General features: G+C 30.1%; 4 protein-coding genes across 4 annotated transcripts; all 4 read right to left on the reverse strand.

The window, feature by feature from the left end:
- Window positions 1-4559: 4559 nt before the first annotated feature.
- Window positions 4560-7016, reverse strand: LOC113862407. The gene is made up of 2 exons (XM_027495494.1): window positions 5452-7016; window positions 4560-4758 (listed from the first exon to the last, which is right to left on the reverse strand). Exons 1-2 carry the CDS (start codon window positions 7014-7016, stop codon window positions 4560-4562), a joined length of 1764 nt encoding a protein of 587 aa, XP_027351295.1.
- A 10453-nt stretch (window positions 7017-17469) lies between these two features.
- Window positions 17470-20053, reverse strand: LOC113862408. The gene is made up of 3 exons (XM_027495495.1): window positions 19208-20053; window positions 18202-18747; window positions 17470-17580 (listed from the first exon to the last, which is right to left on the reverse strand). The coding sequence occupies exons 1-3, from the start codon at window positions 20051-20053 to the stop codon at window positions 17470-17472; spliced, it is 1503 nt and encodes a 500-aa protein (XP_027351296.1).
- Window positions 20054-34444: 14391 nt separating this feature from the next.
- LOC113863777 (zinc finger protein 10-like) lies at window positions 34445-34984 on the reverse strand. Its single transcript, XM_027497475.1, has one exon. The coding sequence runs from the start codon at window positions 34982-34984 to the stop codon at window positions 34445-34447; it is 540 nt and encodes a 179-aa protein (XP_027353276.1).
- A 6790-nt stretch (window positions 34985-41774) lies between these two features.
- LOC113863829 (zinc finger protein 10-like) lies at window positions 41775-42683 on the reverse strand. The gene has a single exon (XM_027497559.1). The coding sequence runs from the start codon at window positions 42681-42683 to the stop codon at window positions 41775-41777; it is 909 nt and encodes a 302-aa protein (XP_027353360.1).
- Between the last annotated feature and the right edge of the window lie 27969 nt (window positions 42684-70652).

A 70652-nucleotide genomic window follows, 5' to 3' on the forward strand; every position in this document is an offset into this window, starting at 1 on the left:
ATATACCTAAAACGCACCTTAAGTCATGGTTGTGTAAGCTAAATGATATAAAAGTGCTTTTCTCATAGAAATGTGTGTTCTTATATCGTTATTGTTTCTACTCGTACATCTGTGGAATAACCTATATAAATTCAATTTAATATTTTTAAGTACAGTTTACTTTTATTTATTTTATTACAACCTTTGAAGGTTTAGGTAATATTAGAACTCACAATTTAAAAAGATATTTCCAAAGCTGATAGTAGAGAAAAAGTTTTTAGACATTGTTAAAATTTAAAAATTTTATGTATATTTTAAAAAGTGTAGTATTAAATCGTTGCTTGTTCATGTTTCCCTACAATGTTGAAATCATGCTTAAGACATACAGGATATTAGTATGTTAAATTAATAGGATTAGATCAAATTTTATTTATAAAAAATATTATCATTTATTCAATTGAAGTTTTTAGCTAATGAGGCAAAATTATTTTATGATTAGTGTAATTGCAGATGAAAAATTGTTGCTAAAATAAATAGGCAACAAATATTTCGGAAACAACTTGTCAACATCGTTAAAATGGTTGTCTAAACTTTGTAGAATGTTTTTTTTCTTCATTTTTAAGAATAATTTTTTATTGTTACTTAAACAGAAAAATGATGTAGTTAGAAAAATGATTCAGTTTTTATAACATGAAAATTTTCACTAAAATTATCAATTTTTTTTAAAAACACTTTCAATTTATTTTCATTTTTATTTATCTCATTTAAATATGTTTTGAACTTTTACGTTTTTATCTTTTTGGCTTTTTAATATTTTTAAACTTACTAATTTAAATTTTTACTAAATGAAAAACGAAAAGAAGAATTAAATATTGGTTGTGAAAATTGTTAAAAATAGAATTTATAAATAATCAATAATAAATATTATATTAATATATTTTTTTTTTACTTTTCCCTATTTAGGATTGATATAAAATAAAAATATTTAACATCCAAATTTAGAAGGTTAAAAATATGAACAATCAAGAAACACGAATAAAAAATAAATGAAATAATTAAATCAATATTTTAAAAAACTATAATAAAAAAATAGGATTATATAAACTACCTAGACATGTTTACCATTTGGTAACTTTCAAATCAATTTGTATGGCCAACAAGTGTGGGAAATTAGAAGTCATCTGGAGGCAGCTTCGTTTTGGACAAAACTCAAAATAATACAACTTGTCCCGATTACGATTATATTTTATAATTCAAGTTTGTTGTTTGTTTAGCCGGTTCTTGTATTTAGAAATATTGATGCTTTAGGCAAAATTATTAAAATAATATTTCAATTTAGTAATTTATTCAATTTTCATATATTTTTAGCTTATTTAAAAAACAAATTATACACCTACAAATTCAAAACTTTTAATTAATTTAACTAAATAGAAATTGTGGCTTGGTAAACACCCGTTCCATCATGGACAGAAAGCAACCCAACAAACAAGCAGTTCCATTATTTTGTTTATTATCGGGTAACTCTCATGTTGGTTCTTTAAAACATCTTAAGAGGAGCAGTCATAGTTTTTAATTTTTAATTTAAAAAAATTATTATATCATTTATAATGACATATATATTATTAATATATTAAATTTATATTAATATATCGATTTATATCTTTTATTTTAAAAATTATTAAATTTAAATATATTTATTTAAAATATAAATTTCATCGAGCCGTTCAAAAACCCCGTTCCCAAAGTCAATGTCAAAGTCTTTGATAGGGTGATGGAATGGGTTCAATATCAATATCCTAAGTGACCGTGATGGAGAGAGTCAGCCCTTCACTACGAATGGTGGAAATATGGAATGAACGAACCCCACAAGATAAATCAGAGCAAAATATATTGAAAACTTAGCATAATTTATATTGCACTTAGAATCATTGTATTTTCCCTTTTTCCCACTGATATTCTATGAGATAATCTTTTTAACAAGAAGTAGAGTGGGGTTAGATATTCAACGTGTATAATTTTCTTATCAAGAATTCATATAATTATTACTTTTTGAGGCTTTTGTCAATAATTTGATTGTATAATTATTGCGTTATATTATTTTATTTAGAAATTAGAATGATATGAATGAAGTTGCTGTTTTATCATGTGGAATTGCGCCTTGATTGTCAGGCGAATCTTGGACATATCTTAGTCGTAATCCTTGTATATTGACCATGTAATACAGATCTCATATTCCTCTATGTTTAAGAAATCACATACGAAAGATAGATAAATGATTTTATGATATTATTAAAAGATTAAAATGTGGTATTGAATATATGAATAAAACGTTATATTACATTTATTTTTGTTGCCCTTTTAATGATATATACATTTTCACATACATGTGCGTGAAGTGTCTTGATAATGTTTGAAACTAAAAATAAAGTTTAAAACTTGAGGAATTTAATAAGTTCAAATTATACATTTATCTATTTATTTTCAGCCACCAATTTTAGTTTCTTTTAAATAAAGAGCTAATCTTATAATAATATGCAGTTTTAGATGTTTTGTTTTGTTTAACTTATTTGGTAATAAAATCAAGTATTCCTACTGCTATTTTCTAATGAGAAAGCTCTAGGATATCAAGCAATTAGAAAGCACGAGAAAAAAATTTAAAAAAATAAAAGAAGTTAATCATGAATTATATCTGTCATGGAGGATTTTTTTGTGATTGGCCATTATCTCATTCAGAGCTTTGGTCTTGTGCAAAAGCCCTCCATAATTAGATGTATACTTATGTTTCACTCACATTCAAGCCAAAGCTTTAATTTGGCATGTCATTCCCTTCCAAAATATAATGGAAAAGCACCAAAATAGGCAAAGCAACAAAGAAATAAGATTGTTATTGATTGCATGCATAACATAATTTGTTTGTTCATTTTTCTTTATAAAAAAATCGACACATCTTGCTTTGTAAATAATAAATAAACTAGGTCTTATTGTTGGAAAAGAAAAATAGAAGTTATTTGCATCTTCTATCACAAAAAATATCTACATAAAGAAGAGAAAATAGAAGGAAAAGAGCTACATCAATTTTAATACGACCCGTTTTGCCAATTAAGCTCGATTCAATTTGATCTCAAATCAAATTTAAGTCTTTTAAACTCAATTTACTCAAACTCAATGGGTTAACCTTACAAAATTTAAGTATTTTACCCATCTTAACTCCCATTTTTTTTTTACTCTAAATTAAATTTTAACCTTTTTAGTTTGACTTACTAAAGTCTGTTATGTGTCACGGGCTAGCTTAAACGAGCCAGATGTCCATTTTAACACATCTACACACAATTATCCAAGCACCCAACACATTAAAAAGCTACATATCATTGTAGTGAATAAATGTAAAATAAGCGTTATTTATAATATTTTTTATTTTTAAATTTGTCCACAAATGAATAACTCGTTCTATCCCATCACTAACTAGCATAATTTGGCCCAAAATATACAACAAAACTTAGAAGTAAATATATAGAAACCAACTGTTGTTGACCTATGAAACAAAGTTGGTTGGTCCGAGACGATGGTTGATAAAAAAATATTGTAGGTTGAAAAAAGAAAAAAATAAACACCCACTCGTATGTGATATGACTACGTAATAGCCTATCCAGTGAAAAAAGAGAGCCAAATCAACTTTCAAATTGACGTTATAAAACGAGAGGTAGGCCTATATACACATAAGATCATGGTGTGGACAAATTAAGTCAATGCCTTGCTAGTATTACCTGTTTTCCTTTGAATCAAAATAAATTAGGAAATTGGTTCTCATGATACACACTAAAATTTCAATTTGTAGGTGCCTTTGTAACCATAATATAATGATTTCAGAAGATCTTACAGTTGTAATTGTAATTATATCTACCGCATTTGTCCAAAACTTTTAACATGCGTTTAAAAGTATATAATAACAAGTAATAAATAATATTTTATTAAGAATTATAATATTTAATATTATTAATACATTAAATTTTTTTATATTATAGAACTTTCAATAAAATATATTATAAAAAATTAAAATTTATTTTTAAACACGTTATTCATATCAATAAACAAATCAATAAATGCTTTACACTCTGTTGATCAGTAAGTTGTTGGATGTTCAACTGCTGCTGTGCATGTCCTTGTTGTATACATCCTCGCATCATTTAAATTCGTGGAGGTTTCGTACTTAAATTTTAACACTGCATTTTAGCCATGCTATTGCATTTGCAAACGGTGATACTATATCAGTTTCAATATTAATATACACTATTGGTAGTCTATGATTTATTTTACTATTAAAGCTTATGTTACAAATAATTAATCATATTAAAAGACCAACTTAAAATTTATATAACTAACAGTTCACTAATTTTAGGTTTGATTCAGCGATAAATATTGTGGATCACATCGATAACAAATTTTACTTACTAAAGTTTAACATTACTGTACAACGTCAATGATTTAACAATTTGTACATTTTATTGCCCTAAAACTTAATCGATACAGTTCTCTTTCCAAGTTCTTCAAGTTTGTAACCACTTTAATTCGTTCAGGTACACCTAGTGAAACAAGACACGGTCCCTTCTTGAACCTTGCTTTGGTCTTCCTCTCTCAAGAGCTTCCCCTTTCAACTTCTGCATGTTTCTTCCTCTCTCACAATCCTTCTCATCTTCTGCATGGAAATGAAGAAGTGGGGGCGTATGGAGCACCCGATTTCTTCTACAAGGACGCTCTCCGCCTTGGCTACGTGGCTCGTTGCTGCTTCAATATGCTTTACACACAGTAGCAGCACAAGCTATGAAGCTTATAAGCTGTTGCCTTTTCTGTTCTCGACTTGCATTCTTCACCCGGTGCTTGGCTTCAGGTCCCTAGGTTTAAAGTGAGACGACAAAATTATGAGTTATAAAATATGACACGCAAAAGGGAAATCAACATGAACAATTTTTCCAAAGTAGATAAACAGTAATTACTATTAAACAACACACATTAATAAATGTAACTCCAAACAAAATGCATTCTAATAACCCTTGGAGTAGGTATCGTGAAATTTTTGTTCTCAAAAGGCAAAAATGTCTGATTAAGAGTTGATCGCAAGAAGAATTAAAGGATTTCATTTGTCAATTATGACTCGGGTAAAAATTCATTGTCATATAGAATCAACAAAAGAACTCTCATAGTTTATGCTTTACAATTGCAACCTCTCCTCTGCAACATTGCCCTTTATATCAGCCCAAGACATCAAACGTACCCACTATTCCTCAATAGTGCATTGACTCATTGTCTCTAAAGACAAACTCAAAAGCTCTACATATAGACATATTTTATATCTTACATGTAACACCAAAGGTAAATGTACTCATTACATACACGTGTCGGAGGAAAGGACTAGATATTAAAATTACAAGGAAAAATAAAGAATGAAATAATGAAATTTCCTCACCACAACACTACCTTTGTTTTCGGTACCAAAATACGCAACTCAACCCAACCAACATCTCCACAATGGCCTCCTCCACTTTATCCAAGTTCGAGTAATGCAGCGTTTGCAACAAAAGTACGGTGGGCTTCGTGTCAAGCTTCTGCTTCTCCAAGTTCCTCTCCGCTTGCCACCTCACCATGTCATGCGCCACCGGCAACAACCGTTCCAACACCTCCGTCAACACGTCACGCCAACGCGCCGCAACCGCCACGTGCACCTCCTCTCCCTCCTCCAAACCCTCCCATTTCATCCACTCATTCCTCAACTTCGCCTTCAACTTCACCTTCAACCTCTCAGGCAACATCTCATACACCGCCACGCGCATATCGTCCCCAATCCCCGTTCCCACGTGCATACACCGTTCCGTTAACAAAATCAAATTCGCATACCTCAACGAAAGCCCCACACCGCCAACCGTCGAAGCCGGTGCCAGCCGCAAAACCCGGTTGTTACCCGTAAACCCCGATTCCTCTCCATGCAAACGGGTAACCGCGGTTCCGGTGCCCTTCAACACATGACACGCATTCCTCGTGCCCTTCTTCAACGACTCGTCGTTTTGATTAAACAAGCAAAGGTTCGTCATATACAACTCACGGTGCTCAATGCGGCAACAACAGTTCTCCAAATTCGGACGGAAAAGTCTCCTAACAACGACCTTGTTCTTATGATTATTCAAACCAGGGATAACGCCCGTAACGACGGATCCAAAAACGGTACGAACCCTAGCGTAAACGACGCAGATGATCTTCGCCATTAGCCCAACGACCTTATCAAAAGTCTGGTTCCAAAGCGAGACTTGTTTGTAGTACTGAACCTGTCTTCGGAAAAACATGATCTTATCGTCGAAACATTCAACTTTCACCATGAGCCCATGATTGGCTCTAATCGTTCTCCACCGTTGGATCTTCTTCTCGGAAGCTTCCATTTCCGAGAGCGATTCCATTGCCAAGTGGAGGTTCCTTGTGCCGGCTACAAGCTTCTCCATGTCGTCTATTTTCCTCTCGATGTGGCGGGCTCCGAAATCGAACTTGCGGAGATCGGCGACGCCGTGGCTGAGGTCGGCGAAGAGGGCATCAATGCGGGCGAGGTCCTTGTCAGAGCAGTTGCGGGCGAGGCGGGAGACAGCTGCGGCGGTGAGGTTGAGGTCATCGAGATGCTCTGCGCAGGCGAGGTTGAGGAGGAAGCATTCGTCTCGGGAATTGAGGTGGGAAACGGATTTGGATCTGATAACGTGGCGGCGGAGCTTGAGGATTTCGGCGTCGGAGAGGGAGTTGTAGAGGGAGACAAGGCGGCACATGGTTTTGGCGGCGTCGAAGGCGAGGATTCCTAGGGTTTGGGACGGTGGGAGTTCATCGTGAAAGAAGAAGCAGCAAAGGTTTGGCCCTTGATAACGCGCCATGATGGTAAAGGAACCACCACGACCACCGTGAGAAGCCTCTCTCTCGATGCGATGAATATTTTGGTTAAACAAAATTTGTAAATTGTTTTTCTTTTTCTTCCTTTTGTCTTTTCGAAAACTGACTCGTGCTTTTACCATTTTTCCCTTTTTGGTTGGGTGTTGAAGGGAGGGTTGGGACGTGTTGTGTTATGTGTGGAGTGGAGAATATTGCTATGGAATGTTGTAAATGATCTTCAAGAGGACGCATGCATGTGGAGACCGAAGGATTTTGGTGCGTTGCTCATGAGAGTTATGACACCAATATTGATGACTACTAAAGTTTATATTTGGTTTTTTTGTTTAGACAGCTTTAATTTCTTTTAAATTTGGGGGGCGTGTGTTGGCTCTTGAAAATATTGGTTTTAGAGTATTTGGATCGTTGCTGTGGGAATTTTGAAGAGGGGTTAGTGCGTGTTGTGGGATGTATGATAGGGTGGCGGTGAATATTGCAATGGACAGAAAATCATCGAATCCTCTAAGGAAATCCATGTATATTTTTTTAATCAATTTTTATATTTACCTATTCATTTTGTAATTTTTTTTTTATTTTTTTCATCCTTTTTGCTTTCCCTCATTCCAAACCTCTAAAACAGGAAACAAAAAGAATAGAGATAGAAAGAAAAATGAAAAATAAAGAGAAAAGAAGAAAAATAATTAGTGTAATGTAATTCGTAATGTAAAAGGTTTAATAATAAAATTTAATCATCCATATTTAAAAAATTTAAATTATTTTTTCTATTTAAAATTTCATCTTATAATAATAAAAAATTTAATAAAAGTGAACATATTATGGATTTGTATAAATTAATAAAAAAAGATATATAAAAAATATAATAATAATAATAATAAATAACATGTACATAAAATATAATAAAAATAGTTTTTATTCAACTATTTTGCAGATTTTTTGTGTAAATTTATTAAAATAATAATATATCAAATTTTTATTATATTTAAAGAATGAAATTTCATGATAAAAAATTTTAATTTGAATAACTAAAAAATTATGAAGATTAAATCTAATTAAAATTAAATAAACTATGATCACACGTATGCTAAATTTTGATGACCGAAAAAAATATATTATATAAAAAGAGAAAGAGAAAATACTTATACATATATCAAATTTTACGTAATTAAATATTAATAATTGTATTTTCTAAAATTTTATATATATCTTAAAAATATATTATTCATTAAAATAAAGTAATATAGTGAAATACTTATTAATTTTTTCTGTATAAATATTTTTAAAAGAAAATCAGAGTTACATAATTTTTAAAAAATATTTTTAAAAAATTTAAGAAAATGAAAAATCTTATTGAAAGGTTGTAAATAAATATTAAGTGTTAAAATTTTTTAGAAAGTTGATTGAGATAAACCCTTTAAGAATGTTAAAAGAAATTAGAGAATGTATGTTAATTTTTTTAAAAAAATAAGATAGAAAATTTTATCTCATAATTATATAACATATAGATTATAGAGTAATTTATACATTGTTATCACTACTTATAATTGAAAAAATTGAAAAAAAAAAACTTTTTTAGAGGATAGTAAAGAAGATTGAAAGTAAAAGTCTTTTTTTAAAATATTAAAAGACTTGTTTATATATATATATATATATAATGGTAAATTTTTTTTAATGATTATGCAATTTATAAATAATAAAATAATTTATATGTGTAGAGTAATAGTGTGGTTAAACTAGTATTATATTATTATAATTATACAACACACGAATGATGGAATAGTACGTAAACTATTGTGTGAATCAAAACAAGTTTAATTATAATAAAGCTCAAGTGAATTTTCAAGAAAATGTCTATTTAATTTTTAAAAAAATATATTTTTATGGGTTTAAAAATAAACATATGAAAACATTTACATATCTAACTTTGTAATATACAAAAGATAAAAAACAATTTATACGTTATCATCATAATTAATCGTTAGGTGTAGCTTCTCTAATTTATTCCATTTATTGTTTGGTATATTCGTAAAATAGAACGGTTAAAAATTATTTAAAAAATAACATAAAGTAAAATAAAATTAAAGAGTGGAATAAATTTAATGCACCAATTTGAAATTTATTAGTTAAGAAAAAAATCAATTCTATTTATGTGACGTTCAATATAAATTGGAGAATACCAAAATTAAAGTACTAAAATGATTATTTGAATCTAAATAGAGATATGTCCACAATGACCTAAACAACAGATAACCAATGCTCATCTATATTTTATTTTTATTTTGGTGAGTGTCACTAATGGACCACAAATTACCATGTTGGAGAACATATTTGAAGCTACCTTAAATAATTCAACCAAACTAACTTAATATATTTTGAAGCTAAATAACTGAAAATTAGTTTAGGTCTAACTTATTCCAACATTCAAATTTGACTCCTATGTTTCCTTTTCATTATATGTAAACTGATTCATTTCTAAACTGGCTCCGTTATACATAATCTCATGCTCTAGGCACAAAATTGATTAGTCCTATAATTATTATTCAATTTCATTGTTCATGCTCTTTTCTATGCATTAAGTCCAATACTTATTATCAATCTTGAACCTATTTTCAGTTATATTATGATAGACTGCAATATAACCAACTAATAATAATAATAATAATAATAATGATGACATAAAGACAATAATTATTGATGCCTGAGCATGCAACACATTGTTCTTACTTTGTAAAAGTAGTAAAGCTTATATAATGGCCAGGTGAAGAGAATTTTGGAGCAAGAACTATACATACTCAGCAAAATAGGTTCTTGCATGCGAATAACACAAAGAAGCTACGTTTCTTTCTTAGTAGTATGATATGAACACATCCAAGGATTAAGCTAAACATCCATATATGTATACTACAATGGATTTCAAAGGAAGAAAATTAACATGAACTAACACAAAAAGAAAAACTCCTTAATTCCTGGGTCTTGAGGATAAGGAAAATCTAACTCTTAAAGTCGAAGATAAAGGAAAATCACGAAAGAGAAAAAACCTTTTGCATATGAACATGAGATCTCCTAAAATCTTACGCGTCCCCACGTTTACAATCTCACAAATTAGGCCCCGATCTTCTCCCCACTCTAGTTATTTTGTTCTTTCTTCGGTTAGATGGAGAAAAATAAATAAATATAAGATGTTTTTATAGAGAAAAGTCCCCCCAAAAATTAAGGAATCTAAGATTTCAGTATATATATATATATATATATATATATATAAAATAAAAAAAGCTAAAAAAGTAAAAGAAAAAAGAGAGTAAAAAGTCCTTAAAATCAAATTCATGACTAAATTTGCTTAAGGCAATTTTTTAATTATTATTATTTATGTCTTGAATAGTTTTTATTTTTTAATCATTATTATTTATATTTTATTAAATATTACTTATACTTTTTAGCAAAATTAAATAAGAGAAAAATATTAATTTATTTTATCTTTTCTCTTAAATTAAATAATGTCAAAGTTTAATATGCTTTCTTTAATCTATTTTTAAACGATATTAAATTGATAGAATAGAAAAATATCTTTATTTTAAAGAAAATCATTTACAAAAAATTTAAGAAAATATAGCTTTTAAAAAATAGTGAATTTTATAAAAGAAAGTAAGACATTAAATTATTTCCTAAAATTACAAGGGTTTTATTTTTTTTTTCTTATTGTAACAAATACTATTTGATAAGAATATTTTTTAGATACTTTCTTTTAGTTTCATTGTATTCATTTTATAAGAAGTCAAATTCAGTAACTATATTAATTTAGTGGGCTTGATTCCCCACCGACACCTGGTCTTCCAAAAGGAAAGTTGTAAACTTTCTCAGCAAATAAGAAATCATTTTAAGTGATAATACAAACGTACACAAACCAAATATGTGACAAGTGTCTAGAAGCAACAAATTTTCTTAACAGTAAGATAAGTTTTTAAATACAATAGATATTATCTGTAATGTGATATTCTTACGCAAAAACTCTATGAGAACCTAAATTAATTGAAGGAAAAATAATCAAAGAAGAGTCATATTTTAAGGATAGTAGTAAAAATAATAACACCGAAGATTTTATTGACATTACCCTCGAATTAGCATCATTGGGCTTTATTTTGGTGCATTGAAGTAATGGGTTATACACGGTCCTATACGCTCAACGGTCCATCTAACTTTCCCCTATAAGCACTAGGATCTAGAGAGGTTGAAGGGAATTGAGAGGATAATAAGGTAAACTTTGGGAAATTTTCAACTAATATTGAATATAACAAAGGGTATAAGTCAAGCATTGTTAATATAGGAAAATGATAGTTTGAAATCTTAGAAAAGGGTGTTAAATAAATGATGAAAGAGAAGGGGATTGAAAGAAAGGAAAAAAAAAAAAAAAGGTAAATCTTGGGAAAATTTTAAACTAATATTGAATAAACCCATCATAGAAAAAAGTATATATGTCTTATCATTGTTAATATAGAAAAATGATAGTTTGCATCTCAAAATAGGGTATTAAATAAGTTGGGAAATAGAGATATACAACAACTGAGTTTTTAACATATTTTATAGAAAATGTTACATAAATACTTCTTGAGTGTATATATCTAGAGTGAAATATATAAGAAGAGAAGAAAGATGATATAAATGAAGATGAAGACATGAGACGTGGGCTTGAGGAAGATGAGGTGGATCTTATTGAGGAGATAACAGATCAATACCTTGAGGCCCAAAGCGAGAAGAGGCCAAAGAGGAATGCTGGACAACCCAAGTGGATGGGTCCATTCGTGGTGGACGTTCCAAAACGCAAGAGCAGAGGCAAAGATAGGAAAGATTAGTTAATTCTAAATTATTGGGACGTTGCAATTTACTAATTTTTATTTGTTTGTTATATTGTTTTTCTTTTTTCCTTGTAACCAACTATATGTGTGCTACTCACTTTTGGTGTGAGGTCACGAATAAATTGATTCTAAATCTTCTCTCTGATTCTCTGAATTTCTCTCTCCCTCTTTCTTGTTTCTTTTCTGGAGGTTACCTACCCTCGAAGCTAGGTGTATCAATTGGTGCTTTCGTTGAGAGGATGGCTGGTTCCTCTGCTGAATCTGCCACCCTCGACACCATTGTCGCTGCCATTAAATCCTTAAACACCTGTTTCGATACCTTAGAAAAACAAGTCACAAAAAATAAAAATCACAAACTTCTCCACATTAATAATTCTGAACACCCACTCCAACTACCCACCTCCATCAAGCTTGACGTGCCTAAGTTTGATGGAACTGATCCTCTTGGATGGATCTTCAAGGCCACCTAATTCTTTGACTACCATCAGACGACCGGAGCTGAACGGTTGCACATTTCTTCTTTCTACATGGAAGGAGAAGCACTTGCGTGGTATCAATGGTTGCATAGCAACGGTCAACTCACGAATTGGACAACATTTTTGCGGGAGCTGGAACTCCGATTTGCTCCGTTTGAGTTCGTGACCCTCAAGGGGCTCTATTCAAGTTGAACCAGACCAGCTCTGTTCGTGCATACCAGGCTCAATTTGAAACATTGGCAAATCGAGTAACTGGACTGACGACGCCGTTTTACCTCAATTGTTTTCTCTCTGGGCTCAAACCTGAAATCAGACGTGAGGTAATCCCTTTTCGCCCTAGTACTCTTTCTGAAGCCATCAGTTTAGCTAAATTGCAGGAAGAGAAAGTCACAGCAAAGAAACCTAAAATGGGTTATTCCACGGTCTGTTGCAAACAAGGCTCCCACAGACGGATTGCTTCCTACATCAATGGCTGCTAAACCGTTACTTCCACTATCGAGCACTGTCAATACCCAGACGCGTCAGCTCACCGTCGTCGATTTGCAAACTCGCCGGGAAAAGGGGCTTTGCTACTATTGTGACGACAAGTTCGTCCGCAACCACCATTGCAAGAAACAATTCAACTTACTGATTTCTGCTCCGGAAATTCCTTTAGAGGATGATGAAATTCACAGGTTATTTGAACGTGGTGAACCCGACCCGGTTGCCCCGAATGGACCCGCACCAGACCCACCGAATGCCCAAATCAATATTCATTCTCTTACGGGTCAAACCACACCCCAAACTTTCCGAATCCGGGGAATTATTGGGCCATCTCCGGTCACCATCCTTTTGGATAATGGGAGTACCCATAATTTTGTCCAAGATAGAGTAGCTAAGTTTTTGGACCTCCAACTTCAAACGGCCCACCCGTTTTCAGTATTAGTGGGAAATGGTGAGGAATTGGCTTGTGACTCTTTTTGTCCAGGGGTGGGCTTAAAAATTGGGCAACACCAATTTAATGTGGACTTGTACGCCCTACACCTGAGTAGTACAGACCTTGTCCTTGGCATTCAGTGGCTCAAAACACTTGGGCCTATCCTTACGGATTTTGACACCATGACCATGAAGTTTATGAAGGAGGGGCAAATAGTATAACTCAAGGGAGAGAAGAAGCCCGAACCAACAGAAGCTACAGCGGCCCAGTTCAAGCGTTTAGCATCTATGGGAGCAATTGCAGAGCTCTTTCACTTACAAGTCATTCCCTCACCTTCTGATCTTGGCGCTGTCACCACTCCTCTGGAACCCATAACCACCTTGCTTAATCAGTATCCCAAACTATTTGAAACAACCACGACCTTACCCCCATCTCAGGCCACAGACCACAAAATTACCTTACTCGAAGAAGCAAACCCTGTCAACGTAAGACCTTATCGTTACCCCCATTATGAGAAGCAAGAAATTGAGAAGATGATTCGAGAAATGATGGAGTCTGGCATCATTCAACGCAGCAGTAGTGCGTTCTCTTCGCTAGTATTATTGGTGCGAAAGAAGGACAGGAGTTGGCATTTTTGCGTTGATTATCGTGCCTTGAACGCGCTCACTTCTAAAGACCAATTCCCAATTCCTTCCATAGAAGAGTTGTTAGACGAGCTCCACGGCACTCAATGGTTCAGCAAATTGGATCTCAGAGCAGGATACCACCAAATCCGGATGGATGATGCTGATATTCACAAAACGGCCTTCCAGACACATGACAGGCACTACGAGTTCCTCGTCATGCCCTTTGGCTTGTGTAACCGCCAGCAACCTTTCAGGCCACCATGAATGTTCTCTTCCAGCCATATTTACGCAGGTTTGTCATTATTTTCTTCGACAACATCTTAATCTACAGTAAAACTTTTGAGGAACATCTCACTCATTTGGAATTGGTTTTTGAATGCTTCTTGTCCAACCAATTCTACTTGAAACAATCCAAGTGCACCTTCGCCCAAGGCGCAATTGAGTATCTTGGACATATTGTGTTTCGCGACGGAGTTGGGACTGATCCTGAAAAATTAAGGGCAATGGTGGAGTGGCCAGTTCCTACCAATCTAAAGCAGCTTCATGGATTCCTGGGTTTAACAGGTTTCTACCGCATGTTTATTTAAGGGTACGCCTCTATAGCTGCACCATTGACTGCTTTACTGAAGAAAGACTTTCAAATGGGGAGAAGGTCTTCAGCAGGCTTTCAAAATATTGAAGCAAGCCATGGTGACTGCCCCTGTCCTTAAGTTACCAAATTTTGAGGAAGAATTTGTTATTGAGACTGACGCATCCGGTGGTGGAATGGGCGCCGTATTGCAGCAGAATGACCATCCCATAAGCTTTTTTAGTAAAAAATTATGCCAGAAACTGTTAAATTCTTCTACTTATGTGCGAAAATTACACGCAATCACCGAAGCAGTGAAGAAGTGGAGGACTTATTTATTGGGGAGGAAATTCGTTATTTACACCGATTAGAAAAGTTTGAGGGAATTGATGACTCAGGTAATACAAACACCAGAGCAACAGTATTATTTCTCGAAGTTGTTAGGCTTCCACTATGAGATAATGTATAAGCATGGGTCCTCTAACAAGGTGGCTGATGCCTTGTCAAGAATGCCAGCAGAGGATAGGCAGTTCTACAGTATTACTGTTCTCCATTTGGACATTTTCTCTAAAATACAAAACTTGTACAATAAAGATCCTCAACTTCAACGATTGCTTGAAGGGGTCAAGACTAATCCGTCACAGTATGAAGACTACAAGGTCATTCAAGGGGTGCTATTCTATAAAGGGAAAATTTATTTACCATCTGATTGTGAATTCAAGTCCTTGTTGCTTGAAGAGTTTCACTTAACCCCTATGGCTGGCCATGCGGGGATCCTAAAGACGTTTGCTCAGTTATCTAAGAATTTTTACTGGAAAGGTATGAGAGCAGATGTTACTGCTTTTGTTAACAACTGTGCCACTTGTCAACGGGTCAAAAACCCGACACATGCTCCCTATGGACTCTTACAGCCCATACCAATTCCTTCTGGCGTATGGGAGGATGTCTCCACTGATTTCGTGATAGGACTCCCTTCATTCCAACAACATACAGTAATTATGGTAGTCGTTGATTGCTTGTCAAAGGCAGCTCATTTTGGCACTCTTCGAGGCTCTTTCACTGCTGTTCAAGTAGCCCAATTGTTCGCTACTATGGTTTGCAAGTTACACGACATGCCAAAAAGTATCTTGTCTGATCGAGACCCTGTTTTTGTCAGTCATTTTTGGCGTGAACTATTCGGTTGAGTGGCACGAAATTGAGAATGACAACATCATACCATCCTCAAGAGATGGGCAGACTGAGGTGGTTAATCAAATACTTCAACAGTATTTGAGAGCTTTTTGCCATAACCAACCGACTTAATAGGGCAAATACCTTCACTGGGTAGAATGACACTATAATTTTGCTTATCAAACTTCAGCTGTAATAAGTCCATATCAAATAGTGTACGGAAAACCACCACCCTCCCTTCCTCAGTATCTGATCGGTTCTAGTGCGTTGGAAGCTGTTCAAGAGGAACTTGAGAACCGAGAAGCTATATTGGAAAAGTTGAAGAAAAATTTGCTCAAAGCTCAATCCCAGATGAAAGTTAAACTCAAACCTTACCAAAAATGCCAATAAGAAACGCCTCCATCATCCTTTCAAAGTTGGTGACCTTGTGTTAGTTAAACTCAAACCTTACCGTCAAAGTTCAGTGGCGGGTAAACGTATTCAGAAGCTTGCAGCAAAGTTTTACGGGCCTTATTTGATCACCAAAGCTGTTGGTGAAGTTGCATTTGAACTAGAGCTTCCAGTAGAATAAAAAATCCATCTCGTTTTTCATGTGTCCAAACTTCGACCATTCCTTTGAAATGCTATTGCTGCCCCCCTTTCCTTAGCACTTACTACTGCGGCAAACCATCCTCAAATTCAACCAATGGCTGTCATTGCTTCCAAAATGGAAGGAGATGGTACAATGGCATGGACTTTACTCGGAGGACTCTAGTTGGGAGTCACTTACGGAATTGTTAGCTGAATTTTCAGAATTACACCTTGAGGGCAAGGTGTTTGTTCCACAGGAGGGAGCTGATATGAATGAAGATGAAGACATGAGACATGGGCTTGAGGAAGATGAGGTGGATCCCATTGAGGAGATAGCATATCAATACCTTGAGGCCCAAAGGAAGAAGAGGCCAAAGAGGAATGTTGGACAACCCAAGTGGATGGGTCCATTTGTGGTGGACGTTCCAAAATGCAAGAGTAGAGTTAAAGATAGGAAAAATTAGTTAATTCTAAATTGTTGGGACATTGCAATTTACCAATTCTTATCTGTTTATTATATTGTTTGTCTTTTTCTCTTGTAACTAACTATATATGTAGTACTCACTTTTAGTGTGAGGTCACGAATAAATTAATTTTAAATCTTCTCTTTGATTCTCTGAATTTCTCTCTCCCTCTTTCTCGTTTCTTTTATGGAGGTTACCTATCCTCGAAGCTAGGTGTATCAAAAGACAAAGTAATAAATATAACATAAGATGTGATTAAAGAAGACTTCCAAAATAGAGTGGTTATTTGGAGGGACAAGTCAGTAGCGTTAACCAAATCCATTCCATGGAGGAGGCATGGTTTGGTGAGCAGGCAAGTATAGTATATAATATATGATGTTAAGCGTATGTTGTTGAACCATTCCACCTTGGAATATAATATACGAAGCTTGGCTGCAGTCACGTATTTTGTTCCAAACCATATTGCATAGTATAAAGTAATTGGTTCACCTAAAAGAACCACTTTAAGTTTAAGTCCTTGTTATGGTCAAAATTTCATTCAAATCCCATATTTATTTTGTCAATATTATGTTTAGTATGTGGGGAGCCTCTCATCTCAAGAATTAAAGTCACCAATTCACAATATATCGTAATTTGTTCTGGAAATTAGATATTAAAAGTATATAAATGAGTTAAATATAAAATAAATTAACTCTGCAAAAATATTTGTGACTTGCATCATTATACATGTGCAAGGATGGAGTAGAATATTTGAAATGCGTGAGACGTGTCATCGTTTAGCCTGTTGATCACGGCATTTCGTATCTGAACGCAGTGTCGTATCGTTGCGTGGCTGCTTCATTCATACATCACTCCTCAATCATCGCTGGGGAGAAACTTGACTGTCTTTGACTTACAATTATACAACCCATTCTGGGGATTTCCTTCCCCGTTCTGACTTGTTACGGAGGTGTCACACTCTCAAACCGACGACACCCTCTGATCTTAACGTGCATCGTCCTGTTCACCCCATCTCGGCCGTTGATTATCTCGCAGCATTGTCTACATGGCGCCTGCAGATTCAGCCACATTGCAATCTCGTTAGCAGCCAATTTATTTTTGGAACATTATAAAATTAAAATATTTTCAAAACATATAATAATACACAAAAACCTGACTACAGTAACAAACAATTTCTCTAGAATTAAAATTAACTTTGTATAAAACTTGTACGCTAAAATAAATTGTAGGCCCGTTTGTTTTAATTTATTGACAAAATAAATTAAAATTAAAATTACAACAATTATGCATTTGAAAATTAACAAATATTTTTTCATAAATAAATTCTAGTATATCATAAGTAAAGTTTAAAACAACTATAACTCAATTCAGATAAATTTTATAATTTTTTTTATAAAAATTTATAAAAAATAAAATTATTACAGAAATTAGAAATAAACGTATATTTTTTGTTTTTAAAAAAAATTATTTAAATTTTTTTAAAAAAATGTTATTTTTATAATTATTTTTTTTTGTTTTTATAAAAAATTATTCAAACTTAACATAGTACACCTCTACAGGAAAAAGAAAAAAAAAATCATATCCGAAAATAATCTTGACAGTTGACCAAAGAAATAAACAAATCATGCATTACGGACAAGTGTGAAGTCAAGCGCGCCAGAAAAATCCCACACCTTTTTCCACAAGTCCGGCATAAAGCGGGATGCCGAAACGTCGACGTATTGAACGGCTAAAGCCCGGTCGTACTCAGCACGCCCACATTTTTTCTCCGAAACGTCGACGTATCTTTGGTAGGTAGATCGGGTCTGGTCCCCGCCCACACTTTGAACCCGATCCATAAAATACAGGAGGGGCTTCTGACATGGGTCGCTACTAACGGGTCGGGTATTGAAAGTAAACGGACCATCACTCCAACTCCGCCACGTGTCAAATGTCCTTAACGCCGTTTCCAGCTCCTTCGCCGTGGCTAGAAAAGGATACAACTGCACGGTGAAGCCCCACGACACCGAGACGGACCAATTCCGCCGCAAGTCGTAACAGAAACTCTGTTGTAGGGTCCGACCCGGATCCGTTTTATAGGCTGTGACCAACTTTCTCACGGACTCAATCCGTGTCATGTTTGCGAATATCGGGTCCACGTTGTCCAAATGATGCAACGACACCAACGGTGCTACGGGGTGTGCCGATAACAACCCATATGGGTTCCCACGTATATCAACCTGTCATTATAATAAATAAATTTGTTAAAAGAGAATAACATTATGGTCTTTTTAATTATAGACCAAAAAATATGACTTTTTTTTATGTATTTTTTCTACATAATTTCGCTTTAGTGCAGCTCTTGTTCAAATAAAATCAGCCAAAGTTGCAATTCTAATGAATCCTTTTAAAAATATTTACGGAGTTATAGTTTAGAAAAGATATTGTCACAATGGCTTGAATTCAGGAAGATGAATTATATTTTTGAAGAAGTAATTATTTTTTAACCATATTGATTAATCTGAAATAACTTTCTACTAATTAATGCTCAGTAGGTATTGAAGTAGTTATTTATAAAAAGACCTTTGATAATATGATATATTAGGGAAAATGAAGGAAATATTCTAAACAAAAAGAGTATAAAAACATTATAGAAAACTCAATTTATTTCTGATGTTATGTACCAAAGAAAGAATGTACCTGATGAAAACCCGGCTCTTTGGTGATCTGAACACCAATCTCACTGATACAACTCTGAATCCTCTGATCAGAGCCATAGAACTGAGCATAACGATCAATGCAACCGTCCAAAATCTTCACTAACTCAGCAGCCAAAGGGTAACTTATAGCGAACCCACCACCGCCATAGGCCATGGTGTAAAAGTGTATCACATCTTGCTCCACGCTCTCCGAGTTCCCACCAACGTAGTACATTTCATTATGATCATACTTCGACAAAACCGTAACCAGGTTGTCGGGGAAGAACACCGTGTCATCATCACCCATCACGAACCACCTCACATTCTCCATTCCTAGCTCGAAGCTCTCCTTTACTATCCGCGTCATGCGAATCGCAGACCGTGAGCCGTACGGGCACGTGTACGTAAACGACGACGTGTCACCGGAGACCATGTACGGCGGCGACATCTCCGGCCACGTCTCGTTTTCCGGCGGGCTTTTGTCCAGCCAAACGAAGCCTCTGGTCGCGCCATGGCGCCACCAGAGCTCACTGTAGTGGCGGCGCGAGTGCCATGTGGCGGTGGAGCCGCCTATCCCGAACAAGATGTGGGAGATGTTGGTGGGTTCTTCGGAGGGTCTATGTTGTTGGAGACTGTATTTGAAGGTTGTGTGAGTGTTGTGCAGAAAGGGTTGGTGGTAGGAGAGGGTGAGGTAGAAAAAGAGGGTGATGAGGATGAAGGTGGAAATAGCGAGCCCCGTTTTGAGGAATAGAGGGAGTAGTTCGGTGGGTTTGATGGTGAAGAAACGAAGGGTTTTCCATGCCTTGTTGAGAGGGTCACGAATCGACTCTTCTACAGTAGAAGACATTTGATATGATATGGAAGATTTGGAGTTATGGATATGGAAAGGTGTGTTTATTATATATATACAACCGTGTAAAAAATGAAAATGTTTGTATTAAAAGTAATGTTTAGTTTTTATAGTGAAGTGGAGTGAGTAGTTAGTGGCTTGAACGTTTTGCTTTATTTTAGGTGGCACAATGGGATATGGGTGCCTACTCCTCCAATAATGATCAAGTCAAACAGTGTGGGAATGCTATCGATCAGTATTTGGAAAGTCAAAGAAGAAATATTTGTACCTAATTATGCCACTTCTATATCATAATTTTTAAATAATAAATAAAGTTAATGGTATTATTAGAATTTATATTTAAATATATGTGAAATTTGGGCTCGTTAAATTTTAATTGTTTACATTTATTTATTTTTAGTTTTATAATTAATCATGTCAAATTTCTTACATCAAAATTTTATTTAATAATTAATTAAAAAGTTAATAGAGATTTTATATGTTATTGATATGTATAAATTAAAAATAATGTAAAATATTTGAATAAAAATAATAAATCACGAATATAAACTATAATATTTTTTAATAATAATAATAATTATTATTATATAGTATAAATATAAAAAGTTAATAGTATGTTGCATCTTTGTTATATCTATGTTAATTATTTGATGAGATTTTAAAATAATTAACAATTAGAAAATATGAAGACTAATAAATACTAATTACTATTGTAATTTGCAAGTGTTTCTCATATTTTATTGTATTTCTTCCTATGAAATGTGCATTTATAATTATATAATTTAGAAAATTATTAAATTATCAATTATTTAAAAAATTATAATAAGAGTTTTCCATTCAAATTTCAATTTAATATTTTTTTAAATATTATTTTTCTGCTAAATTTCTTTTTAGTCTCATATCTCATATTTTTGTACTTTGAAATAAATCATTTAAATTTTAAAAAAGTAACCTTTCCCTCTTGAATCTAAGTTACTTAATATATATCTTTGGATAAGTATATATATATATATATATATCCAATTAGGGTGGATGATTCTGAAGAATTAAAATTTGCTAAAGTAGATCTTCCTCAACTGGTGACTCCTTCTCTGGAGGAGGTCATTATCTTTCTAGATATTCTATTTATTCTGTAAATATTTATGAGTGAGATAATCAGGAAGAGAATTAGAAGTGTCTTTGATGCAATCTACCCTTATAAAAATAAATTAGATTGTATTTTATAACTAATACAAGTATTTCTCAACTTAATTTGTATTTTATAACTTCCATATTAAATCACGTTTCTTTACTTTACAGTGTGAATTTTAAGTTTTTATTATTATTTTAATTAATACTTAATTTTTTTAATCAATATTAAGTAGATATTTAAACTTAATGATTAAAATAATATTCAATTAATTATAGCAATATTTATATTTTTGAAATAAGAATTTAAATTTCATATTTTAATTTACAAATTTTATAATTAATTAATTTTAAAACAATTTAATTAAAATACATCAACGTGATAAATATTTTTTTACATAGTCATTTATAAATTGTGTATAAGGGAAAATCATTAATTTTATAATAATTAACTCAAAACTTATTTACCATATATTTTTATTCATTATCAGTATAAAAATTTATATTGACAATTCATAAAAATGAAAATCATTTTAGAATATCCTCAAAATTTACATCATAAAGATTTCGCATATCATGTTTGAAGTCGCAGTGGGCAAAAAACAATTAATTTAAAACTGAGTTGCTACAAAATTTACTTAAATTTAAAAATAGAAATAAAAAAAATAGTTGACAAAGTTAGAGAGTTCATTTATACATGAATAATGATAGGAATTTTTTCTTACAATATCCTAAGTATCTACCGAAGCACTTTACATTCGTTATTTGAGGATACTAAATAAATTCAAATATTTATTCTACCCCTTTTAAAAAAAATAAAAGAAAGAAGAAAATTAAAAGAACAACAAAAAATTATAAAAAACCAATGAGTTATATAAAATGTAAGAGAGAGGGATCTCTTGAACCATCTATGATAATTCACACCTCCAATCTATCGTCATGAGTTTTATAATTATATCAGGAATTTAGTTATCTTTCTTTTCTGAAGATAAACCTGTTTTCAATGGTACATTAGTTGACATATATAGCTTGACAATTAGGGAGCAAATTCTTTTATGTATTCTTTTTTAGAAACTTTAAGTTAAAAATATCATACTTTTATATTTTAATTAGATATTTTAAAAATATTTCAAAGAAATTAATATTTTTAGAAAAAAATTTTAATTAATTTTTTTTAAAAAAATATTTCTATAAAAGGGATGATAATTTAAAATTCTCATGAAAGTAAAAAAAAAAATTATAAAAGTATAATCATACCGCTCAATATTTTCAATTCTAAACTTAGTTAATTTATCTTATCTTAATATAATATAAAAATTATTTATAGTTATTATGATCGATTAAAATTTTATAACTCTCATTACTTATAGTCATCTCACACACGTATATGTAACATTTTATTTTTCACACACTTTCACATATTAAAATTATTTTTTATTTATATTTTAAATATTAAAATATGCATAAATTTAATTAATATTGTAAATAAAGTTATAAAATGTTTAAAAGGTGCATTGCTATTTCTAAAAATTAATATTAAATCTAAATATGATATCAAAATATTTCTAGAAATTATTGCAAATAACATTATCTAGAAATATAATTTAAAAAAAATGATTATCAAAAAATATATTTTTAAAAACTAAAAAATAATATACACAAAACACGTCCTTAAGTCAATTGCTTCACGAGAGTGATTTATGAAATGAAGAATGATATTCTTGAAGGAGAGTGCTTTATGAAATGACAAAGGGCATTAAGTAAAAAAAGTGAGAGATATGAAAAAAAAAGTAAAAACAGAAAAAGAAGCCTAAATTAATATATTGGTCTTTAATTTTTTAGTTTTGTTTCGATTAGTTTAATCTTCTATTTTTTTATTTTAAATTTTGAACTTACAAAAATATTTTATATGATTTTTTTTTTCATTGTCTCCTCATGAACTCTAACGAATTTGTCAGTTGATTCAGTCAATCAAACCAATTAATGAAGTGGTATACTTAAATTAATATTTTCAATGATTGATATATTAATAGTCTAAATAGTTTGTTTCAAATAATTGTTTAATGATATTCGACAAACAAGTGATTGATAATATTTTCTATAATTTCTTAATTATCATGCATGTTTGTTTTTGGCTTGAAAAAGGAGGGTGCCCAATGTTTAAATAATATTCTAATATAGTAACGACTTAAGTGATGGTTTGGTATTGAATGTAAATCACGTAATTTTGGTAAAAAAAAAAAAATATTATGTATTTTGTCGTTGCCCAAAAACAAAAGAGGTGATACAGTGATATCTATTAATTATAGTAGTATAATATATTGATATTTATCAATTATTCACATCTATCAAATTATTTATTAATATAATGTATCATATTAACATAAATCTGTAATATTTATATCGATTTAATTTCATTTAAGCAAATCTTAAATCAACAAAACCAAGTCCAACTTTAAATCGTTATGAAATAATATAACGTTTTTTTAATGGGTTATCTTATGTGATTGATTGAAGTTTTATACATGTACTTGGCAAGCAACCAAGTGTTTCAAAACACTACTTCCATGTGGATATATTTTCAAATTGATTTCTTAATTTCAATTTATATAAGTATAGTTGGAAAACAAACTAAAGATCCATTTGAGTCTGCCCACTATAGAAAGCAAATTTTAGCATATTGAGCTAAAAATTTATAAATCATTGGGACTCGTAAAAATGATGTCCAAAAGATTTATTTTTGTGCATTTTAGCAAATTTAATCGATATCGAGTTTAATTATATTAGATTAAAAAGTTCAAATTTAACTTTAATTCAAAATTTAAAATTCAGAATTTATATTATATTAGGTGAATTGAGGCTAATCCAGTCAAACACACTATTTTCTTGCCAATTCTATATATAAGTATTAATATTTTAGAATGACAAATTTGATGTCTCGTGGTGTAATCTTACCAAGTTAAGAAAAAATACTCCTTCTAAACTACAACTTGTATTGCTATTAAACCTTTTCAATTTCAAGTTGTCAAGCCTATAAATGTGGACAAAGGTGTATGTTATTTTATAAAATTTTATGTGGAAAGCTATTTATAGAACCACACTGATATTCTCTTGCTAACACAAGGCTGTAAAGGTCGCCGGATAAGATTAGCCTGCACTATATTATTCTCTTTATGATTGATGGCACTGTTGTCTCTCGTTAATGGGCCATTCAATGCAAGAGTTTTGTCTATATTCTTAACTGAAATGTACTATTTCCTTAGACCAAAAAGGAGTCAAATGTAGAACATGTTGCTGCCAACTATGCTTTATATAGATATGGCGTGAGAGCAAAAACTCAAAGTTGGTTGAGCCAATTTATCTGAATGGTTTGCTAAAGGTATTCTTACTTTTCACAATGATAAAATATGAATTTTTATATATAACAGAAAAGTTAAGAATTCTTGCAAGGACCAGATAGACAAGTTTATCAATAAATACTTATAGATGGTAAAAAATAAGGAAGTAATTCAAATAAATCAAATCCTTCTATTTTATAATTATTTTCTATTTTTTATTATAATTTTTAACTCTTCTCATTTAATTTCACAAAACTTATAGTACATAAGTTAATTTTTTAGCTATGAGAGAAAAGTTTTATTCATCTTTTCTCTTTATTTTTTTCTCCTATAAATAATTTAAAAGTTTATCTAAATTGGACAAAGATCTTTTACTTAGTTCTATTGTAATTGGACACGTGACAATCTTTGAAGATGACACACAACTTTTCAGAGATTTAAGAAAACTTTGGATGATACTTAATTTGAAATAACTAACAAATTCTCATATTATTCTTTGGAAATGCAAAATTATATTAATAAAAGAATTATAATTAAGTGAATGAAAAAAAATAGAAAGTAATATAGAAATGAATGACGAAGGGAAATGAACTGTTGCAAAAAATTATGACATGATTCCTCTTAACTCTCACTCAAACAACTAAGATTTATCTCAATTCAATTGTTTTTAAAAATTGATTAGATTCATAATAATAGTTGAAATTCAATTTCTTTTTGTTATAAATAAACCATTTCCCTATTTAGAAACTATAATTCTGTAAATATTACTTAAACTAAACATAAGGATTAAGAACTCCCATGAGATTTTGTTATTAAATATTTTTCTACCCTAGTTTATCATCAAATATATTGCTTTGCCATGATAAACTGGGAAAATAGTACTTTTCTGCATCATTATTATTCTTTACATGAGGAATTCAGTTGAGATTACCCTCCAATCATAGCTCTAATGATGGTCTTAATAAAGGGTATGTACATAACACTAATGGAGAAAACAAAGTACGATCAGCATTTGATTAGAAGTACTATTAATTACCACATTAGAAAACTATAATATTTAAATTGTACGGGATTCGAACATAAAGAGAACTCAGAACAGCACAAATAAAATTAGGCCAATTTCACTAGGGAGTACGAATTAATGAAACTACTTTGTATTATACTAAAGTTGTCTTCCAGAAAATGGATGAAAATTGCTATTTGGATCGGAGTTGCAGTAATCACATGACAAAGCATGCGATCATTTTCGAGGATATTGATAAATCTATTACAATAAAGTCCGATTGGGTAATAAATATGTGGTCAAGGCACTGCGAGAGAAAGGAAGGTACAAGGTTCAAGATAGCTGAAGTAAAAAAGGAGGAAAAGATTAATAGAAGTTATCCAATTACTTAAAAATATGCTAATAACAATTAATATTGCCATGGACGTGCATGTTGAGGTTCGTGGCTATTGCATCAAACCTTTGGTAGTTTCAACACTCATGTCTTGAAGCTTCTATATCAAAAGGGTCGGGTATGAATATGATGATAGACATGCATAAAAGAAAATACTGAAGCATGTACACTATATTTACCGGCAACCAACATAAGCTATCCTTTTCAACTGGCAAAGCAAGGAGAGCTTAAAATTTGTTGGGAACCCATCCACAATAACATCCATGGACCAATAAGAACGACAATACTCGTTAAAAGTAAGAATTTTATTCTTCTCATTGACGACTTCTCTAAAAAGCATACATTTACTATATTATATAAGTTTTTAAAATATAAAAGAAATTTAAGGCTCTTGTAAAAAGGAAAAGTGAGAAACATATAAAAATATTCTAAAGAGAACACAACAAAGAATACAGCTCTTTAGAGTTTGATAAATTTATGAAGATGAAGGGATCAAGCATTAGCTAATACTAAATACTCTCCACAGACCACAGTAAAAAAGTGTATTTGCTAAGGAAACATTGCACATCATGGAGGGAGGCAAACCAATGTTCTAGGAGAAACACTAGACAAACACCTTTGGGTTGAAGCAATATACACTGGGCTTTACACATTTAACATTATTCAACTAAGGGAGTACAAGATAAAATTTATATAATGTATTATGTATAAATATTATTTTGCTTTTTTTTCTTTTTGTTATTAATGTTGTTATTTTTTTTTATAATTATTATGTATACAAATTTTTGTTTTCTTTTTTAGTATTATCATTAATATTATTATTGTCAGTGCGGCGTTATCTTGTGCCATGTAAATGTTCTTTTTTTTTATTATTATTATTATAAGTCATGTATATACAGACGTTCATTTTATTGTTAAATTTTAATTAATAAATTAATATGTTCTTTTAATAACAACAACACACAATAAAGAAATATTGACAAATATGGATTTGTCTTCATAGTTTATTTTACATTTAAAGTGATTAATTTAGGTGAAACACTTTATTAATCTTAATTTTATATTAATTAAAAAAACTTAAATTATGATAATTTAATAATCTCAATGTTTATTTCAAACTTTTAAATAAAAAAAGAACTTAAATTAATTTTAAATAAAAAATTAACAAAAACATAAAGAGTAAGAAGTAAAAAATATCTTTGGTTCTTCCAATTATGTCTCATTTTATAGAAGTCAACCATAAACTAAATCTAAGTTAATAAGTTTAAAAATAAAATGGATCATAGAGTCTAATTAGACATAAATTTTAATTATAAATTACTAATAAACATTCGATTCTCCTATAAACACGAGGGTTTAACTTTAAATGTACGTGACTTTCAGCTCAAAACTTTAAATTTAATGAATAAGATAATAAATTGAAGCTTTTTGAGTTAATTTTTCAATAAAAAATTATTAAAAAACACTAAAATGTAAGAAATAATGAATATAGGTTAAAAATACTAAAATGTAATAAATGAGTATAATTACTAATTAAGGTCCAACTAGATCTAAACAAAATAATAGAAATAATGTCAAAAGACAGTGATAAAGATATTAAAGTGTTAATATAATATGTTTTATCGTGTCTCATTGCTGGTTAGAGTGTGAGAGAGAAAGAATTATGAGGTGTGAATGTAAGTTTGTTGTTTAGTATATGAGAGAAAGAATTAAGAAGAAAAACAAAATTCTCGTATGGCATTCGTGCCACTTTTTTGTGTGCGGTGGATGAGTGAGAATACATGCATATGTGTCATTTCCAATAGTTTGTGTATCAAATATAAGAAAGTGAGAGAAAAGATTCAAAAAGTTTAGAGAGTAAAAACTAAAGATAGGGTAATGCATTTCCAGTTTGAGAGTTTCTTTTTAATTTTGTCAGATATGAAGGCTTGGTTAACTAACAGGGATGCCTAAATACTTGCTAAATTGAGAGGAGCTTTTGAATCGTAAGGATAGGCTTATATTGTTCCTAACAATATGGTCACAATTTGTTGAGAAGTAGATAGAAGACTTATCTCTATTCATAGATAGATCAGAAGCCAAACATAACTTATTTAAAATAGTATTTAAAGTTTCTACATTTTGGTCATTAGCTTTAGCTACAAGAACAATGTCATTTGCAAAAAAAAGATGAGACAATTTAGGCCCTAAGTTATTAAAATGGAAAGGGGTCCAATTCCTCTTGATAACTTGATCTTGGATTAAATGAGATAATCTTTTCATACACATTGCAAATATATAAGGGGAAATTGGGTCCCTTTATCTTATGCCTCTACTAGGATTAAAACCTTTAGTCCTATTACTATTCCAATTAATTAACATGGAGAAGGAAGTAATATAACTATTAATAATATCAGAGAACTTTTGATTAAAGCTAATTAGTTGCAAAGTTTTAGAAATAAAACTCCATCTAACTTTATCATAGGCTTTTTCCAGATCCAATTTGATGATCATGTAGCCAAACCCGCCTTTAAGCTTATCTACAAAATGAATGAATTTTTGTAAAATGAGGACATTATTTATACCCTGCCTACCATGGATGAAGTTGGTTTGATTCTCAGAGATTATATAGGGTAGAGTTCCTCTTTATCCTATTAGCAAGGATTTTGGTAATTATCTTATAGCTTACATTACATAGAGATATAGGTCTAAATTACTTAATATGTTCAAGACTACCAATCTTAGGGATAAGGGTTATAATGGTGTCATTTATAGTAGCAACATTGCTGGGATTGTTAAAAACTTCTAAGACCAAATTGAAAATACAGGGGCTTAAATTGTCCCAATATTTTTTTAAAAAAATGGAGTGCAAGCCATCATGGCCAAGAGATTTATAGTTCCCAATACTAAAAAAGGTTGATCTCACTTCCTCTAGGGTAAGCTCAAAGTCAATAATAGTCCAATCAATGTTCCTAAAGGGAGGAAAACTAAGGTCAGAATTTAGAGGATGACCATTAGACTTAGGATCAGAACAAAGGTTTTTTAAATAATTAACGACAAGGTTTTGAAGCTTGATAGGGTTATATTTCCCATATATTATTATCATCCCTTAGGCTCTCAACACTTCAAGATTGTCTTCTACTGATGACTACTCTAAGGAAAAATATTATTTCTATCTCCCAAGTTAATCTAACTCGATTTATATTGATGAAATCAGTAATTTTCCTCTTAGTCTAGGATTTTTAATTTCATAAGCTTACTTATAAAAGGTTATCCTTATACCCAATCTTGCCATAAATGCCCCTAATTCTATTTAAAATTCTGTTTCCTTTTAAAAATATGACCGAATACAGTCAAATTCCAATCAAATATATTGTTTTGAAAATTAGAAACATTTTCAATGTAAGTTTTAGGTTTGACCCAAGATTTATTGACTTGGTTACTAAAATCCTCATGAGATAACCAGAAAGAAGTTTGAAGTTCTTTTGTTTGGCCCTATGATAGTCCTCATTCCTAATTTTGAGCCACAACTCCACATGGTTAGACTTCAGAATAGGAATATGAATCACTAAGTTGTTCTGGAAAGTCATTCTCCAAAGATCATTAACCACAACTCTATCTATCATTTCTCTAATGTCTCCCTTATGCTAGGTGAAGGCGTTTTCTTTAAACCCCAAATCCTACAAATCACAAGCATTAAAACAATATGCAAATTGGTTCATTAGGGAAAAATTAGCAAGTATGTCCCTAAATTTTTCCTTTTCAAATAAAATGAAATTAAAATCCTCAGCAACACACTAAAGATCATTAATAGTTAAACTGAACTCAACTAGTAATTTCCAGACTTTAGCTTTATAATTTTCTTGAGGGCTGGAAAAAATAGATGAGGGGATCCAAGCTCTTTGCCCATTACTAATTCTAAGATGGATTATGTATTTATTCTTATGTATAATAGAGACTTGAAATTTTTTGAAATTCTAACAACATCAGATTCCTCCAGAGAATCTTACAACATCAACTCTAACAATTTCATCAAAATTAAATCTTTTAATAACCATCATAGTGTTATTAGCCCTTGGTTCAAAAATAAAGATGAAGAAGTGATAAATTTTGGTGAGGTCATTTATAAGTTTTGGAAAGGTTTTGCCTTCAACACCTTCCAAAACAAATAGTTCATTAAAACAATGGCCAAGGATGAGAAGCATCATAATGATGCTCACCAAATCCTATCCTAATAGGCCTATGCTTAGTGTGGGGTTAGGGTCTTTAGAACAATTTTATCCACCTCCATTAATAAAGGTAGATTTGGGGGTTTCTCTAAGGGAGTTTGGAGAGATTCTTTCTGAATCTATCATAGGGTATCAGGATTAAGACCCATAAGGTCAAGGATATTATGGCTCCCTTTGCATTTCTCTTGTATACTTTTTTGGAAATTAGATATAAGTCTCAAGGTCTCCATATTATCTTATTTTAAGCTATTTTCATTTTCATCCTAAGTATTATTTATCCTGTTAAGGTTATGTACCCTTATAGAAATGTCTTTTTCTTTCCTTGGTCTTGGCATTTTGTTGATAGTCTTGGTTTAGACAATTTCTTACCATTTTCACTTACTTTGGTGCTATTTTGAATTTTCCTATCTAGGTTATTCTTAAAGCCCTTATGGCTAACCTTACTATCCATATTTGGTTCTAGGATCTTCCACTTTGCAAATTCTACTTCTTGGTCAACTTCCTTATCTGAATCACCTAAGATATCAAACCTTGACTCATTTGGGTGATCTTTTGGTTTTTCAAGCTTTGCGAGGGATCTAGGGATATAAGGGTAATTGAATTTTTTCCTAATAAGTTTCTTAATTAGCATCCAAGGTTCAAAGGGGTCATCCATATACTTTGCTTCCTGACTATTATTAATCCCATTACTATCCTTTCTAGCATTAGTGCTATCTTTTTTACCTTCCTCACTTTTCCTCTTATCATTTGGGTGAGATCTCTCCATCTCCATCTCCATGTGGTTATTATCTTGAAAGGGGCCACTGATCCTGCCTATGCCCATACTTTCCACATTCGAAATAGATGAGGTGTAATCCCTCATATTTCACTCTAAAAACTTGTCTAAGGACTTTGAAAGCTGGTATAAGTTTCCTTCTAAGGTTAATCTTGACACAAATTCTAGCAAATTTTGTTTTAGACTGAAGAGATGTATACGAGTATATTTTCAGCATGGACCGGAGGCAAGAACCTACATGCCAAAGAAATTTAATGTTGTAAGGTTCTAAGGGTAAGTCTGAGATTCGAACCCAAAATGCTACTTTCCTAAGACTAAAATCCTTAATTCTAAACAGATGTCTCCATCTCTGTGCGAGGAAGTAATGGTCAAGAATCATTCAAGGCCTTTCAAACAGAGCTAGTTTATAGTCCTCTGGCTTCTGAAATTTTATTAAAAAAAAACTCATTGTTCAAATCAAGAATTTCTAAAGACCCATTTTCGCTCCACAAATTATTTAGTCTTTGGTCTATATAGTTAAAACTTATCGACTTACCTAACAGTTTGACTATAATGTTGAACTTCCAAGGCAACCACCAAACTTCATAGTCTTGAAGGGGTATTTTCAATTCAGGACAGAGATTAAGTTTATTTGATATTGTTCCTACAATTTTTTTCAGATTCAACGGGTAGGTTAAAGTCTTCAAGCACATATTTTATTATCTCTTCATCATTAAGAATTAGATCTAGATCATTGGACCCTAAGACTTTATTTTTTTAGGAAACAAATTTAACAAGAACAGGGTTTGAATACACTTGGTATGGCATCTCGCCTATTGTACGTTGACCTTCCTATGTGTCTTCCTTTTACTCCTTTTCTGACTCCTTAGGGTTTATTTTCCCCTTTTTCATGTTCCAATCTACCAGATCTGATTCATCATTATTCCTCTGTTCACCCTCTTATTGCTCCAACCATTTGTTCCTCTGCTGGGTCAGATCTACAAAGTGTTGCTCTTCTTGCATGTTATGGGAGAGTCCTTCCATATCGATCCCTAGACCTATTTTCACTTTCTTCGTACTCTGATTCATTTGGTCAAGCTCCTCTGTGGAACTCTTCTCTACTTCGTGACAATCCATGTCAAGGAAAACTTTGGGTATGGATTGAGAGCAAGAGATTCTCAGTCTTGGTGAGCTTGGGCTCTTCGCAGGATGAGTGAGCCTTGAGCAATTTCTCATATGGCTAGGATGAAGAACCCTAGTAGCGCTGTCCTCCCCTTCTTTCTTGAAATGAGAAGTAAGTCTGGGAGCAGAATTTTTTATTTTTGAAATATTATGACTTTTTTTTATATTTATCTATAGTTTAAACTTTACCTTTTTTTATCTTCTATTAGATAATAAAATGTCACTAATTAGTTAGTGACAAGTTTAAAAGATATATAAATATAAGAATTATTAATCTTAATTGCCAAGATATTTTACATAAATAAGCCATTCAAGCTGAAAGCTAACTCTCTCCCCAACTTTTTTGGACGTGACTATACTTAAATTGTAATATGGTACTAGAGTTTGGTTTTTAAAAAAATTAAAGCTAGAAAACAATGGCAAAAAAAGTAAAAGGTAAAAAAAGAAAAGGTAATTCAAACAAAAAAAATAAAATAAATGTGCCACAAAAATAGACTTGTAACATTGAAAAGAAAAGAAAAAACGCTAAAAAAAAAAATAGTACAATTCAAAGCTATAAAAAAGAGAAAGAGAAAGCAGAAAACATAACATGATCTAAATAGAAGCCCAAATTAAAAGTATCATGCATAGACTAAAGATTACATACGCATGTACAATGACCTACAAAAAAGTCCAAACTGAAAAGTATCAAGTATAGGTTAAAGGTTACACACAAACATTTAGAAACCTGCATCACTTAATAATTTTTTTATAGACGCAAGATTGATCAATTAAATTGTTAGTTTATAATTTTATAAAATTTTATACAAAAATAAAATTAATAGGTATTTTATTAGAAGTCTAAACTTAAAAGTACCAAACATAGATAAAAGATTACACACATAGACCTAAATAGAAACTCAAACTTAAAAGTATTAAAGCACAGGCTAAATGTTACACATACATTATGTGTTGAATTTAGACACCTCTACCACTTAATAACTTTTTATATAATGTAAGATTAATCAATTTAATTATTAGTTTAAAATTTTATAAAATTTTTACCAATAAATAAATAAATTAATAGATACTTCATTTCATTATTTTATTTTAATAGCTAATATGTTTTTAAAATATAAAAAATATCAATTTTTAGATAAAATACCTATAAATATCTAAATTATATAAATATAAATGATTAAAGAAATAATATAAAATGATTTAAAGACCAGAGATTTAAATATCTAACTTTGATACTTAATGTTAAGATTTCTCTTTCATGTGTTGTTTAGAAAAAAAATAACACTTATAATTTCTAATGATAGAAATTTATATATTTTGTTTAGGTAAATTTTTGGAGAAATTCTTATAGAAGAAAAACATTAGTATAAAACATAAATAAAATTTATTTCATAAGTGAAAAATAATTTATCTTTTCAAATTTTAAAGAAATTATATGAGAGAACTTCTAAAACTTTTCAAAAAAATGAAAAAATATAAGTTGTTTAAAACTTATGAGAAAAGTTTAATTAATTTTTTATACTATTTTTTTCTTTTGTAAATATTTATTTTTCAAGTTTATCCAAACTAGGCCCTAGTCAATAATAAATAAATAACACAATCCCTCTCCAAAAAGGAAAAACAAGAGGATTTGCACCAAATACTTGTATAATTAATAAGTGTCTTGATGACATTTGTAATTAGAAAGTCATTTGGAGTGAATTACTACTTTCTCTTGCAACAGGATTGAGTTCTCTATCTTAACTTTGTAGATCTGAGGTGGATTCCTAATGTGCGCGCGTTAAGTTCTATTATTCTTGTTACTTAATTCAAACCATTTTGTACCATCCGATCCGCATTATTTTCTGTCAAACGCTGTGTCCTCATGCCATAATAGGACTTTGGAACATACTATCTAACATCAAACAAACTAGAAAAGGAAGATAACATATAACCATTAATTGCTTGGGAGAATCATATTTCGAAACCAACAAATTGATAACTTCTTACACATATATAATACCCAAAACAACAATTTCAAATAATAGCCGAATGATTACAAAGGCATAATTGGTTTTCTATATACCGTAGGTATAATAATAATAATAATCAAATGGAAAAGAAAGGAAGACAAAGAGGAAGATTACAAGCCCATCTGCTTAAAGCAGAAAAGTACAAGCAAAATTAACATAAAAGTTCATATGATAGCGTCCCATTATTGAAATGACATAACTTTAAATATAGAATTTAATTTTGATGCAGTATTGTCAGTGAAAAGAATATCCATACTGTATCAAAGTTAAATTCTTATACATAATTAATCACCTTTAAATCGAAGGTGGAAGAAAAGCAAGGTATGAAATAAAAGTAACGTTTCGCTGATCTTCCAATCGGGATGCTATTCAAAAGAACGCTCGAGTGTTGAATGTTGGTGACTTCTGCGGCTCAATTCCTAACCTAAGCTCAAGGTCTAAATCAGCTTTCTTCTCTTCAATCCTCTGCCCCAAAACAAATGAAGGAATATGAGGAATTTCTAACATGGCCCTTTGGTGTGCATGATCATCTTTGTTAGGAAAAGTGAAAGGCTTTTTATGATTCCTAGCATGCTTCTCTTCACCAGAATCCAAACCAAACAAAATTTTCTCTTCCAAATTAACAGGGTCATTATGATCAATAGTGGTCTTGATTGAGATGTCCAAGGAAAGCAAGTTTTCTTCACAAGACTGCTTCAACTTGGCTCTATCTCTTCTATGAATATTCATGTGGCCTCCTAGTGCTTGTGCATTTGAGAACCCTCTTTTGCAAAAGTTACAAGAATAAGATTTAACTTGTCCATGACCACCTTGATCATCTGAATTCCACCTTATCTCAGATTTGTTAGAGTTTTGGGTATTGAAGTCCATCTTTTTTTGGCAAGTAAAGGGGAAATAGAAATAAGACATAAAGTTCACAAAGAGAAAATAAAGTGATCTATGAAACTGGGGTCAACACATTGGCTGAAACAAACTTTATAATCACATTGGAAAACTATAGAAGACCCTAAAGCTGAGTAATATAGTTTACAAGATAGCATGTATACTTTTCAAAAGGGTATGAGAAGACCCTAAAGCTAATTGAATATAATATTAATTGGCTGCATCTGTTTTACTCATTCAATTATTCTACTAGACATCTTCCTTTTAGATTGCCTTGAGAGGATAAATAAGAATTAATATGATTCTTATGTTGTGCTCTTTTAGACTAGGTGAAAAGCTAAAAAAATTTTTCCTTGAGGTTAAAGGTTAATTCAGGCTTATGCTCATTGTATTAGCGTATGTGTCGCACGCAAATACAATAATTGTGCCTTCAGATATTTTTTTTTGGACAATGTGTGTTATATATTTGAGAAATTTTTTGGTCCATTTGTAAAGATATTAAACTCTTTATTAACAATAAGGGGATATATATCCATTATAAATTCTGAAACGGAACGGGTATTTAATTTGGACATATGAATATATTTCTTTTTCCACTGCTTGGATAAAATTTAACCACTTTCTTTATTACAGAAGTTAGAAATTTTATATTATGTGGTTTGTTCGTATGGAGTTAGAGTCTCTTTTAATCAAATAGATTAGGTGATTATTTGATCTTGTTATCTTTCATGCATTTTTCTTATTAACTAAAATTACAACTTGGTACTGATGAGTCTATCGTTGCTTCATGTAAAATCGAAAGTATAGTGATATGACGATAGTGATGGCATTTCAGAAATATTAAATCACATTTAACTTTCAACCAACCATATAAGTCGCTGAATGAGATGTGCTAGTATATTTTTAAAAATGTATAGGCCAAACTATGGTACTTACCGAATAAGAAACTTGAAAAACTTGTTTCGACAAAATTAAAAGGATAAATCGAAATATTGGGTTCAAAGGGACTTACAAGTAACAAATCAAACTCCTGTTTGACATTTAGTGATACAAATAATATAATTTCAAAGATACACAAACATTTTTTACAACTAACAAAAGGTTGAGAAGGGGTTATTTAAAACTTGTTACTTTGTAATTAGATTTAAAACAATATATTGGAGATAGGAATCCAATAAAATCTTATTTGGTAGCAAAGGGTTTACTAAAAGGAAAAAAAAAAAAGATTGGATAAAATTTCTTTTTATCTCTCATTTCAGTATACGAAAAATATACAAATTTGTTTTACAAATATAATTTTTCTATGAATAGTATCTCTCATTCTCGTTGGGGTCCTATTCTAACACAATTCAAATAAGCTGAAAAGCGACAGTTCTGCACATGAGCATTTCTGCAACTGTATCATTGGTAATAGGGATGTGCTTAAAAAAGGAGATGTCACGGTGAGTTTGTTTTTAAGGAAATAAAAACTAAAAAAGATTGGAATTGCAAGGGATGTAATTCATCAACGAGGAGTGTTAGGAATACTATAAACAAATTTTAATTAATTTTATACTATTTAATAAAATTATTTTAAACTTTTTTATTAATTTAAATATTATTTTAATGCATTATTTTATTCTTGAGATAAGACAACAATAATTATATATAATAGTTAAGATAAAAATAATAATTTACTTGAAATAATTATCATTATTATTTTTCACTTTTAACATTCATATTTAGCATAGAAACCTAAATCTTCAACTAATATTATTTAATGCTAATAAAAATTTAAGTTATCCTTAAATTGTTTATTTTTTTGTACAATAAATATTGTGAAGAATATATTAAGAAATGAAATTTATTATTTTTTAGATAAAATTAAGAACACTAAATAAGATTAACTCAAAATTTAGTAAGTGTAATTAGTTTTTTTTCATTATATTTGAAATTCTAACACATTCATTTTAAAACATTTCTAGTTATGTGTTAAAATTTACAATAAATTAGAATTTAAAAAAAAGTAAAATTTACATGATTGTTATATTTTTTTGATAAATTTTAATTAATAATTAAAACTTATTGCTAGCATTTTTCATTTATCATATTATTGCATCTTATTTTGTTTTATTTGAGTGAAATATAACATCATAATGATTTAATTTAGATTTAAATAATGTTGTAGCTCTTATACTTGACTCAGATTTACAAATTAATCCTTATATATACATTTAATTTAGTCTCTGTCGTTAAGTTTAAAATAAATGATGTTAAAAAAATAAGGAACTAAATTGAGATAAATATAGTATGGGAACTAATTTATAAATTTTTAATATATATGGACTAACTTACAAAATTTTACATATAAGAATTAACTTACAAATCTGAGTAAAAAATATTTTTATAAATTTATGATATACTTTTAGTTTGTATTTTGATTTTGCGATTTACTCACTCTCTCTTTCCCTTTCATCTCTAATTTCACTATCTTTATTCTTCTTTTTTCTTTGCATAAACTTCAATAAAGGCTAAAGTCATATCTCTTTCTCTAAGCTTTTCATCTCAAAACTCAATCAAATCTTAATAATCTTTATTGAATTTTTTTTTCTTCTCAACCACTTCACCATCTTTACTCACACCCACATCCACACTCACCTACTCCAAACCTCAATCCCTCATCAAAACATTCTCTGTCATCGAATGCACCCTCATTAGTGTTGCTAGCAATAGAATAATTGTCAATGTATTTATTTACGTCTTTATTCACTCCCTCAAGACCATCAAAATCAAGATACAAACCAAAAGTATATCGTAAATTTACAAAAATATTTTTGACTCAGATTTGTAAGTTAATCTTTATATGTAAATTTTTTTAAGTTAGTCCCTATATAAAAAAAATTTATAAACTAGTCCTCATACTATATTTATTTTAAATTTAGTCCTTTACTTATTTAACGCTATTTACTTTACGTTAAGGTTTAGAGTTTACTTTACTTTAAATTTAATCCTTTACTTTACTTATTTAACGCTGTTTAACGCTATTTACTTTACTTAATTAAATAAAAAATAAATGTATATATAAAAATTGATTTACAAATTTTTTACATGTAAAAATTAAATCACAAATATGAGTCAAGTATAGGGATTAAAATATTATTTAAATCTTTAATTTATTTTAGTAAGTCAAAGAATGAATCCACATGATTTAATTTTGTACTATTTATTTTCTTAAAACTTTCATTTTATAACTAAAAATTAATGAATAATTTTACATGAAGATCAAAAGAATATATTATAAAAATTGTATATTTTTTAGTTAAATTTATTTTTTAAATTATTTAAAAATTATATTATTTATTTATTTTTATCTTTTTTATTTTTCTTCCTTTCAATTTCTATTCATCAAAATAATACATGCATCATTTCTACTTTATCTTTTTAATTTCTATTTACATTTTTCTTATTTCATTCTCCATATTTTAGTTCACATTCAAACAAAGAATTAAATAACAAAGTTTTATATTGGTAGCTTAACAAATTTAAGAGTATATAAGAGAACAACGACTAATCAATATTTTTTTAGATGAGTTCACGGCTCAAATTTAAGCTCGTTTTCTTTTGCATTAGTTTGTATTAAAACTTTTAATGTAGTATTAAAGTATGATTAAAAATAAAATAAATTTGTGGCATCTATCTAAAAAAGTCAAGTAAATGAGTAAAATTTCATGCAATAAAATGTAAATTCAAGAAAATGAGCACAAATTCAAGCAATAAAAGGTCAAAATACATGAGTCTAAACAGCCAAGATTCTTAAGACATTCCTCAACCTTAAACTCAGTCTGACCCATATTCTTATATTAGATCTGCACTCAATATTCTCATGGAGCGTAAAGTGAAATAAATTATAATTCAATATTAAATAATTCTTAAAGAAAATGAAAACGAGCTTTTACACCATATCAATTAATTTCTTAACAAATAGTTTAATTAACCGGTTTTTTAAATTCAATTTTTTATGATATTCGTTTCGAAGTTCAAATTTAAATTGATGCAAAATATTTTTTCTAATAAGATTTGGTTCAAAAAATATTTTTAAATAAAAGTTTGGTTTTGAATTAAAATCTGATTTTGACCGTAAACTGATTAGCTAAAAACCAGACATATTTTAGAAAGAAAACTATTTTTTTAAAATTAACTTCGTATATTTAACTTTAATTTGAAATTAGTTTGGTTTTGTACAAACCCAAACTATATACACCCGTAAAGACCAAACCCAAACAATCGCTTTTAACCCTCCTACTAAGTTACACAATACTTTGTTTCTCGAATATAGTCTGCCATTTAATTCTCTTCCTCTCATATCACATTCAAATTTGTGAAATACAGGAACACATTATTAAGTTAACTAAGAAAACAAGTGCTCATTATTTGGTCAGAAGTACAACATTTATATAAATGAGTTAGACTGAAAATTACGATAGGAATCGTGATCGGAAGAGAGGATAAAATAAATAAGAAAAATCAAATTTTAATTTTTTTTCTTTATTTAAACCACAAGTATCTTTCATGGGAAGAAATTTTATAAGAGACGGGTAAAATTATTATATTACAAACCTCATCAAAACTTTAAAATGAATATGAAAAAGAAAAGAAAAGAATAAGATAATAAAACAAGAAAACATCTTAAAGGTTATATGATAGGAGAGAGCTCACTTCGAGGTGAGGAAGTAGGAGTGATCCCTCTCTTCTCTTTGCTAGCTTTATATTAATTAAGATAATAACTCTTGCATTCAATAAAGAAAGAGACGGTATATAAATAAGAATTCTACCTGCTAAATGAGTAGGGTTCAATAATTACTTGCTAAGGTATAATGTAGATAAAAATAATAATAATAATAAAAATAGCTAGTATTATTATTATTTTTTAATCAAAATTAGAGTTTCACCTAAATAATATACATATTAAGGCTGATATTAAAAGTTATTACATTACCATATTAAAAGCTGACATACTTAAGTTTTGTCATATAATTATAGGGATGGGTAGTGTAGTAGTCAATTTGTCTTTTATCTTTTTCACACTTATATAAATATAAGAACCGTATTTATATTATCGAATTTTTTTACTTGTACAATTGTATTAATTAAAAATTTGTGTGTAGATAGATTAGATAAAGGGATTTCCCGTGAAATTTCTATTGAAGGATGAGAAGTATCCGTTATGTAGTAGGCTTGACGACGACTACCATGGTCAGAATTAATTCAAAGGGGAGTTGGAGTTCATACTTTATAATTCTGGGGGCTTGTCATTAATGTACTGTGTATGCCTAATTCATGAATACAGAAGATACAAAAATTGCGTTGTTAGCTCCAATGAGTCTTGTTGAGATAATATTCCCCTTGTGAATATAAAAAAGAAAAGCATACTATAATGGTCAATTTTTTAAATGGATTGATTCCAAAGTAGGTGGCAATTTTTGGAGGGATTTAGAAGAGAGAGTGCAAGGGGGAAGAGAAAAAAAGGTGAGACAGAGAGTGCAAACAAATGGTTTTATGCGTAAGGGATGCTAACTGCAACAAATCTGGTGGTGATGACAATAATACAAAAGAAAAGGGAATCAATGTTGGGATGTATCTGACTTTATATGGCTTTGAAAAACTCAATAAGTTTTAAATATGGGTAACTTTAGTTATCTGTCTGAACGAATGTCAGTGAGGTAATGAATAGGAAAACGGGCTCACCTCACTATATTCCATGCAGTACTTAGTAAGATCCTTCACCCCTTAAACCACACATGCATGCACTGGTCTCAATACTTCAAATAAAAATTTCATATTCACAACGATCCATTCTTTTACGATACATATTTCTTCTTCCAGGAAATCTATACAACTTTGGATAGAAACAAGGGACCCACTTAATCAACTAAAGTAACGTCCGTCAATGGTTTATATGCTTCATGGAAGGCATCTATTTCTAGAACATATACAACAAAATTCCCATACACAATACAATAATTCTTTTAAAGATTGTGCATTTCTTACGTATTCTCAAAGTTGAGACTTCAAGTACAGTTATCCCCACATGCAGAATAATGAACTACTGAACTAGCTAGACTACAAGACCATTTCATGTTCCCCGTTCGTTTTGAGCTTAGATTAGATAAATTTTTTAATAAGTATGGATAAAAGAAAACATTAAATGTTAAAATAAGTTAAACTTCTTTCAACAATTAAAATTAAGTTATATATGTCAATAATTGAAAACAAAATTAAATGAGTAAATTTCTAAGCGTGATTATAAGTTATTAAGAAGTTTATTCAACTTTGAACCTTTAAAACCGGTGTGCGTAAGTTCCTTTAAGTAATAATGTAAACAGAATTCGATCTGTGTGACTAGATATTTGGCACACCAAAAAAGATATTTTACTAGGCATAAGTACAAAGAAAAGAAATCAAATTACGTGATGCAATGTGAGCTATAATAAGCGAGGTGAGTTAAAATTTCTCCGATGACAATAATACATTTTGTAGAATATCAAAACAAAGAATCTAGCCACCGACTATATGCATTTTATGCTTTTACATGATTCTTGTAAAAATCGACGGAATCATCAATAACAAGGTCACGTATTTTATTTCTCAAAACAATTCACCATTTGGCCACTATGAAGTGCCTATGTGTGATTGCAATATTGTAATTCACATATCCACTCAAACTTGAAAAGCTTCCTTACAAGGTATTAAAAAGAAGCAATTAAACAAGCAACAAGAATGAAATCATAGTGTGTAAAATTGCATGTATTTATAAACAAATTGTGTTCTATATATGCTACTATACCTTGGGCCTGTAACCAAGCCTTAGCTCCAGATCTATCCCTTCTATGGAACTAGGGCTATATTCAAACATCTGTGACTGCATATGATGCCTATCAACGGAACATGACCGTGGGAAGAATGGAATGGATGAAGAATCTCCTTTCCTCTTCTTGAAACTTGCATCACTCTCTTTAGTCTCAAATTGCACAGGCGGGTGAGCTCGACACACAAACAAGTTCAAACTCACAGCTACCTCAGATTTATCATTATCTCTTTCACTTCTACACCCAGAATCCAACCCCTTCGAAAATTTCTCAACACCAGCTTCACTGTCAAACTTACGTGAATAAAATCTAGAGTCTTCATTTAAGTTTGACAAGGATTTAGAAGTCTGATCATGGCTTCCATGGAAACAAGAAGAATTACTATGAAGTGGAATCAGGGGTTTCTCTGTACATCTCTTGTTAACCGAGGTAGCTAAAACCTTGGAAGGTGAAGCAAGAACATCAGAAGGACCAGAATTAGGGTTAGTGTTATTACAAACCAACCCACTAAGAGAAGATGGATACAAATAACCCAAAGAAGTAAAAGAATTTTGTACTGGATTTTGGGGATGAGTTTTTTCAAGATCTCGACTCAGAGTTTCATTTTGAGGGCTACAAGGTTGCTTCAGTCTTGCTCTATCTCTTCTATGAACATTCATATGGCCTCCTAAAGCCTGTGCTGACCTGAATTCCCTTCTGCAAAAGCTACAAGAATATGATCTTGGTGGCCATATGCAACAAGACCCAGCTGCATCTTTTGCAAAGGCTTGCTCTTCCCATGAATAGTCATCATTGGAAGAGGGGTACTTAGCTGGGGAATCAAGAGTAGAGTTCATAGAGTACTTCCTCTTAGTCCACATCCAACATTGACCCTTCTCCATTATGATGAAGAATGGAGAGTGAGTTCCTAATTCTGGAAATGAAAGGAACAAGAGAAGGGGAATTATAAGATGGTTGCTGAAGTGATCCCTATATGTAAGATGAGAATTGAAAGCTACATGATGTCTATTATGGAAGTATCTTTAGATCAATGGCTTAGGGAAGAGATCGAGCGTGTGCAAGGTGTAGTGGTTGGTACTCTACCTTGACTGTCTTTTAGTATAGCTATTTTTCTTCTTTTTTTGGGGGTGTTTTTCTCTGATTGGCTTCCAACACAGTCAATCAGAAATGAGCATGAATATATACTCCAAGTTCCTGTTTTTCCTGCATTTTATTTGTGAGGGGAAGCAATGCAGCAACGGCTTAGAAAATTACTAATGTGGGTCCTCAAATGTCTTCTAGTACAGACTCAAGACGAAATCTGACTGAAATATCCCCACAGATCCCCCAAAGTCTTGCCATTTGGTTTTCTTTGTCCAGAAAACGTACAAGGGTCTTCGGGTGTCCAATAATTATTATTACTATTTTAATGATTAAAATTTATTAATATCAATATTTAGGATTCAGTTTAAATAATTAATAAATAATAATTTTTTATAAAAATTTAAAATTATTATTATTATTATTATTATTATTATTATTATTATTATATCTTAAGCATTTCCTCGCATTTTCAATGTTGAATGACAGCTTTTATATCAGAACTATTTTGACTTGTTTCGAAATAATTATACATTGTGAAACAAAAATTATTGACATGAAATTAAACAAGATGATTTAATGCAATAGACAAGCTACTGTATATTCCTTTCAGTTTTTCTTATAAGATATAAACAATTAATTAATCAAGATTAACAAAAAAGTATATACCTATAGTAAATTTACAATATATTTTAAAATATTAATAATAATAAATAGTTAAATTGACAATTCATACATTAAATGAATATATGTATATAATAAATAATTTTTTTGTTAACACAATTTTATAATATATATATATATATATAAACAAATTTTTATTTTTATAATTTAAACCAAAATTGGAGCAATAGTTGTTAATTACTGAGACGAATATTGAACCCAAAATTCTTTTGTTTGAATAATTAAAAAATAATGTTATATTTTTTCACTTTTTTTTTATCTATATCTCAAAACTATTCCTTAAATAAAACAAAGGAAATAACAAAAGTTTTCACTAATAATAATTGTATACAAAACATTTTCCCTAGTTAAATAATGACTTAAATGGTTTTATTATGGAAGGGTCTGTTTGGCGAACATCTGCATATAACGAAATGGGTAATTAAATATTTCACGTTCATTTAGGCTTTTACATTACACCTTCAATGAGTTAATGTGTTCACTCAAGTATGTTTGGGAGAGAAGAGAAGAGAGAATATACAGTTTTAATTTTAAATTAAAATAATTATATTAGTTTTATGATAATGAATGTATAATTAATATATTAATTTATATATTTTAAAATAAATATTAATTTTAAATATATTTATTTAAAAAATAATTTTTTTCTGAAAAATTTATATTTTAAATAAATAAATATTAAAATTAATAATTTTTTAAAATAAAAATTATAAATTATATATTAACATAAACTAAACTTAATGTATTAATAATGTATTTATCATCATAAATGATATATAATTATTTTAATTTAAAATTAAAAAACATGTTCTTACATTCCTTCACCTCCAAGAACTTTTCAAACATACTCTAAAAAGATCAAATTTGTATTCTAATCTTTACGAAAATTAATACGAATTTACTACTTAATGGACAAAATGTCGACAACCCACTTTCATGAGGGATAGGTAATAACTAGAAAACATTACAATAAGATTATCTATGTTTGGTACTAATTTCTTAGCATCGCATCCCCTCCCCTACTACTGAGTGATGCAATGGCTATAAATTTGTTCTCTTTGAACTTTTCATTGAGGAAAGTCATAAAAAGATTCCAATTGGATTGTAGTTCTTGTATTCCATGTGCCGCCCAACGGACGTAATGCTTTATTCAGTGACCCTTTGTTGATGTACTCAAAAGAAGAATCAAAGAACTGAAGAAAAGTAGAGTCTTTACCCTTTAGTCATCTGCAAATTGAGGGGTTCTATTAAATAGCAAATGAGTCTGAGTGAGGCAAAATTGACTCGTTCCTTATGACTACCTTTTACATATTTCTTTTTCTATTCCCCTGGTCAAAAGCTCTATCACTCTATCTCACCCACAGCCTTATCGTTTTCTTTCCAAGTGAACAATCTAGTACAACGATGATTATAGTCATGCTCAAACTACAAAGTTAATGATCTTTTTGTCTTCCAAATTTTGTATCAATTATTATCTTGCAATTATTTCAATGTCCGCATCACTTTTAACAAGAGACAATTATTGCATGTTTAGTTTTCACCGATATTGGCTTCCCACTTTATGTCAACCCGATTTATTTATTTTGAGAAGGGAAGAGAAATAAAAAAAAGTAAAATACTATATAAGATGTGATAAAAGTGAAAGAAATGTAAAAGAAAGCGAATAAAAAAATTAAATTATTTTTTCTACAATTTACTAAATAGGATTCAAAGTCTAGTTTGTTTCTAACAAAAGGTTCAAGTCTAATTTACTTCTGAATTCTAGTTACTCTAAATGAACCAATAATGTTTTGGTTAATTTTCTTATTTGACGCATATTGAGCTAATGGTGGTGGGGGATAACATGGACCAGTTCAAAACTGGTCCCATCATGGTGACATGATTTTGAAGCCGTTAGATACATATAATATTTTAAGTGAATGGTTTAGATTTATCATTATTAACCGATAAAGCAAGTTAAGTTCATGAAATACAAAAATTTGCAATCTAATCCAGTACCTATATTTCTCCACCATACACTTTCCCTTCGTCGTAACGAGTAATGACCCGACAAATAGAAGCCCCGACATGCATGGCTGAGAAGAAAACATGTTGAAGGAGGGGTGGAGGAGGTACTATGCAACAATCGTCTCTTTTTTTTTCTTTTTTTTTTTTCTGAAAGTACTATGCAACAAATTTTTAAAACTTGTCTTACACATGATATAATTTACTGGATAATGATTTTCAGACAAAACTGAGGTATAATTTTTTAAGTGTTATTATTGTTGTTTATTAATTAAAATTAAACTTTTACTTCTACAATCTATAATAACATTAAATATAAATAACGCAAGACAAGATGCATAACCTATATACTGTTTATACTTTTAGATTATTTTAATAATCTTATTATAGTGGCCTATGTAACTTATAATATGACTCTAATTAATGATTTAATGTGATGGTGATTAAATATAAAATATAGAGTCATTGAGGGTATAATTGTAAATACAATTATAAGGAAACTCTTCCCTCTCCCTTCATATAAATAAAAGAGCGGTTACCAAAGAAAGGTTACGACATTCTCTATTCTCACTTTCACAGTCTCTGAGTGAGCTCACGATAAACGCAAGAAATGAACTTTCTCTCAACCATCCGATAGGAGCTGAAAGAAGAAAGAAGAGTTGAGAAAATACCAAGGCATCAACGACATCAAAAAGAGAGATAACATCTAGAAACAATAGATTCTGGTTAGTGCTCTCTAAATCCTTAATCATATGAGAATCATGTATTGTGTTGTGAGAACAACGTAATTCAAGATCTAATAGGAAATAGTAATTTCATAATAGTCATTGCATAATGAAAATTACATAATGGATTAAAGAAAATTCTAACAGTTGGTATTAGAGCTAAGTTGTGAATTTCGTTGATTCTCCATAAGAGATTGGTTCTCCATTAAAGTTTTTCCCAAATTACATGAACCCTAAATATACTATATGATGGATTGACATAATTTCTCAAAGGTGGATCATTGCATATGATTAATGACATTAAGGAGATATGTAAGCACTTCATAATATGTTTGTATATCCAAATATGACTTGCATATTGGTTTGAGTGACTGGTTGTCAATTAAAGTTGTTTATTAGCATCATTATAGATAAATTGTGTATTTAAGCCTTACCCAAAAGTAAACTTAGATGCATAATTGATGACAATTGACTGTCCGAATCCATTAAGTTTATTCAAAGCATAAATGTTTAAGCATGTGTTAAATATTTCAGTCTCTATGAATACGTATGGCATGAGCAATAGCGTAGTTAAGTTCAATGGGCTTAATTATGATGATTGAGCTGAACAAGTTCTATTTCAGCTAGGTGTTATGGACTTAGACCTAGCAATCATTATGGAACAAGAGCCTGCAGCTATTACAAAGACCAGTACTGAAGAGGAAAAGACTCTTCGTGAGGCTTGGGAAAGGTCGAATAGGCTGAGCTTGAGCTTGCTGAAGATGACTATGACTAAAAATGTGAAGCCAGTAATGTCAAAGACTGAAAACGTTAGGAAATTTATGGCAAAGGTAAAATAGTATGCACAATCGGACATTATTGACAAGTCCATTACAGGCATCCTGTTGACTGAGCTAACTACTAAGAAGTTTAATTGGTCACGACCCATTCATGATCATGTGACTAACATGATCAATCAAGCGACAAAGTTGAAATCAATGGGCATGGAGGTAACAAAATTCTTTCTAGTATAGTTCATTTTGAACTCACTCCTTCCTGAGTTTGGTCAGTTCCAGGTGAATTACAACACCATTAAGGATAAATGGAACATATAGGAAATTAAAGCCATGCTGGTTCAGGAGGAAGGGAGGTTGAAGAAGGTAAAAGAACATTTCGTCCATCTCACATTTCATGAAGAGGCTAGTAGTAGCAAGGCTAAGCTAGGTAAGAAGGACAATAAGGACAAGAAGGATAAGGCCTTATTAAAGGTTCGTGAAGGCCGAATCCAGAAGGGCCAGAGGTGCTCCTTCTACAAGAAGACTGGTCACTTCAAAAAAGGGATTGTCGAAGAGAAAAGTTTGATTCGAAAGAAAAGATATATATTATGTTTTAGTATGCTTTGAATCAAATCTTATTGAGGTACCTAAAAATACCTAGTGGTTAGATTCTGGTGCAACTACTCATGTGTCACACGTAATGCAGGGATTTCTTTCGATCCAACCCATAAACGAAACTGAAAAGTTCTTGTACATGGGAAACAGAATGAAGGCACAGATAGAAGGAATAGGGACTTACAGATTGAAGATTGATCTTGCATATTGGTTACTGCATAGATCTAGAAAAGTGTCTTTATATTCCTGAATGTGCTAGAAATTTGGTTTCTGTTGCAAAGTTTGACGAATGTGGTTTTAATTTTAAGATTGGAAACGGTATATTTTCTTTGTATAAACATTCGTACTATTTTAGCTCTGGTACATTAATTGATGGTTTATATCGTTTCAATCTTAATGTTAAATTTGCTGAATCTCTGTTTCATGTTGAGAATGCTATTAGTAGTAATTTGAATGTTCGTAATGAATGCTTCGCTTTCTTGTGGCATCAAAGGTTAGGTCACATATCCAAAGAAAGGATGATGAGGTTAATGAAAAGTGAAATTTTACCTCAATTGTATTTTGTTGACTAGAATATATGTGTGGATTGTATTAAAGGAAAACAAACTAATCACACATCAAAGAATCCAGCCACAAGAAGCAATCAACTCTTAGAGTTGATACACACTGATATTTGTGGTCCGTTTGACATCCCATCTTAAGGTGGTGAAAGATATTTCATTACTTTTATTGATGACTACTCATGTTATTGTTATCTGTATGTGTTGCATGAAAAATCTCAATTAGTAGATGTCTTACAGGTGTTCATTGATGAGGTGGAAAGACAACTAGATAGAAAGGTAAAGGTTGTGAGGTCTGTAACATCCTCGTTTTTGTTAAACAATTAATTTATTAATATAAGTCTAAGTTAATATATAGTACTTGATTTTTTGGAAAAAATTGGGATAATATTAGCATGAGATGCTTTAGAAAAAACTGTTAGGTATATTTTTAAGAAATTTTTGGTAATTTTTAATTTTAAAATTTTTAAGTTTCAAAAAGTGTCAATTTGTGTTGGTTAAAATTGTTGTATAAAGTTAAAAATAATATTTTATTTTGAAAATAATAATAATAATAGTAAAAATTATAAAAAAAATTTATATTTTATTTATAAATATTATTTGGAATATAAAAATAATTTATTTTGTAATTAATGAGCATTTGTGGATTTTCTGGTTAATTTTACGTAAATTAGTTATATGCTCAAGCAGAAATTGCGTGTAAAAATTTTGGACACCAACTAAAGGATCAATAGTATCAAAAATTATTTTATAATTATGTTTAATATATTTCATGATTATTTTTAAATTTTAGGATTTTTATCTAATTATTTCAATTAATTACTAAAGAATTAGTGAAAATTCTAATATTATATTATTATTTTTACTATTTAAGATAAGGATTAGTCTCTAAAGCTTCCCATTTCTTCCTTTCACTTCCGTAAGCCCCATTTTCTTTCTTCGAAGGAGCTTTGATCATCTTTGGTCTTAATCTCTTAAATTTCCAAGTAAGTTCATTAAATTTTTTTAATATTCCATCTATTTTCATCATTTTGAACACTTTTAACCGATTAATTTTTTTATTTTCTACCTCTTTTTGGGTGCTGGAATAGTGGCATGAGGGTGAGATTTTGTCCAAAAATTTTGTTTCTAAATTATGTTTTAATTAGCTTAATCTTTCAATATTTTATAATAAATAATTTTGGTGCTTTTTGTTTTGTTAAAAATACATTTGGGGGTTTAAAACCCTTGGTCTAGAGGTGCTGTCCCAAGAGTGTTATGAAGGGAAAATAATTATTTTTAATCACCTTTAGGCTTATAGTATTCTATTTACATCATAGAAAACAATTGTAAGGTCCGTAAGTCATTTTTGCGAAGATTAGAAAATGATAGTTTCAACTCACTAGTAGTGGGTTGGGTGATTAATGTCTCTTAACATTGATCATGATTATGTGTGATTATTTGGTTAGGATCGTGGTTTGAGAAGTGGTGGAAAGAAATCTTTGGTGAAAAAAAAAATCAGTATACACTTCAAGGTAAGGGGGGACATATCTATTTTCACGGGTATAGTAGAAAAACGTTGAGAAATGGGTGTTTTATTCTTTGCTATGTATATATGAATTATTTGAAGGAATTTATAATTATTTCCATACTTAGTGTACAATTGTTTGATATTCCTTTTTGAAATTGATTTTATATGTGATGATGTTTCTATGATAATTGTTTGTTGAATTCAGTATAAATAATTGATTACCTAAAATACTTGAGGAATGAACTATCATTCATGTGGAGTGAGCATATAGAAGGTCTGTTAAAAGTTAAAAAGAATTGGAGAATTGCGAAATAAAGATATTAAAAAAAAATCTTCTTTAATTTCAAGTAGTTTGATCAAAATTTATTTAATAGTTTTTATATATTTAAAATATACCTATATACATATTTAGATAATTTAAAGGATTTTAATTCATTTTAAAGTATTATTTTAAATGGGTATTTTGAAATGTGGTGATAATTGGAAAAAAGGTATTTAAGAGCCATTGAAATGAAAGAAAAGTTATGAAATGTGGTGGTGGTGAGACTCTGTTTAAAATTAGAAGTATATTAGAATTTTCTGGCTGTTTTGCAGAGAGAAGAAAAATTGGAATTATCTAAATTATAGAGGAAACTCTGCCGGATTGTCGGTGAAATTTTGAAACATATATTGTTATTGATTGAAAAGAAATGTTTAATACCTAATTAAAAGACTGAAATTAGGTTCATGCATCATAAACATGTAATGATGGTGGCGTTGGATGGGAAGTATACGAAATCTAGGGGAGACTCCATGTTAGTCTTGAGGATAGTCAGGTGTGATTGAGCTGGGCAAAGGCCAGGGCTCGCAACCCTGTGCTGTCGGTTCTCATTGTAAAACTGGACTATCCTGACAGAACCCGATGGATTCTCAGAATCAGTTGAGCTATATCTTTGAAACTATCTAATGAGATGGTTATGACCAAGAATGATTGGTGACAGTGAACTCCTGATCCTTCCAAGAAAGAAAGAAAGAGAAAAAGAAAAAGAAAATGGTTTGGGCCCACATGCATGTGTCAATATAGCAATTAACTAGGTGATGCACAGAATCATACATGGCATGTACATTGTGTGTTGAGTTGTTGCTAATTGCTATAATGATTGTAAATATCTTGACGTGCTTTCTACTGTACTTTGGTTGAAATGGGTTTGTCTCACCCTTTTAGTTGCTATATGTGTTGTATGTGAATATGTTTAGTAGGTAAGGATACAAATGGCCCGACCACCATACCAGTTCAGCGTCACGGTCAGATATGATCCTAAAGGAAGATGAGCGTACGATTGAGAACGACAACAGTTCACCCATACTGGCACTATTACCTTTTTGTTAGATAGAAATGGGCCAGGCCCACGGCCATACCCCATCCCCATCAGGGTACCCATGAGACTCACTTTTCCATTTACTCCTAGAGTACTGTTAACTTTTGGAGGAAATGGTATTTTTGATAATCATGGGTCTAGGGGGAAAGCTTGTGAGGTCATTTTTGTTGTTGTTGTCTCTGATATCGTGACCCCACTTTATTTTATATGTAAATCAGCTATGTGTATATGTTTATATGACTGGATGACTGTATATTTTGACAGATGATTGCTATATACGTATTTGGATAACTTATGCAGATGGTGTATTTAGTTTCTATTAATGTGAACAAATGTAAACTCATACATGTGGCTTTCTTACTGCTTGGATTATTTTAATATTATATTTATATTGATGGCATAATAAGTAGTAAGGGTGTCACAAAGTCAGATAGAGGTGGTGAATATTATGGAAAATTTGATGAAAGTGGACAATGTCCAGGTCATTTGCAAAACTTCTGGAAAGTCGAGGCATATGTGCACAATATACTATGCCTAGTACACCACAACGAAATGGTGTGGCTGAAAGGCGGAATCGTACTATCATGGAAATGGTTAGGAGTATGTTGAGTTACAGTTCTGTACCTGTGTCTTTGTGGATGTACGCATTAAAGACTGTTAAATAAAGTTCCTAATAAGGTAGTTCCAAAGACTCCTTATGAACTGTGGACAGGAAAGAAACTCAGTTTAAGACATCTTCATGTCTGGGGTTATCCAGTAGAAGTAAGAGTGCATAATCCACATGAAAAGAAGCTTGATGCTAGAACCATAAGTAGTTATTTCATCAGCTATCCTAAAAAATCAAAGGGGTACATATTCTACTGTCTTAACCATAATATGAGAATAGTTGAGTCTGGAAATGCAAGGTTCATTGAAAATGGTTAGTTTAGTGGGAGTGATGAAACACGGAAGGTAGAAATTAAAGAGACACGTGCAGAAACTCTTGTAGTTGGTGTCTCTTCTCTAGTTGTTGTTCGTCTTGTATCACGGTCACACAACATAAGGAGACAACAATTTAATGTTCCAAACCCACAAGAACAACATATAGAGAATGAACCAGCTGAAAATGCGTAAGTCACAAGTGAGCAAGAGGAAGGTGAACCACAAGAGATAGCATTAAGGAGGTCTGTGAGGCAGAAAAGACCGACTATTTCGAATGACTATGTGGTTTACTCACTTGAGCATGAATGTGACTTGAGTATTGATGAGGATCCAGTCTCATTTAAGCAAGCCACGGAATGTTACAATTCTGAAAAGTGGTTGAATGTCATGAAAGAAGAGTTAAAATCAATGAGTGACAATAAGGTATGGGACCTAGTCGAGTTGCCTGAAGGTTCAAAACGAGTCAGTTGCAAGTGGGTCTTTAAGACCAAACGTGACTCAAAAGACAACGTTGAGAGATACAAGGCTAGACTTGTTGCAAAAGGATACACTCAAAAGGATGGCACAGACTATAAAGAGACTTTTTCTCCAGTTTCAAAGAAGGACTCTTTAAGAATTGTTATGGCTTTGATGGCTCTCCACCAAATGGATGTAAGGACCGCTTTCTGAATGGTGACTTGGAAGAGGAAGTTTATATGGATCAGTCAGATGGCTTCTTGACTGTAGGTAAAAAAAGTATGGTGTGTAAGTTAAAGAAATCAATATATGAGTTGAAACAGGCTTCCAAACAATGGTATCTTAAGTTCAATGATACCATCACGTCATATGATTTTGTAGAGAACACTGTTGACCGGTGTATCTATATGAAGGTCAATGGGAGTAAGTTCATCATTTTAGTCCTGTATGTTGATGACATTCTTCTTGCTACTAATGATGTTGGGTTGTTGCATAATGTAAAGGAATTTCTCTCTAAGAACTTTGAGATGAAAGATATGGGTTATGCTTCCTATGTGATTGGAATAGAAATATTCTGTAATAGATCAAAAGGATTATTGGGATTGTCTCAGAAAGGTTACATCAACAAAGTATTAGAGAGATTCAAAATGGAAAAATGCTCATCAGGGGTAGTTCCAATTCAAAAGGGAGATTTAGTGAAATGCAATATCCCAAGAATGAGTTGGAGAAGAAAATAATGGAATCTATTCCCTGTGCATCAGTGGTCGGGAGTTTAATGTATGCTCAGACATGCACTCGGCCTGATATCAGTTTTGCTGTTGGAATATTAGACCAATATCAAAGTAATCCCAGAATGGACCACTGGAAGGCTGCAAAGAAAGTCCTTAGGTATTTACAAGGCACCAAGAATTACATGCTTACTTATAGGAGATCTAGTCAACTGGAAGTGGTTGGCTACTCAGATTCAGACTATGCTAGATATGTAGACTCAAAGAAATCGACCTTTGGCTACATCTTCTTGTTAGCTGGAGGTGCAATTTCATGGAAGAGCAGAAAGAAGTCCATTATTGCTACGTCTACCATGGAAGCAAAATTTGTGGCATGCTTTGAAACCACTATTCATGCTTTGTGGCTGTGGAACTTTGTCTTAGGGCTTGGTATTGTTGATAATATAGAAAAGCCGCTGAGAATGTACTGTGATAATTCCGCAGCCGTCTTCTTCTCTAAGAATGATAAGTATTCAAAGGGAGCAAAAAATATGGACTTAAAATATTTATCAATGAAAGAAGAAGTGCGGAAAAAGAAAGTGTCTATTAAACATATTGGTACTGATTTAATAATAGCGGATTCGCTAACTAAGGGATTGCCCCCTAAAACATTTTCTGGCCATGTTGGTAGAATGGGCATTATAGACAAGTCCTTGTTAGCATGATTGTGTGATTCACATATATGTGTATAGATTGTTTTGCTCATATTATTGTAGATATTTTGAAAATTTAATAAAAGTATTGTTTCTGCTTTTTTACTTGTTATCTGAATTGTGTTAATGTACATATATGGTTTTAGTTTGATAACAGGTTGAGTGTTAAAAACACATCAGAGTTATAGTCTGTAGTATGACTAATTAAAGCTATTTTGATTTGGGTTGGTTCTATGATATTTGGAAGGAATCATGTCGTTAAATGACTTGTGACCGCCATGATTCGATCAACTTAAATCATTAAAAGATGATGATTTGATATTATCAATGATATGCGCACTTATAGTTCATTGAATCTTCAAGTTGTCACATAAGCCAAATGAGAGATTGTTAGATTATTTTAATAATCTTATTATAGTGGCCTATGTAACTTATAACATGACTCTAATTAATGATTTAATGTGATGGTGGTTAAATATAAAATATAGAGTCATTGAGGGTATAATTGTAAATACAATTATAAGAAAACCCTCTCCTCTTCCTTCATATAAATAAAAGAGCGGTTACCAAAGGGAGGTTACGATATTCTCTATTCTCACTTTCACGGTCTCTGAGTGAGCTCACGGTAAACACAAGAAAGGAATTTTGCTGAAAGAGGAAGGAAGCGTTGGAGAAAATACCAAGGGATCAACGACATCAAAGAGAGAGTTAACATCTAGAAACAATGGATTCAAATTAGTGCTCTCTAAACCCTTAATTATATGAGAACCATGTATTGTGTTGTAAAAACAACGTAATTCAAGATCTAAGGGAAAATGTTAATTTCATAATAGTCATTATATAATGAAAATTACATAATGGATTAAAGAAAATTCTAACAAATACTTTTAAGTTTGAAGGACTTTTGGATGAGGATGGTTAGAAATGTAATATAAAACTATTTTTCACCTAGCAACTTAATGTTTTTTAAATATTGGTTGATGAGAGACCTCATTCAATCTATATAGGAACAATATATGAAATATTTTTATTTTTTTTACCATAATTTGTCTTTTAGTCTATTTTGTATTTGAAAATTTCAAATTGGTATACATGCAATATGATTTTATTTGAAATTGCAGGATTTGAGTGCGAAATGCACACGCAAGTTTCATCGATGAATTGAAAAGAATTATGAACAAACCACGACAGTTTAGATAATTAAACTTTGAAATAATAATATAATTGAATCTGTTTGCTTCGTGCTGCAGTTAAGACGAATATTTACGTTACGTTATTCTCTTCTGAAGCATTCGACAAATTAGAAAAGACGGACACCTGCTACACTAAATACATTATAGTTTTTGTTTTGGTGGTTATATCATACATTTACATATCCCAAAAGGAAAAAGATAATTTTACTTATCCTTCACAACGACCCATAGATCTTTTAATTTTATTTAAATAGTACCACTAAATTGTCTTGTAGTAGCCCTAGTTTGTCGCTTTAAATGTCTTCATTCTCTCTACAAACGTACCATTTCCCCTCTCCCCTTTCCTTTAAAATTAAGGGACAGAAATATAATTATAATTAAGATTATTTATGATACCTAATAATCGATTTGATTAGAGATGACTTATTGTTGTGTGATTTGACACTCGATCGCCTACAAATAGTAAGATTTGATTTGAATTGCCAAATTATTTATTAAATTTATATTTTTTTTATTGGTTTATGGTTTACACCAACTTCTAATTATACATATTATTTGTTTGCTTCAATATTCATCTTAGCAAGTATCGTGCAACGTAATCTCTTTTCTTTAGAATTTAAATAACAAAATTATAGATTAATTATAATTATAATAGGGATATGAATAGTTTATGGAAATAAATAAATAAATAATACAGCTGTCTTGAATTAGAAGAAAACAAAAGAAAATTTTGAAAAAAATAATTTAAAAGTTTAAGAATATCAAATTTTAGATGGAGAAAGAAATTTAACGTGAAAATAAAGTGCAAGTAAAACTGAGATTTGAAAAGAGAAAAATAATTAAATAAAGGAAAAAATTGTTTATATTAATAATTTGAGGTTTTCTAGAAATAACAAAAACAAGTGTTAAATAATTAAAAATAAAAATCACACAGTATAAGGAACAAATAGAATAGAAGAGATGTTCTCAAATTTCTGAGAAGAATGCAAGACAATTTTTCTTAAATTTAAAATGATTATTTCATAATAAGTTATTTAACCGGACAAAACTTTTTTTGGAAAACTAAAAACTATTAAAATTTCCAAGTTAAATTAAGGTATAAAATATTTATTTTAGAGTAATTACTAATTATAAATATTTTAAATAATTGTCTTATAATTTTTAATACTTTTATATTTTATCTTAACAATGTATCTATTTATATATAATTTTTATTCTTATAAATTTGTTTTATCATATGTTTTATTGAAATTTTATTATAATATATTGTTTGTTAAAATATAAACTTATAATTTAATAATTTTTTTTATTTTTCATTATTTTTAGAAAAATAGTTAAATAATATTTTTGTTATCGTGAAACACAATAGATCCAGTTTTAAAATGAATTTTATAAAATATTTTAAATAAACCTCATAGGATTTTTTTTAACTTATAAAATATGAAATAACTTAAATAATAATTCCATTAAAAGTCATTTTAACTTATTTATAATGTGATTTTACTATATATACATAATTAACTTTTATGGATCTAAATAAAAAAAGGTGTCATATTCCTTAAATGAAGACATACCAAATCACATACCTCAATAAAATGAGAATTGAAGGATTCAGATCCTCTCATGTTCTGGCGGGAACATGACCATCATGTTTAAATTCACTTAAACGAATTTTGAATGGCTTAAGCAAATTAAAAATAGCTTAAGCGAATTAAAAATGGTTTAAGCGAATTATGCAAAAAAAAAAGTAAATTATCTAGAAACTAACAGCATGTTATCAAAGGATAAAATTTTACAAAATTTATTATCAAAGTCAATTTTACTCATCCAGAAATATTTAACTGTGGTAGCAAAATATAAATAAAAACTTCATTCCATTAATAGGATATAATTGTTCACAATGAAATTTACCAAAAAAAAAATTCATTAATACATAGACAAGTCAAAAATAAAAGAAGTTGAGACATTCTATTCTATTCCATTCATATCAAATATCATCCAGGAATAAATGGGAGAGGATGAGCATAACGTAGCGTTATCCTCATCCTCTCCTATTTATTCCTGGATGATATTTGACATGAATAGAATAGATAGAATGCCTCAGTTTTTTCGTTATCTTCATCTTCTCCTATTTATTCCTAGATGATATTTGACATGAACGGAATGGAATTGAATATTTCAGTTTCTTTTGTTTTTGACTTGTCTATGTATTAATGAATTTTTTTTAGTAAATGTTATTGTGAACAATTGTATACCATTAATGGAATGGAATAAAATAGAGTTTTTATTCATGTTTTGCTGATACAGTTAAATGTTTTTGGATGAGTAAAATTGACTTTGATAATAAATTTTGTAAAATTTTATCCTTTGATAACATGATGTTAGTTTCTCCATAATTTACCTTTTTTTTTGCATAATTCACTTAAGCTATTTTCAATTCGCTTAACCCGTTTAAAATTCGCTTAAGCGAATTTGAACATGAGGGTAATGTTCCCGCCAGAACATGAAAGGATCCGAATCCGGAATTGAATGAGTTGAAATGGATATCTCTAATGAATGATTAAGAGAAAGGCATGAATTTAACGAAAGTGTTACGCTAAAATTAACAGTTTTTTTGTTTCACAAATAATTTTTAATAAAATTTAATTTTAACAAGTAAAGATGGTAGATAATTTTAAAAAGTTTATAAGTATATAAATATTAAAATAATGAAAATTATCAAAATTTTAGAACTTCACGAATAAATCTAAGATATAAACAAAACTTCTTTGCGGTAAAATTAGTTTTTTTAACAAAAGGTGAATTTAAATCTCAAGTAGAATAATTAACCTATTAATTATTACAAATGTATTTTAATTTATTTTTTATAATAAAGTTTATCAAAATATTATAAATTTTAAAATTAAAATTAAAATACTTACATATCACTGTCAACTTTAATTAGTACTTAATCAAAATTATTATAATATTAGAATAATTTAAGTCCTAATAGAGCAAGTCTTTTCTCATACAAAACAATTAAAAAGTGAGAACAAATCAATCTTCATTGAGTATACTATTCTCATTCTCTTTATTTACTTATTCATTTTTATTTCTTGAAAATAATTGTAAAGGTGTGTACTATTCACCTCACTAAATCCTTATTTTATATAACAAAGAAATAATATAGAAATTATTTATCAAACACAAGTATGCACTAAAATAATAATAACTCATTCATCTAAATTCCACCCAAAAGTCACCACAACATAATGTTTAACACTCCAACCAAACCAATTATACAATTCGTGAATTCACACTACTTTGATCACCTCAATAATGATGGATTCATCATTTATCGGTACTTTCAGTACTCACGAACCCCAAATTCCTTCTAACATGCCTTTCCTGGTTATAAAGGACTTATGCTAGCATGGGAAGTCGTTGGATAGCCACTACACACAAATACACGTGTGTTACTCAATCCCATAGCAAAAGTATAATGAAGATTTTAGTTGAAAAATGAGTATGAGGCCATGTGATACATTCATCCTCAATTAGAGTATGTACACATATGCGAATGTCATTTACTATCCTACATTTTCTCCAGATTTTCAAAATTGTCTCCATCTTTCATACTCTCAATATATCTCTAATTATCCACACAAAAACTTAACAATGACAACTTATCTTAAATTCTTTTATTTCACACATGTCCGTCACTTTTTTCGTGACACACACTATCTCAACAATTCTTTCTATTTTTTTGGTAACATAATCAATTCCAATTTCACATATATAACCATTTACACCAATTATCTTTTCATACTTTTGTTTTATATGTAATTAATTTCACACTTTTTTAATAGTTCAAAATATCACATTACACAAATCAATTCTAACGCGATTCAAAAATGTATTATATGTAAAAAAATAAAAATAAGAATAATAAATAAAGAATGCCATAAATTATATTTATTTGAGACTTCTTATAAAAGAAAATCAATATATAGGATATGAAGATTGTATATCATTTTAAAATATAATTATAAATTAATAATATACGTTTCAAACTTATAATTTACTATCTGAAAGTTATATTCACCATTGTTGTTAAAAGTTCAATACATATTGTTGTTCGTCGGCAAGTGTATCCATCGAAAAACAGTAAAGGGTTTAAAAATTAAATTTCTAAGTTATTGTCCCACAGATATTACTTTCAAGTATTAAGAACACTTCAATTTCATTGTTTAGAATAAAAAGGTGCGTAATGAATTAAAATAAAAAAGTATTAAATTCAAAAAGTAATTTTAAAAGAAACGAACGAGATTTTTGACAAAAATTAGATGAGAAGAGTTTAGGGCATATGGTTTTACCTATTACACCTTTATATATATTTTTAGTTTAATTCCAATATTAGTTCCTTAATGTTTTCCAACCACCCATACTTATCCTATTAATATCCAATGATCATGTCAATGTTAATATTCTTTACCTTAGACGATTACCCTTAATGATCATGTAAAGTAAAAGGTAGAGAAAGCATAAATAGCCTGTGTGTTTGGTATTTTAATAACGGTTTGAAGAGAAGAATTAAGTTTGATCCGCCTGACCCTTTGTCTCGTTTTATCCTATAGTTTCATTAATTACATGTGATACGACCGCCTACGATGTACTAACTATGAGATGCTAAGAGTGATCAGTTTTTAACATGCACGATTCAATTCAATAGGATAAAAACTAAACATAAATAGAAACTAAAACCATTATTAAACATAAAAATCACATAGAGTATGCAATCAGATTCACCATAGCTCTAGCTATGGATTTAGCTACCCATAACAATGTAAACAATGAAAAACATGATAAACAAATCCATAAACACAAAGAATAATTCAAATAAAAAAATCCAAAAGGAAAAAAATGATTTTTATTCTCCTCCAAGGGGCGCTCAATTACTCGCTCGAACTCCGAACGAAATCTTGTCGTCTTTGCCAACGATCTCCAATAACTCTCAATGGTGAAGTGAGTCAAAACTAAGAGGGAGAAGAAGGTGTGTCAAAAGTAGAATGAAGTAGAAAAGTGTCCAAGTTAGGAGCATAAGGTATCTTTATATAGAGTGTGTCCTAAGTTCTCAGTCAGTTGAGCTCTATCTTTTATAATCGGTTTTGTCCTCTATCAAAATCTTTACCTAAATTTCAAATCTGAGTATGGATAAAAACTCCTACAAGGTTTGAATTTGAATTTGAACTTTTGACCTCAGATCCATCTAACACGGTCGTGCTCCCTCATCCAGCATGTTGTGCTAGAGAACAAAGCACACTTATGTCAAGTGCAAAGCACAGTCGTGCATGACCAATTGAAAATATTCAAATTTTTATTCAGAATATGCTCAAAATGCACAAGTGGTTCTTTTATGCTTAATTGCAAAAATTAATATTAAAATTAGTGAGAGACATCCATAAAACAAGCTTTAATCATATAAATATAGGCCGTAAAACACATCAAAATATGGACTTTTCAATTGTGAATACCAATTTTTGATTGCTCTCAAATAATTTTTTAAATAATAATATATATTAACAAATAAATAAAAATAATAAGGTTGTTTTAACAGAAAAATAAAAAGAAATTGTAAAATCAATTTGGCTCCAGAAAGGCAATTCTACGATATGCAGGCTTATGCCCAACACCTAAAGTAAGCTTCATATATAAGAAAGGGAAAAACTCAGAATTCTAGTCTTCTATGAAACCCTAAAATGTGACCCATATAATAGCAAAATAAGGGATCTAGAAGAGGTGAGCAAAATCTTTTTAGAGGAGGTAGCAACAAGTTTTCAAAGAGAGAGAGAGAGCAAAATTTTGAAGGGAAAAGATCTAAAAAGAAAAAGAAAAAAAAAGGGTAGAGTAGTAAAAGGAAGAAGAACACAAGTAAATAGAGCAAAAAAAAATATCACAATCAAAGAGAATATGGAAAGCAAACTCATAGAACCAAATAATTCATTTTACTTCAATATCATAGTTTGTGGTGTATTTTGTGAACAATAGATTATTGTTTCTATTTTTTGAATCACAAATACGTGTATATTCATTGTAAAACATAGAACATTCAAAAAAATTTTGATGACAAACATTTATCATAGTTCTTCAATCTTCAGATATAATGAAAAAGAAAAAATAAATAAATATACTCTCATTCTTAATCTCAACTGTGATATTTTCGTTTTCATCTTCTTGCACCTTTTACCAATTTCCAAATTTGATAAATATGCCCCAAACTAGCTCACTCTCCTTTTCATTTTTTGCCTCTTTCTCTCTCCTCCTCTTGAAGCCAAATGTTGAAATCACTACAAGTTACTGTATCTCTATTGCATCCTCTATTTTTTTTTTAGTCATTTCAAATATTGCCTTCGCTGACAATGTCGTTCGCGACCCTATGTATACTTTTGAATCTCTCTCTCTCTCTCTCTCTCACACACACACACACATATATATATATATATATATATAATATTTTATTATATCTTTTGCTTAAATATTAATTTATTTTAAGTTAAATCCATATATATATATATATATATATATATATTGTAACACCTTAATTTAATTCCAAAACAATAAATTTTGCAAAATGAGAATAATAAAATTTTTATTTAAGAATAATTTTCCAACAGAGTTTCGTCAAAGCATTTCAAAATAATAAAGGATTACAAGTTTATATCAATAACTGCTACAAAATTAATTCAATTACATAAAAAATTTAAAATAAAATCTAAGTCCTATATCAGTTTCATCCATCTCTTCACTGAACCCGGTGTTGATCGTCTTGGTCACTGAAAATAAATGTAAGGGTGAGTACTCTACACTATCCAACACACACAAACATAGAGACTCACCTCACATACTCCACATGTATTTCTCACATATTCTACTTAATTACAGTCAATCATAAGCAACAACTTCAAGCAATTCATTTCAATTCACAACCTGTGCGCTCACTGTACCAACAACATTTCATATACACGTGTGTTCACTGCACGTAGCCACGTTCTACAATTTCACACCATGAATGGTCGCCGGTTACCCCACCTCACGGATACCACGTGTGCGATCACGAGTCACTCGTAGGGATGACAATGGGTAGGGTACTATAGTACCCATCCCCATATCCACGTTTTAAAAAAATGTCCGTATCTGACCCCATACCCACGTGGGTATGAACATTAATCCCCGTACCCGTACCCGTACCCTCTGGGTACCCACATACCCATATTGTACCCATTACCCGCACTTGTTTGAGAAAAATATGTTTATATAACTTCACATAAGTAGCATAATAATACAAAAATTTAATATGTAGTTGTCGAACAAGGTAAAAACATAAATAAAAAAATAAATATTCAAAGGTCATAAATGCTAAATGTATCTTAATATAATAATTTTCTAAACTAAAATTTTTAGAAATAATAAGCGAAACTAAACACACAAGTTATTTGTCATTGATAACCCTATCTTGTATGAGATTTGATCTATTGACAATGTCAGAGTGACAACGAAATAGATCTGAATAATGGTTGTCCCTTTGTGTGGGATCACTTGGTGACCTCTTGTGATGACATTGACAATTAACTCTAATGAATAACGTTTCATAGTTGTTAGGTTTTAATGAGACAGACATTGAGAATGAGAATATAGTTAGAGTAGTGAAGTTCAATATTAACAACAGAAAGTGGATACATAAAATATTTTTTTTAACTTTTGAATTTGAAATTATAAGAAAAATAATAGATTTAATTAAAATAATATAATATAATTAATATATATATATAAATAATAGATTTAATTAAAATAATATAATATAATTAATATATATATATATATATATATATTAATACTAGTATTTTTAACTCATATACTATACGAATGTATTTTATCAAAAATACAAATTTTTGAAAAATTAATTTAATAAATTAAATATTTATAATGTATATAAATTTTAAAAGAAAGAATTTGAATAAAAGATAAATGGTCACAATAAAATTTTATAATAAAGAAATATACGTGTATATTAAAAAAATTATACTTTTTTATCTACAAAAAAATTAACAAATAAAAATTAACAATAATTTTTTATATTTATATCTTTGCAAAAAAAATTTTGAACGTGAATAAATAGTAAGAATAATATTATTTAGATTCAATAGATTAAAGTTGTGCTTGTAATACATATGTTGTATAAAAAAATATTATTTTAAATTAAAATATAAAAAATAAAATTTAAATATTATTAATAAATAATAAGTTTACAGTAATAGTAGGTGATTATAAAATTTATAAAATATTTACAATATATTTATTATTTATCATTTACTTTATGGTTTAAACATCAATATGAATTTATTAACAAAAATATTTGTGTGAAAAATATTTTATGTGTGTCATATATAAATAATATTTTTTTAAAAAGTTTATCTCATATTAACTATGTAATAATTAAATTGTATTAGCCTAATTAAATGATATAAAATAGTAAATAAATTTTTCTATTAAAAATATAAACTAAAATAAATTTTTTGGTTTACTTTATTATTAAATATATTTTTATATTAATCTTATATAACTTCACATAAGTAATATAATAATACAAAAATTCAATGTATAATTGTAGATAAAGTTCAAACATATATATATATATATATATATATGCGGGTATGAGGCGGGGTAGGTACTTAGATACTCATATCCGCACCCATCCCCATTAAAATTTGTGAATTTTTACCCACACCCATACCCATACTCATATAGCGGGTAAATACCCTACCCATTGTAGGTAAATTTTGCGTGTGCCCATTGGGTACTATACCCATTGCCATCCCTAGTCGTTCAGCAAAGGTGTTAGTCAGAGGTCTAGTTAGGAGGAGTGTGTGTGGCCTGTGGTGCATCCACGCTCACTATTAGTGTCACCACCACTTTCTCTTCCCTAATGCATTTTTATCATTCCCATCTTCCACATTTCCAGTGTATCGCTAAACCATTTATAGCATATTTACAACCGCATTTAACATGCCCTTTTTACACACATTTTCAACCACATACATTATTCATATTCATGCACGGCACACATGCCCTCATTCATTCACATTACACGATATACATGCCCATATTTATTTGCATTATAGTTAACGTATAGTCATTCCATACACAATATTTTCAACAAAATCCATATTCATCAATTTATTCCATCATATATACTATACTCTATTCAATCTTTCTACCATAATCTCACTACAATGAATCAATTCTATCAAACACACACATTCCTAAACCATCCACAAGGCAATGGATAGCAATTTACATGGCATTCAAACATAATGAGATAAGGTAAAGTCCCCCTTACCTCAAATTGAAGACCCACACATGAAATCGACCAAGGAAGTGCTCCCCCACATAAAATTCGTTCTAAATACATGGAAGAATTCCATGAGAATCAAAGGAAACCGAGAAAACAGAGAATGAGGATGAGAAACCGAAACCCTAACCATTAAAACTTACCTCCAAGCGTTCCCAACAAGATTTCAACCTTCAATCTAACTCCTAAACGACTTTAGAGGCAATTTAATTGGTGAAATAAGGTTTTGGCTCGAGAGAATCAAAGAGATTTTGAAGAGTGGAATGAGAAATGAATTTTTCAAACCCTAATCCCTTCAAATACTCTTTTAGTTGCGACACTCTCGCTACAACAACACCCCTTGTCGCTTTGTGAAAATCTCAGAGAAACTGAATCCTAGTTTCTACAGAATCTTGCTTACAAGGAGACCCTCTCGCTACAGTGAGACTACATTCAGAAATGCACCTCTCACTGTTGCTCTCTCACTACAGCGAGAAGGCGGCAATTTCACACCTTCCTCTCAGGGCCCTCTCACTACAGCGAGATATTTCTTACTACAGCCAAAACACCTTGCACCATACACTCAGCCTATTTCAAACAGTCTAGAAAAGTCAATCTCGATGCACAATCAATATCCACATCACATTTTACAACATACACATATTTACACGTATATTTTCATCATCATTCAATATTTATCATTATCACATCAACCTCATCATGCACTCAAGTGCACATTCCAACATCCATTCATTCATACATATATATATATATATATGTGTGTGTGTGTGTGTGTGTGTGTAACGTCTTGAATTTTGTAATATTGATTATTATATATATATATATATATATGTATAGATATATTATTTTGTAAATAAGAATAGAAATAAAAAAATGTTATTGATTTATAAAATAAAAATAATGCACTCAATAATTTTTATTTATATTCATATATACATGTACATTTTATTTATTTAAATTTTTTTACTTTCTCAATTTTTCCATAATTAATAATCTTTGAATTTATTTTTTAAAGCTATAAATATTTTTTTTACAAATATTAATATTAATGTTAATAATAAGATGGATATAATGATGTTTTAAAAATTAAAGTGTCATTATAACCTATTTAAAACTTTAGTGCTTTGATTTTATTTAATCATTCATTTATCATGTTAAATTGTTATTATTTATTTTATCCTTATTATTGTTTTGTGTTTGTACAACATAGATAGACTATTGTGTTAAATTATAGTTTCTTTTAAATTGTGTAACATAATAAAATAAAATATATTTATCAATTTATAATATTAATGTATAATTTCTCTATCATCATGTATTATAAGTTGTCAAAGTTTGCGTGTACCTACGTTACATAGGCTTTATTCCATACTAATTTATCATATCTTATTTTTAATTAATTAGATAATTTTTTAATAATTAATCAAAACGTGTTCCTCTCTAATTAATAATTTACTAATCAATCAACTAATTTAAATCGAAGTTGTTTTATTTACACAACAATTTATAATGTATAACAATCCTACCGTTATGCATTATAAATTATCAAAACATATGTGTACCAACGTTACCTTAAGTTTTATAATCAATATATTAAAAAAATTTAAACCTAACTTCTAAAATTAATCAATTACATGATTTTTTTTATCTAATTAAAATCTATCATCTAAAACATTCTTCTATTATTAAGACTCAAGCATATTCGTTTTTGATTAATCATATACATATCACTAATTTAAGTATACTATTTATGAATTTTATTTCCATGATTAATTAAAAATATACCATTTCAAATGTTTATCTATTCTTTATTATAAAAAAATATTTCATTTACTTACTTAGTAATTAATTTAATTAACATTTTTATCATATTAATGTAGTGATTTGTAGTGTTATTGTGTAGTGTCTCTACTTTTATAAACTATCTTAAATTCTCTTTCAATATGAATTTTCAAATTCAAATATTTCATTTATAAATAAAAATATTTTTTATTTTGCAATATAGTTATGTGATCTTTCTTTGCCTTCTATATTGTTTATCGTAGGATACATGTGTAACACCCTCATTTTTATTTCCTTTGTTTTTAGAAAAATAGAAATTTTGGTGCAAGACTTCTTACTTAGGCGAGATATAGTTTTTTTGAACTAGGCTTTATAGGACATTCTCACTTGAGCAAGAAAGGAAAATATCTTCCCAACTGTCCTAATGTCTTGCCCAAGCAACTTCGCAAGAAAATTTAGACAACTCTCTAGACCTATTCTCACGTAGGCGAGAATACCATCAGAAAAATGTTAGGAAACTATTGTCTGATTTTCTCATTCGGGTGATAATGATCTCGCTCAAACGAGAATGATCTCTCTCAAGGAAGAAATCATGAGTTTTGAAAGGTATTTAAGGAACTTTACATTGAGAAATTTCATTATTCATCAAACCACCTCTCCCTACCGTTCTCTCCCTTTCCTTTCTCAGAGAAAAACTTCTTCTAACCCGAAATCTCTTTTAGATATGAACTCGAATGTCTATTCCACTTGAATCCAAATAAGTTTCTAGAGTTTAGCTCTTGAATTTCACTCCTATTTCTCTGTTCTCTCTATTCATAATAATATTCTATTTTGTGATGTTAAGAAGAACTTTAGTCATTAGGTAGTATCGTCTCTGTTCTCTCTTTTCATAATAGTGCTTTACTTTATGATGTTAGGAAGAAGTTTGATCTTTGGATAGTATATTCGGTCAAAACGTGGAGCTTCTTTCTAAAGCTCACAGATAAGGAGAGTTAATTCCAAACTCTAAGTTTTATTTTTATGCTTTAACTTGAAAAACTCACAATACCCCAATGAATAATATATCTGAAGTACTTTTATGAAAGAATAATGTTAAGAATGAAAATTTAGGGCATGAAAAACCTATAAGTGTTTTCAGAACTATTTAAATGCAATTTCATAGTAAAATTTTTGAATAAAACCATTTTAATAAGTTCCATAATTTTATTAATGACCGTTATGTATGAATAGTAATATTATAGATTATTATTTTGAACAATGTGTGTATTATGAATAATGATAAACTCTAGGATAGGTGATTTTACTAATACCGAGAGAGTGTAATCTCTGACAATATACTATGAACTATATGATTGGTTTAAATCCAAAGGTGACTGACATTTTGCATATTGTATTGAATTGTTTGATGATATGTTTCTTGATTTCACCAATATAGGCTTAAATGAGATCTCTGACTGCCATGAAAAGTTGATGATGCATGATTGATTTATCTATCATGACTAAAATGCTTTCTTTTAGTATATGTGTAAGGTGAACTAAGTTTGGGTATGCTCTAATTTAGACATGATTCATTGAAATAAATGAGGAAAAAGAAATTAATGAAATTGATGTGAATGTCTGTGAATTGCTGAAAAAATGTAAGTAAAAGAAAATGAGTGACTAATACGCATGTCATAAAAACATCGATTGATGTGATTATAGTATATATTGTAATAAATCGACGGGAGATTCATCAATTGTTGATATTGCTATGTTGTAAGATGAAAGGAGGAAGAATCCTTCCTATTTCCTTCAAAGGCAACCTGATGCATAGAACCAGAAGAAGCTTGATTAACAGAAGCTGAAGAAGATTTGTTCTTCTTGTAGTTAGGTGGATAACCAATCAACTTTATAGCATTGATTCTTAGCCTTTTTTATTTGCGTACTTTCATTTTTTATTTTGAATACCGACTAATCACATAATATTTCCATTTGTTCTTTTTATATTTTTCTTTCTTTTGTGCGATTTAGTAATAGTATAATAATTGATTCCATAAATCTATGAATCTCTCCAACCAAATCAAATAATTCATTTATCTTATTATTAGTAAAATTTTTTGTATATAGCTAGAACGACCCTCACAAATTGCAAATATTAATTTGTTAAGAATTAATCAGATTGAGGCTATAGCATCATCATTAGCTGGAATCAAAATATCGGTGAGATCTGAGTCACAATTTGTATCAATTAAACAAACCATTGAAATTTCATGAGATTATGATATATATGTTGTAACATATTGATTAATGTGATTGTAACATTTGTATTAAAATAACATTGATTAATGTAATATTATGATTTTTGTGTGCCACTATTGAGTTTCCATAAGAATAGTTCAAAAATACACTTGGAGTATAGAGTTCGGAGGCCATTTAGGAAATTTGAGAGAAATAAGGGTGATGAATGCTTATAACTTATGTGTACACAATTAGTAGCAAAAGCATTCATATGCCTCACGTTGACTATACCTTTGCTATGAATGCCTTAAAACGCACACATTATATTCGTGTGTGGTCGTTGACAGCCACTATTCATGCTAGCGTAAGTCCTTCATAACTAAAAAAATATGTTGGCAGTGATTTAAAGCCCTGTGAGTACCTAGAGTACTGCTACTTGATGAATAATTCAAAATTGAAATGAACAAAATAGCATGAGTTCAAGAATTGATTGATTGTATCTGATTAAGTGTGAAATGATATTTATGGATGATTTCTGTTTATTTAGAATTGTTTTATAATTATATCTATTTTGATACATAATGCATTAGAAAATATTGTCTGTATTACTTTGACTATATTATAAAATGGGACTCTAGTGGAGTGAAGGATGTAACATCCATTATTTCTAAATATTAATTAAAGAATTATTTGATATTAAGTATGATTGGAATATATTTATATGGAGTTTAAAATTATTTTTTTTAAAAAAAGTGAATCATAAGTCGGTGTAAACAATAATTCCGGCAACAGTTGGTGTTGTAAACAGTAACTCCGGCATGAACAATAACTCCAGCATAAACAGTACCAAATTTTTTTCAAAATTTTGCCTATAAATAGGGGACCTTGCACGACATTTTTTATTCTTTACACTTCTCAAATGTTCTAGAGAGACCCAAAGTCATATACTATCATTTTCTCTCATACTAAACTTTTTAAACTTAGATTTCTCTTCAGATCTGGAATCATAAGTTCATTCTAAGCTATTCAAAGTAAGTTTGTCTAAGTTTGAATCTAGATTTACCATTCATTTCTCTTCATCTCAAATTTCTTATAGGTATCTTATGATTTTTGGGATATACTTTGATTTTAAAGTAAAATCTTCAGTTAAATCTTTGAAAAATCCTTATCTTAAGGTAAGGAGGGCTCTACTTTACATTTTGTTATGTATATTACTTGTGTTCTTATAGATCTGATTATATATATATATATATATATATATATATATATATGATTATATGTGGAATAATCTTTGTTTTGTTAAAAAATAATTAGTGAATAGTGAGAATAATTGGTTGTTTATGTGATTTTATGATGAATATATGAAGATATATGGTGAAAATATGTTATTATATTCAAATAATGTATGATAAGGTATATTGAGGATGGTTGATATGATGTTGTGATTTTGTAATATGAAATGTATAAAGAGATGGATGTTACATGTTTGAATATATTGTGGTTCATGTAAAAATGATGTGTATTATGAATATGCCATGATTTGATGTATAAGATGAAAAGTATGCGGACATGTAATGAAAAATATGTGTGAACATGAGAAATGACATATGTGAACATGTGAATATACTAAAAAAAAGTATGAGATGGAAATGAATCTGACGTAAATAGTTATAGAGATACACTGGAAGTGGAAGATGGAGACGATATGGGATATTTTGGAAAAATGCAGGGTGGTGAGTGACATTCAGGGTTCTGCATGGAATATTATGTACGAATGCACCACATGGCCGCACACTCATTTCCCAACTTTACTCCTAACCATTACATTTGCTAAGGGGCTGTCTATTACATGCGTTGTATCCGTGTTGCATTGGGTCAACTCGTCCTAGTTTACTGAAAATGTTGTGTAAGGGTGAGTCTCTACCCTACCACTCATACATAATACATATTCATCATAACAAATATCTTATTACAATTAAAGAAAACATTATGGTATTGTATATCACAGTGCATGGATGGATAAGAACTATTATAGGACTTAATTATTTTGAGTTATGTAATGGATATTTTTAGTTCTATTGCATTCTTTTGAAACAGTTGTAAAATTACTACTTTCTTTGTTGCAGATGAAATTTTAGAATCTTTATTCTTTAAAATATTTATGAATCAATGAAATTTTACT

This window comes from Abrus precatorius, unplaced genomic scaffold, assembly GCF_003935025.1.
Source record: "Abrus precatorius isolate BTA unplaced genomic scaffold, Abrus_2018 Scaffold3, whole genome shotgun sequence".
Lineage (NCBI taxonomy): Eukaryota > Viridiplantae > Streptophyta > Magnoliopsida > Fabales > Fabaceae > Abrus > Abrus precatorius.

Coding starts and splice junctions, on each gene's coding strand:
- LOC113862407 (XM_027495494.1), bottom strand. CDS start 7,016: ATGGTAAAAGCACGAGTCAGTTTTCGAAAAGACAAAAGGAAGAAAAAG. Junction 4,759..5,451: donor TTTTGGTACCGAAAACAAAG/GTAGTGTTGTGG, acceptor ATATTGAAGCAG/CAACGAGCCACGTAGCCAAG.
- LOC113862408 (XM_027495495.1), bottom strand. CDS start 20,053: ATGTCTTCTACTGTAGAAGAGTCGATTCGTGACCCTCTCAACAAGGCA. Junction 18,748..19,207: donor AAGAGCCGGGTTTTCATCAG/GTACATTCTTTC, acceptor TTATAATGACAG/GTTGATATACGTGGGAACCC. Junction 17,581..18,201: donor TGCCGGACTTGTGGAAAAAG/GTGTGGGATTTT, acceptor CTGAATCTGCAG/GCGCCATGTAGACAATGCTG.
- LOC113863777 (XM_027497475.1), bottom strand. CDS start 34,984: ATGTCTTATTTCTATTTCCCCTTTACTTGCCAAAAAAAGATGGACTTC.
- LOC113863829 (XM_027497559.1), bottom strand. CDS start 42,683: ATGGAGAAGGGTCAATGTTGGATGTGGACTAAGAGGAAGTACTCTATG.